This window comes from Lissotriton vulgaris, chromosome 6 (assembly GCF_964263255.1).
Source record: "Lissotriton vulgaris chromosome 6, aLisVul1.2, whole genome shotgun sequence".
NCBI lineage: Eukaryota > Metazoa > Chordata > Amphibia > Caudata > Salamandridae > Lissotriton > Lissotriton vulgaris.
In genome coordinates this window covers 1,877,406,430-1,877,478,518 of record NC_141694.1, presented here as the reverse complement: position 1 = coordinate 1,877,478,518, position 72,089 = coordinate 1,877,406,430, and the positions used below count along the sequence as shown (strand labels likewise).

Sequence of the window (72,089 nt, the reverse complement as noted above, 5' to 3'; positions counted from 1 at the left end):
TTACATGCCAGGAAGTACGTAGTGAGGAAGTAATAGTGCTCCAAGTTGCGCAACATGTATATACATTTGTATAGGGTGCTTGTTAAAAGCTTCCTTGGGTCCAATAAGTGGCAGGCAAATGGGACGACTTGTACAAGAGATCGACATGAGTAGTTACTCAACACAGTGTGTTCGAAGGGATGTTTCCTAAGCAAAACTGAAACTAGCCTTAAACACATGAGGGAAACAATTAGGGACATGCCCAAAGAAGAAAAACAAGTGTAAGGGACAGCATGCCATGGGAGATAGCTTATATATTTCATGGAATCCCCTCAATCCAACCAACCCTAAAGCAATCGAGGAATGCCTGAGTGATTGCTTGGACCTGTTATTAATTTTATTAAACACACCAAGTACTGCAAAGTGGTGACTTTTGAACTCATATGAATGGTACTTCCAGGACACTGCCAGACAGGGCTGCTCTCCCCTGGAGCAAAGGGTAGTTAAACACCATAACGGCATAACGCCAATGTGGGGAAGCAAGAAAGATGGTGATGAAGTGGGGAGCGATGAATATTGGTCTGCTCGTACAGGCAGGCGATTTCTGCGGGGGTTTAGCTAAGTTTGCGGCCAGGCAGAGGTCCTGTCCAACTAATGTGAAAATGTTAAGGTTTGCATTCATGCACCAAGAGATGGATCCTCAAGACCATCCAGGACAGACAAATACACCCGCCCTATTCACAGGGGGCCAGGCATTTGCGGAAGTTGCCAGCTAACTATGGGTTGCGGTGCAAGTAGCTGAGGAGAACATGGGGTCAGAGCATAATTTGGCTACAATGATTGAAGATTTATTGTTTTAGCGTTCCCACTGCTCAAGAAGGGGCAAGTATTTGTTCATGTTGTTCCCCCTCTTACACGTCAGGTACAAAAGGACACCCGAGCTCAATGTCACATATCCCATGGCAGGATAGTTACCAAGGGGGTGGGGGGAATGGCCATTGACGTACCTTGCCAGGACAGGGATAGCTACTCACACTAACTGGAGCCTCTAGGGAGGATAAATGTTGGAAGCACAGACTGGGGTGTGCTGGGCCAAAAACCCCTCACCAAAGCTGTGGGGGCATCAGGCTGTCAGGTGTTTTTAAGGGACAGGCAAGGGCATTAAAGGGATGTAGTGCGTGACACAGCATTTGCAGGGATGCAGAAGGGTCCCAGTGGATCCACTAAAGTGACCACAGCGAAACATGTGACACAGAATCTTGTAGTCTGACACTGTAAGTATCAAGGGTCACAAGGGTTAGCAGTGACCGGGCATCTGTGACCGTGTAGGTTCAGCAAGCAGGGTAGGCTGCGTAAGTTGTCATTATACATAAGGGTGCAGTGCCTAATAACATGCACCATACATTTATTCCCTCAAACCTGTTGTGACACCATTACTATGTTCGCCAGGGATAAATCGAAAAAAACTGTGAATTTGTTTGGCCAATGTAGCAAAGTAATGCCCCCTAAGACCACAAGGTGCAAATTAGCAACCAGTTGGGGACAGGGGAAATTTAGTGGTCTAAAATCACCCCCCCCCAGCTCCCATGGCATGGAGCTCGGTCAGGGAAGGCGAAGGAGCCTGCACGCAGGAGGGTCATCTGCGATATGCGTAATTCACTGAGCGGAGGGGATTTGGCTTCTTAAGACATGGGTGTGACATGCCAAATTCACAGGGTGTTTTCGAGGACGATGGGGTACATCTGTCCAGTATAAGTATGGACCTGTTCTTGCTGGATAGGGGAGAGGCCCTAGAAATAGCAGGATGTAAGTAAGAATGCCGGCCTTGGTGGGAGGCCCTGGCTGTGACGGTCACCACACCCAGGGTTGTGGCGGAGTTACAGGGCTATCCAGAGGTAGAAAGCTACTCATGGGTACCCTCTTCAGGAGCACAATGGGTGCTGATGCCAAATAACCCCAGGAAGTCTTTGCAGTGGACTCTGTTGTGCAATGGTGTCCCGTCTGTCCTATAGGCGGTTGGAAACCTGGACAACCAGGGGTTGCTTGAACGCACCGCCCCTTGTAGGGGGGGCATTAGTAAGCAGGTGGACCGACGGTTCACCAGAAGTGGGAGGGGCTAGCCCCTCACCACAACCGCTAAGCACCGATTGGCTAAGGCCACAATGCAAGTTTTTTCAAAAATTGAGAGAGACCCCTTGACGAGCAAGGGAATAGGGTACTTTTGACAGTAAAGAGAAATCTTCCCTTAGCAAACTAATTCAAGTAATACAACCAATACGGTTGTCAGAGCCGCCCAAACTATAACCACTAATCCCTTTATTATCTAGTACACTCACACAACAGTGATATAGCTCATTATTTATTTTCATAGAAAAATATTCTTTACAAATACAGTTTGTTAAAAACAACTCATTGCCCGCCTACATTAAAACCACATGAACAATTTCATAAAATACGACTTTGGTACACATAAAAATTAAAAACACAATAAGTTAATATTTAGCATTCATTGGCTAAAACTGGAAGAATTATACAAAAAAAGGGGGGGAGACATACATAGACATACGTTATTTGTCATTAAATTTTGCACGTTTTGAGACCTAGCATAAACAAAACCAAATCCTGGACTTGCTTAATTCTTTGTCTACAGGCTAGGTTTGGTCCCTTGATCATGCGGACAAGGGGTTGACGCATTTCGATGGTTTCTACTGATACTCTACCATCTTTGTCAAGACTAAATAATGAGTCTCTCCTGTTGTTGGGCACTGGCTGGTTGCCACTGACACAAAACTCCTAAGAAATCTCAGTTATGTCTGGTTACGGTATCTTTATCCTTGAATTTGTATGTAACCTCTATCTTCTCTGAATAATGCAGGCGATGAGATTTACATCGAAGCATCCCCGGATGTGCATCCTGACGTTTTAACGCATGGAACGTGATGGTTCATTCTTGTAAAGATCTCGGTTGTCCAAAATTAAAGGCTTTTTGAGATGGCGATCTCACATCCAGTAGCTCAATACTTTATCACCATACTCTCTCATATGTTCTGATTGACTTCCGATTATTGATATAACAAGATGCCAGATAGTGGTGGTAGTTGAAGTGACTGGATACCGGATAAAGTATGATGCTACCTGTTTATCACCAAACAACACGTCACCACTAACGCTGCCTCTAAAGTGAGCCAATGCAAGTTGGCCCATCAGGTGGCAGGCCGCGAGGGGTGGCTTGCCTTTAGATCGCCTATTAGATAACCCACCATGTTGGCATATTTGGTATGCTAATAAACCTGCAGCTATTTTCTCCACCAAAAAGTTGTCTTGTCTGATTATTTATGTTACCTGTATGTTGCTGCGTGAGGGCTGGTTAGTGTGGCCGATATTGGCACTATGGCACTCCCAGATTTCCTGAATTACCACGGCACCCGCTTGCGAGTCGTCCATTAGGGGGGAAGAGGATCATATTAAGTGAAAGTACAGCATGAGGCGCTTTATAAAAAAAATACTTTAAGGTAAATACGGCAAGCCACATATGTAGAAAGCTGCACGCTCGCTATGAAAGTGAAAGCGCCAGAAAAAAAAACAAAATACATCTGACACCATAATTGAAAAAGAAACTCGTGGGTGGCACTGAAATCAGAACGGGCAATGAGGGGGGATTATAGGAGGGGGTGCTAGAGGAAGATCCATGTTCAAGCCTCTGCCTTGGGTCAACATTCCGGGCAAGTCATGTACTTTGCCCAGCTAAGGTCTAATAATTTAAATAAAACAAAAAACTAAAAACCGCACACAGTGACAAGCTAATTTAAATTAAACAAAAGATAACAAGAAGCATGTGCGTGGCTGCTCATTCCTGAAGCAATGCTCCATGGGAGTTACCTTGTGAAAAAAGGTGGGACATGCACCAACAATTAAACTTTGTAGGCCATCCTTTTTGAATGACACAGACAGCAGCCAGTCCAAAGCGTGGGAGGAGTCAGACCTCACAAAGTAAAGATAACAGATCGCCTAACAGTGCAATCGCTGTTCAGGCTCAACCTACAAGTTTAAAAGAGAATGACAAACCAGATAGTATTAGCAAGAATTAAGATCACAAGTGTGGAGGCACAGAGCAGTGAAGGGGCTACAATCTCCACCTTTGTTTTCATAGGTATAGTCCAGTGCCTGAGTGTAGCCCTTAGTGGGAATCTGAGGGATTGGTGGTGTGTGCACACCTGGACATGTGTCAGATGCCTTGCGGGTCAACAGTACCTCTGTTACCATAGGTGTCCCCTGATCTCTAAGTGCAGCACTGAGTTGACATCTGATTTGATCCTGTATTCACAGATATGAACATATGTTAGTCAATCAACAGCTTTATAGCACATTTTCATCAATAGACAACTTCCAATTCTTGAGTGTAGAACTGAAAGAACATCTGAGTGGGTGTGGGTGTGTGCAGAAACAGACCAGTTTTGGATGCCCTACTACATTAATTTACCTTGACCTTCATAATAGTCTTGAGAGTTGTGGGTGTTTTTTTTAATTGGCATCCTAGTGGGGAAGTGTTTGCAAACCTGCACCAGTACAAGATTATTTCGACAGAGTCTGTGCTGGGTTCACACAATTTGCTCCATCAAACTAAGGAATAGACATGTTAATTGCTCTGCAAACTCTAAAACAAGGTCCAGATGCTTAATTGGAACATCTATGTTTTAGTTGGACATTGGTAAGCAACACGTTTAAAATTAAGCGTGATAGATTAAATATAACAGATTTACTTTTGCATTGTTTGGATTGCAAAAGCTTAATTATAGGCCAAAACTGTTGTGCTTACTGCTGTCTTTGTGTGAAACTCTTCCTAAATATTCCCTGTACAAGGTATCATGTTGAAGAGGAAGGCAGCGGATTGCATGGTAGGTGGTGCAATAGGGAAAGTTAAGAAAGCAACAAAATCTAAAAAACAACTGGCAAATGAAAACATCCCTGTTATGAATTGCACAGGTTAGTCAGCGATTGTGAAGAGATATAACTAACTGTCTCATCGGACTTAGAACATAATTCCACCAACTCATCTCGTCACATCCCCACGGTCCCTTCTCTCCCCAAATGGTTCTCCAAAAATCCCAGATATGTTTAGAAGATCGATTTCAAAGTGCACATGGGGTCACTACAGAAAGACATCCAGAATATAGAGCCTAATAACTTAGTAACATCAAGTGGCAGAACAGACAAAAGGTTGCCTGAACAAATTATAGAGTGTGCAAACAGATTCACACCTCTATTGAACCTAAATGAAGAAATTGACAACGGACAGGGACATGGTGGGTTGGACGTGGCGACTGTTAATTCAACTTCCCATTCATACCCGTGTAGAAACACATTCTCAGAACAGTACATCACAGAGGTAGCTGAATTAAAAACAAGGACAAGCTCTCTGCTCTCCTCTTCATCTGTAGTACTCATTCTGCACTACTCTTTACGTTTCTCTCTCTTTGACTTCAGCAAGCATAATATCGATATTTGCTGTTCTTTGTCGATACAACTTGGAATGTTAAAGGATTAAATAATCCAATTAAAAGGCAACAGGTGTTATCACACCTAGCCAGACTTAAAACTGATGTGGCCCTGCTCCAGGAATCCCATCTTTCAGAGGAGGAGTCAGTAAATCTTAAACGTTGTTGGGTGGGTCATGTTTTTTGTTCTCCTACTGTTGAAAAGAAAAATAGGGTACAAGTTCTGTTTCATAAAAAGTTAAATGTTTCCTCGATTTCTCACGATTGTGATGTTAATGGTCGATGAGTCATTGTTAAACTTCTCATTGATAATGCTCCCATTGTGATTTTTAATGTTTATGCTCCTACTGGAATCAATAAATCCTTTTGGCCTTCAATATCCAATAAGTTAGCCTCTCTCTCCAAGGATTACATTATACTTGGTGGTGACTGTCCCTCACTCAAAAGTAAAATTTGTCCCTTCCAGAATGCATTCCCAATTTACTAACACAATTCAGAATAATGCCCTAGTTGATATCTGGAGATTATGTAACCCCGACCTCAGAGAATACAGTTTCTTTTCTCCCTCCCATCACTCCCAATCCCGCATTGACCATATTTTTCTCAGTAAATCTTTGACCCAACACGCCATTCACTCTGACATAGGCTCCATTTTGATCTCTGACCATGCCCCTGTTCTCGTTGACGTTGACCTTCTCCCCTTTTCTCCCCACTCTGGCAGGTGGAGATTCAATAATACCTTACTTCTCTATCCCATTTTTTGCTCTGAATTCACTACTTTTGCCACAGAAGTTTTCTTACTTAACCATACTCCTGACTCACCCTTTTTCATGGTTTGGGACTCTTTCAAAGCAGCCTCTAGGGGTTTTATTATAAGTTATGTCTCACAAAAGAAGAGATCTAGAGAGGCTAAATTAGCTCAATTACTCGCCGATATCAAACGTTTGGAAGATTAGGAAGGAACGCACTAAGATTGACTTAATTCAGTCTTCCTCGGGTGATTCTTGTTTTAAAGATGCGGATATTCTCAATGAGTTTGTTAATTTGTACAGGACACTTTACACCCCTGAACAAGTACCTTCACTGGCGGATCTTCTTTCTTATTTTCATTCTCTTCTCTCTCCTCCTTCCTCCCATGTGAACTTTCATGATCTTGACTTAGATATCTCACTCTCTGAAATCTCTCAGGCGGTTTCTAAACTCCGTCAGGGTAAGGCCCGTGGCCCGGATGGGTTTACTATTGAGTTTTATAAACACTTTGCTTCTTTCCTTTTACCGAAACTCTTACTTTTATTCCAATCCTTTATTCAAAACGGATCATCAAGTGGCTCTTTTCAACAAGCCTTGATATGCTTGATTCCTAAAGAAGACAAAGACCATTCCCTCTGTAAAAATTACCGACCTATCTCTTTAGTTAATACAGATTATAACATTTTAGCCAAGATTCTAGCTTTACGTATGGATCCTCTTTTGCCAGATCTGATTGGACCCGAACAATCGGGTTTTATTAAAGGACGCCTTTCCTCCGATAATTCTTGAGTCTTTTATAATATCCTTCCAAAGGCAACTTCTTTGGACTATAATTTCTTTGCTTTATTCCGGGCCTCAAGCCTCCATTTTTGTCAACAGTAAGACTTCAGATTATTTCTCTCTGCAAAGAGGGGTTCGACAAGGTTGTCCACTGTCCCCTTTATTATTTGTTTTAGCCTTAGAACCCTTTTTAACTAAAATCCGTCAGGATGATAACATTTCTGGCTTTCATTTTGGGTCTCGTCAAGTGAAACTCTCAGTCTACGCGGATGATATTCTCCTCTATTGTTCTGATCCTCTATCCTCTCTTCCTCCGTTTCTTCAACAGGTTTCCTCCTTTTCCGCAGTATCTGGTTATCGTTTAAATGTTGATAAATGTGAAATCCTCCCTCTGAATCCTTTGATCCTTTGTGTCAAAAATATATTTTTTCCCAATCTGGTTTTTCTTGGCAACCCACCAAAATCAAATACCTAGGAGTTTGGTTTGCACCTCTTTTATCCGACACTCTTAAAATCAACTTAGACTACATCTCTAAGAAGATGGATTCGTCCATCACTCGTTGGAATCCACTCTTTTTATCTTGGTGGGGTCGCCTAAGCTCTATAAAAATGATGCTCTCTCCCATTCTGCTTTATACTATCTCTATGATTCCGATGCGTATTCCGGACTTTTACTTCATTGATTCCTTATTATTAAAATCTTTATGCAACAGTAAGCGTTCCCGTATCGCCCTCGCTTCTTTACGGAAGGACAAATCTCAAGCCGGTTTTCGTTTTCCTGATTTTTGAGTTTATTATCGTGCCTTCTCTTTCAAACAATCGGCCCGCTGGCTTTTACCTGACCTCCCTTTTTACGCTCCATTCTGGTTGCTTATTAAATACTCCTTTGTTTCTCCTTTCAATCTCCACAAATTTTTGTCTTTCAAATCTAAAGTGGTTCCTCTTCGTAATCCTTTCCTCTCTTTTTCTCATAAACATCTCCTTCCTTTCCTATCTTCGTCTTACCCTTCTCGTCTTTCACTACATGAACAACCCATTTGGTATAACACAAAGCTCAAAATCCGCAATCGTACTGTTTTCTGGAAAAGTTGGGATTCTCGTGGTCTATGTTGGATTTTACAACTTCTTTCTCAAGACTCTCCCATCTCCTTTTCAGATCATTAATCTCAATTCTCTTTACCATCCAGCACTCGGTCGCAATACAATGCACTGTACCCTGTTCTTACTCCTTATCTGAAGTCCTCTCTTCATTGACATCCCTGCTGCCTTTAGATCTACCTCCTCAATATTGGACTCTTCTCCCTCTGCCTCTTCCCTTTATGATTCTCTCCGCGTCAATATCGGTAGATCAAAAACTAAAGTTGAACTGGCCTGGGAATCCGATCTATCTCAGGTTTGGCCTGTTCCTCTCTGGGATAGAATTTGGACTAAACTTCATAAGGCCTCCAGAGCTGCTCATACCACTCAAACTCTTTATTTCATATATAAAAGGGTTTTATTTACACCGCTTATTTTGTCATCCTTTTCACCTGATATCTCCCCTACTTGCTGGTCCTGCCCTTGCCCTTCTGCTGATCTAAAACACATGTTATTTGAATGCCGTCCTGTTTCCCAGTTTTGGAACCCAGTTTGGACTCAAATCCAACGCATTCTCCATTTCCAAACACCCTTTTCTCCTTCATGCATTTTTCTATGTTCTCTCTCCCCTGATCTCCCCCTCCCTTCCCTTCATTATCTCCTCATGGATCTCCTGATATCTGTTGCTTTCTATACCATTACCTCCAATTGGAAGCAGGCTGCTAATGTCTCATATTGCTCTTGGTGGAACGCGGTCTGTTTTCTCATTGCTTGCATACTAATTACGTTTCCCCCATCTCCCTAGCCATTAAACAGGACTTACTTTGGCTTCCCCTGGTAAATTATCTTTCCCCGCCCGCTCCTGCTATTGCTTCCCCAAACCCTGCTTCAGCTGAAGTACGCAACCCACCTTGATTTCCCCCTTTGCCTTTTTCCCATCATAGGTAACCTTTTTCTTATTCTGTTATTTTATATCTTTGCTTGTTTATTTTCTGGATTTGAATTTTTTATGCTTGCTGTAAAAATGTTCTCATTGATTTCTTTGTTATTGTAAATTATTCCCAGTGATATTTCTTTATTGTACATTCCCCCCTTGCAATTGCAATTGTTTTCTCTGTATGATGTATACTGTTCTCCTATCCCAATTCCTGTTTCTTCTCCCCCCCTTCCATTCTGATTTTCTTTTTTCTCAAATAAAATCAAACTTAAAAAAAAACAAGGACAAGACAGCTAACAGAAGAGGTTGGCTTACTTAAGGGTCTGATTGACACACTCTCTCTACAACTTTAAAAACAATTATTGGCTGCACGCAACAAGCTGTTGTGACAGACAGCTGTCCATCCGAGAGATTCTCCAAAAGTTAGAGCGCAAAATCACAATAGTGATAAGATTGGTAGTAGCCTGTATACAAATGATAATAATAATAGGGCTCACACTGCTTCCTGTATATGGCAGGAATGTCCCGAGACTACACAACCTCAGCAAAGAGGATCTAGTTTGCAATATGAGCCACACATTAGTAGAGAGCAACCTGGGCTGATAAAAAGCAATCAATGTACTGAAGTACTGACAGCTAACCATGGTGCCACTACTGTGAATTTCCCGGACCCGTCCTGGCAAATTTCAAATATATTTAACTAATATCCCGAAAAGATTACCCAGTGTAATCAAGGAAGATGAGCAATCCCTGATTAACAAATGCACCCAATGCTTTAGACAGGTGCCTGAATGTAGATCTATTATCAGGTGAAGACGTACCCTCCGCCAAAAGGCTCACTTATAATGGAACAAAATACGACTGTGTGTGCCTAACTCTTGTTAACACTGATTTTGTACAGAATCTAGTGGCATTTGATTTAAGAACTTCACACCTGATCTCAACCAAAATCAGGATGAAACTCAATCCATCTGAAACAATTGTAAACCATACAACATCCCGTTGGGCACCAGTCGGTACAGATATCTCCTCCCCACAAAATATAGATCGATGCCTAAGGAACCTCGATTCTTGCAAAGGAATATTGGAACATTATTATTTATTATTATTATTACATTTCTTATATAGTGCCAGAATCGACCCCCGAAGGGGTATCTTGGCGCTTGCCTTGGGAACCCGTCCTGGTTTTTCCCTGTGAGATAGCCCCTACAGGGCATCCCCAAGGTGAAAGCCAGGCATCCCGCCGCAGGGGGCCGTTGTGGAGATTAAGCAAGATTAATGCCCAGAGTTGCAGAGTGTGAACCCATGATTAGGTCAGGCACCGAAGCGAGAATTATCGAGTCTGTGGACATTTTGAGCTCAAGACCCTGCCGCGTCGGGTACGAACCATGGTCCCGGGTCTGACCTCTGCTTCAGGGTCTGCCTGCTCTAACCAGTGAGCCACACTTCTCCACATGGCTTTTCTCGGGAGGCAGATAGAATTAGCATACAGTCACATTCATTTCCCACTGCCACCAAGTTAAACAATATTAACGAGAACCAACAATTCCTTCTAGGGACGATCTGGCAAGTATCTATGAAGAATCAGTAATTGCCCCCCTTAACCAGGGTATAGGATCAGTCAGCGAGGTGGTCGTAAGTTCCCCAATAAGCACACCGGATGCCTCCCAGCTGTCACTGGTCTCGTGGAACATAGCAGGCCTGTGCTAAAAAATAGACCCAAGGAGATCTTTAATATAATTAGGCAACAAACCTCCAAACCTGACACGTCCTTAGGGCAGTTATCCAAAGAACGGTGTAACAGCTTTGCCAACTTCTTCAATGATAAGATAAGATCTCCAAAATTGAGCGCTCTCTGGACATCAAATGCACCTCTCTTCCCAATAGCAGCCCGATTGGGGTATTTGGTAGCGCTTCCTTTCCCATCACTAAACCCTGGTCACACTTCCAGCCCATTCCAGAAGAAGAGATAGTCAAACTGATCTCCACCTCCAAACCATCATCTCACGCCCTAAACGCTCTTCCTTCTCAACTCACCAAAAAACTGAAACTCTCACTAGCCCCACTTTGGTGCAGGATTTTAAACAGCTCCCTAAAAACAGGAATCATTCCAGATTATCTTAAAATGGGACAAGTCAGCCCACTGCTGAAAAAACTAGGCCTGGAAATAAATGACTTAAACAACTTTAGACCCGTCTTAAACCTTCCTCTTCTTTCCAAAATCCTAGAAAGGTGTGTACTCCAACAATTAACTCACATTTGGACAATACCAACCTCTTTGACTCCCATCAGTCGGGATTCCGGAAAGGTTGCAGTACAGAAACCGCTTTCCTCAACATAATCGATGGTATCCACAAATCACTTGACTCAGACCAATGTTGCCTCCTCATTCTCCTAGACCTATCAGCAGCATTCAACACAGTAGAACACAAACTTCTCCTCTGGGCTCTGGAAGAAAGGGCCGGTCTAGACGAGGTGGTCTTCAAATGGTTACCCTCATTCCTTCACAACCGCTCCCAGAGAATCAAAATCAAAGGCTTTGAGTCCGACCTTCACCCAGTAAATAGGGGAGTCCCCCAAGGATCAGTTCTCTCCCCTCAACTCTTCAATATTTACATGGAACCCCTCACTACCCTACTCAGAAAAGCTAACATCCCCTCCCTCCGATACATTCAAAGACTCAATGGAATACTAAGGGAAGTGAAACTTTGGCTGTCAAGTAACCACCTAAAACTGTATCCGGACAAAACCGAACTACTCCTCATATTGAACAAAGAAGAGAACCCACAAATGGTCGAGTGGTTAAAAGATATCAATGCGCTCAATGGAAATATCACCCTTGCCAACTATGATAAATCATTAGGCATCACGCTAGACTCAAAACTGGACATGACCAAACACAGTAAGAACTCTGCTAAGAGCGCCTTCCTCAACCTGAAGCTACTAAACAAAATAAAACCTTTCTTTCCGCCCAAAGATCTCGAACAAGCCACCCAATCATTGGTGCTGTCAAGAATGGACTATCGAAACGCAGTTCTCTCGGGAATAGCTAAAACACAGCTTGCTCTTCTGAAAACAACTCTCAACGTGGCTGCCAGAATGGTCACTGGAATAAAGAAATTTGATCACATCTCTCCTGCACTCAAAGAATTCAAGTGGCTACCAATAGAAATGCGGGTGAACTTCAGAACAGCCTGCCTCACCCACAAAGCCCTTCACACTGGCAAACCCGAATATCTGGCTGCCAAACTCAAAAAAGCAGGTCAGAACAGGAACCTCGGAAGCTCTTACACCCTACTTCTCATCCCGCTAAAATCACGAAAACAAAAAACCAAGGCCAGGTCCTTCACCGGAAATGCGCTCAAAATGTGGAACTCTATCCCCCCTCCTTCGCTAACTTCAAAAGTCAACACAAAATCCTTTGCCTCGATCGATCCTTAGCTAACAGATAGGAGCAGTTGGAGTGCTGAAATTGATACTGCACCCCTCTCGGATGCAATGTTAACAAGACCCTGAAATGGAACTCTTCATCATTGTCAGTACTATTACTCTAATCCAGAATGTCTTCCTTTATTGTACTATGTTCTGCTCTCTTTTGCTCTGCTCTGTAACTGATGTGAAGCGCTCCAATACCCTCCGGTCAGGCTAGCGCTATATAAAACTTCTTAAATAAAGAACTGCCATCTATTGGGAAATGGACAGAGGCCGCCCTCCAACTTCCTTCCCAGTGTAAGAATTGGCTTCTGTAGTTTGGTTTGTCCTGTTCCCATCATGCACTGGGACAGGAACAGACTAATTTGCATACAGCCAGGTTCTGAAACTGGGATGGTGCAGTGAGCTAAAAAACGGTGTTGGATCTAGCCCTGATCTTTTGACTGGGTGAGAGCTTTCTGCTTAATTCAGAGACTCTGTCCCTCACCACCCCTTTTTGTAAATATTTTTGTCCACCCTAAGCGTGGAAGGGTATTCTCAGATGTGAGACCCTTGCTCATTGCACCATCAGGATTCAAGCAAACCGGGCCGAAGACGGCTGTAATGCCAGAAACCGGTCCCCGGGAGCTTGTTTCCTTCCCAGTGTAAGAATTGGCTTCTGTAGTTTGGTTTGTCCTGTTCCCATCATGCACTGGGACAGGAACAGACTAATTTGCATACAGCCAGGTTCTGAAACTGGGATGGTGCAGTGAGCTAAAAAACGGTGTTGGATCTAGCCCTGATCTTTTGACTGGGTGAGAGCTTTCTGCTTAATTCAGAGACTCTGTCCCTCACCACCCCTTTTTGTAAATATTTTTGTCCACCCTAAGCGTGGAAGGGTATTCTCAGATGTGAGACCCTTGCTCATTGCACCATCAGGATTCAAGCAAACCGGGCCGAAGACGGCTGTAATGCCAGAAACCGGTCCCCGGGAGCTTGTTTCCTTCCCAGTGGAAGAATTGGCTTCTGTAGTTTGGTTTATCCTGTTCCCATCATGCACTGGGACAGGAACAGACTAATTTGCATACAGCCAGGTTCTGAAACTGGGATGGTGCAGTGAGCTAAAAAACGGTGTTGGATCTAGCCCTGATCTTTTGACTGGGTGAGAGCTTTCTGCTTAATTCAGAGACTCTGTCCCTCACCACCCCTTTTTGTAAATATGCCCTCCAACTTAAAGCACTAACCTGGAGAGGAAAGTTAGAGCAGCAAATGGCAGAACACCTTTTGACCGGCTGGGTTCCCATACCTATTGCAATGGCACTAGAAGTAGCTGCATAGATTATATTTTCATTAACCTTGAGAACAGGTCAACTGTTGCTGATATGGAGATCTGCGTAAGAAACAAGAGTGACCATAATTCTCTCGAATTGAAGTTGAAGCTCACCGAACATATGACGGCTCAACCTCAAACCTTGGACAGGGTGACTGCTGATGTCACTCTAACTAATGACATGAGCAGAGTTAAAAGGACAATGATCGTGTGAAGCAAAAGTTCACTGGAGGAAGGAAGTAGTATTGAGCGTACTACTTGATCTTCGAAAAAGTACATATCCATGAGGATGTGTTTGGTAAGATTAAGAACATTTTTATTAAAACATGTAAAACTAATAACAGGCCCCCACAAAAGCATGATAATTGGTATAACAAAGCCTGTGGGGAAGCGTATAAGCATCTTAGTCGATCCATTAGTACCAAAGGTTTGGCTACGATTAAAAAGGCACGCAAGGCATATAAAACTGAGCAAACCATAGCAAAAAGAGAATGGGATGAGCTTAGGACTCAGGAACTCCTATAGGCAAGATCAGATAAGAATATGCATACATTTTGCCAACTGGTTAAATGGAGTAAAGGAGGAAAGAGTCAAGTTCCACAAAATCATGTCTCACCTGACCAGAGACTCAATTTACTGTAGGGTCAAACGACTGTGAAGAGGTCCCCCTTCTAGTCCCCAAGACAGATGAGTAATGGTCTTTACAGCAAGTAAGGTAGAAACTGCCCTGGCTGTAGTTCCAAGGGGCAGGGCACCGGGCCCTGATTGTATCCTGGTAGACCTGTTTATACACAATAAAGAAAATGTGGACTCAGTACATCCAGTTGCTTGCAAAAGTGATAGCCATCCGGGCAACCATCCCGACTCCTGGAGAGGAGCCGAAATTCTACCTGTACATAAAAAGGGGGACCGTTCTAGCTCAAGTAACTATAGGCCAATCAGTTTGATAGACTCCACACAAAAGATCATGGCCAGGCTAGTGTTAAGTAGAATCCAGATATGGATCAATGAATATAACATACTATCCCCACTACAGGCAGGATTTAGGCCACTTTTAAGCACCATTGATCAGGTGTTTTGCTTTGTTATGATTTATTGGTGCATTGTAATATTGAGGGGAGGAACATTTATGCGGCATTTGTCGATTTAAAATTGGCATTTGATACGGTGCTGCGCAAAAAGCTATGGGCTGTCTTAAATGGTCTGGGGATGCCAACAGAGCTCCTGCTGCTTGTAGTCAAGTTACATGAGTCTAATTATGGGCAGGTTTGCTGGGGAAAGCAGGGCAACACTACCCCCCAAATTTCCAATATCAAAAGGGGTACTTCAAGGATGTGTCCTGGCTCCCACCCTGTTTTCATTATTTATAGATGGGGTGGTTAAGTACTTTACATCATGCCCGACTGATGCTCCAAAGCCAGCAGGCATCAAGGTTCCAATACTGATGTTCGCGGACGATACTGATATCGAAAACCCAGGGGGGGCTGAAGCGAGCACTAGATCACTTTGAAGATTTCTGCAGAGAATACGAACTTGTGGTTAATATGGATAAAACCAAGTTCATGGTTTTGTATAAACACATAGCAGTCAAGGTTAGGGTGGTCATGAACAACGCATTATTGTGACAAACAGATGTATTTACTTATCTCGGGATCACATTAGGTAGGAAGCTAGACTGGAAACCCCAAATAGATCTTCTGGCACTCCCCAACTGGCAGGAGCCCTGTTAAACAAGTATAGGCTCTCTCATACTAAACCAGTAGGACCCGCACTAAAGATTTATAACACCAAGGTCATGGCCTCTACTTTATATGGAGCAGAATTATGGGGATTCAAAAACATGGCTCCGCTATCCCTGGCACAGAACAAATGTGTGAGGGACCTCACAGGCCTTGCTCAAAGCACCCCATTAAAACCCTTGTGCATCCATTTGGGGAGTAACCCACTCGCAGATGTTGCAAGATTTAGACCCTTGGCATTCTGCCGCAGATTGTGGTCTACCCCAGAATTGTCACACTATGCCAATGCGCTTAAAGATGTAAAAGAAGCAGACATGTCCCATAAGATCAGCTGGCTAGCCAGGATATAGTGTTCTCTGCAGGAAATGGGAATGATCCATTTGTGGGAGAATCCGGTTGGGAACCAGCTTCTGTTCCAAAAAGAATTTAAGGAGATATACTGGGCTATGGTTAGAGTGAACAATGTACATTAATCTAAGAACTCAACATTAGTAAACAAGTTTCTTGAACACAATCTTGAACCCAACAATGAAAAATGTTGGGATTACATAACCAAGCCCAGTGATAGGAAACTTTTTTACCAGATTAGGGTTGGTACCCTTCCTGATAAATTCTTTACTAAAAATTGGCACAATATGTCTGAAAGCAAATGTCCATATTGCCACAACCTGGAAAAAACAGTTCTGCATATACTGTTTGTTTGCCCCACCTACAGATCTCCACGTAGCAAGTGGCTAAAACCTATTTGCTTGAATATGGGTACTAGGAAAAGTGCAACCGCATTACGAATACTGAAAACCAATACTAAGGAACCTATTGTGATTGTATTAGGAAAATTCCTAGGATGGACGTGGAGAATACGATCTGCTCTTATTAGTTAAAATAAAAAAGGAAAGCGACTGCTGACAGTGATTATTTCAAAAGAACACATTCCAGGATGAAATCTTGCTGCTATATATATAATCGAATGATTGGCTCATTGTACTTAATTAAATATTTGATAGTTTATATGATTTTAATATCTGTATGATATAAAAATAATTGTTTTTTAGGGTCTGTGAACTGGACCCCTTACCTGCCCCACAATGTCGGCGACACCCGGGTTCTTGCCATTTCCCGAGGAAGGACTCGGAAGTGTCCATAGTAACCAGACTCCGCCCCCCTGTCCTCTATCATTACAGGATTCAATACCCGTCGAAGAAAAAATGGAAACAACCCAAGCCTCCCCCGGAAGTCCATCCCTCCAGGAACTGAAAGCAGGAAGACGCAAGCAAAAAGTCGGAAGGACTGCAGGAGGAGCGAAGGAGTGGCAGGATATCCAGGCTGAAGGAGCAACCGTAGGAGAGGTCGAGACGGAAGAGGAAGCGGAGGGGTGGAGCGAGGACTGGTGGCGTCCGAAGGAGGTGGCTGGGGAGCGGCCGTAGCTCAGGGGAGCTAGGGCGGAGTCGGTGAGTACCCTTAACACCGGGGCAACCACTGTATCACGGTAATAGGGAGGCGAGCACAACACTGTATATAGATAACAGGCACGAATAGAACTTCACTTTGCACTGTAATCATTGTATAGCACGTCCTCAGATTCTCACTACCCTTTACCTATCCCCGTCCAGCATGCGTTGTAGAGAAAGTCCTGAACACGCTTATCCACACCTGAGCAGTAACTTTCCTTTTCGTCTATTCTTTTCCCTAACCCTTCTATCGTCCTTCTTACCCCCCTCTTTCCTCACCATCTCTGTTCTACTTCCAACACCCCTGGTTTCGGTGGACGGTACTCGGTTTGTTCAGTCCGATCGGACTAACAACTCCTTTCTTTGTTTCCCACATGCCCTCCATGGACTACCCGGACTCGTTGAGCCAAGAAGACTTGGGCCGAAGCAAGCGTGAAGAGAACCAGTCCCGAAGAAGAGACCCGGAACTTGACCCTTCTGAGCCTGACTTTACGTTCCTTTTCCCCGCTTATTTTGTACAATTCTAATAAACCGTTAACATTTCTCACCTGATACGGCCTCCACGCCTGTTTGTCCGGCCCGCACTCCCCCCACGTTCACAGGGTCTATACAGTACATTAGAGTTTTTTTATCCTCTTTTAAGATAAATATATGATAACTGTGTTTTTCTGACCATGATGTGAATATTTTAAAAATTGTTAGAGTGTAACTCGATCTTAACAAATAAAGTACACACTATGTTACTGTACATGTAATGTGTCTTTTATGATCACTGATCGAAATAAAGACTTGTAAATTAATGAACTTAATGAGAACCCTAATATCAACGGAACAGGGAAACAAAAGATACTAGACAAGATAGCAACCAGACAATGTGAAGAGAAGAAGGTTACCAGATGAAGGTTTATTGGAGGAGTACAGAGAGCCGTCCTAGCTTGTACAGCCAAGGCACAGAAAGCAACTGACACCATCAGAACATTCAGGGCAGGGTGCCTGCCAACACTCTAAATGACATCAAGGAATAATCACAGGCCTCTGCCATTATCACATCACCACACCTCCCCCCTTTTGATAAAATAACTCTTGAGACAACGGAAATGGGAAAAGGATACATAAGGGGAAAAGGGACTAGAGAAAGCAGGAAACAAAGTGGAGAACAAGCAATAAAACTTAAACATAATTTTGTAGTTTTCGAGGTCTAACACTGAATCTGGTGCTCTTCCTAACACCATCCCCTCCTGAAACATTTTGGTTGACCTTGACAGTTTCAGAATGAATAGAAGGATCCTAGGCAACACAAGAAGTGCTCACCAGTTTCCATTAGACAATTTGACAACAAATATCAACAATTTGTTGTGAATCTAGAAATTTAGAAAAACCTTTTCTTACTCGTGTAGGTTTTTTGACCCTGACCCAGTCTCTAACACGGAGTCTGTGAGTTCCTTTCATGTTGGAGAATTGGTGAAGTTTGGAACATGCTTCAGTTGAAGTCCTCCTGGCAGATTCCAACATGCACCACATGTCACAACCAAGATGGAAGGATTTGACCATCCAGAAGGGATACACTTGGGAGGGTGCTTTTCTGCCCCTCATAAGATAGACGGGAGAAAAATTTGGTAGCGACATGAGATGAAGTGTAATAAGACCAGACAAGATCTTTCACAGCTTGGAAAACAAAGGATTTAGACCCAAAGGCTGCTTGCACACACTCCTCTACAACCCTGTTAAACCTCTCGGCTTTGCCATTACTTTGTGGATGGTAGAGTGGAGTCCTAGTGTGTTTGATGCCACAAAAGTGCAGGAATGAAGACATTTCATGTGATACAAATTGAACGGTACTATCGGTGAGAATTTCCTCAGGATTACCCTCCCTGAGGAAAATGGCATTCAAGCAGTTAATAATGCTTTTGGAATTGGGTGTAGAGATGGGTGCAACCTCCACCCACCTGGCAAATGGTCAATGAGGACTAAAAAGTACTTATAACTGGAGGGGAAAACATGGAATGGTCCAAGAAAATCCATGCTGAGTCTTTGCCAAGCTCTGCCAGGAGGGGGAACAAGGGGTTCAACTGTACCTTCAAGTACTAAGACTTTGTCGCTGGCATTGCAGCATGAACATTGCCTTACCAAGTCATGAATTTGGATGTCCATTCTGGTCCACCAGAACTCAGTCCTGACTTTCCTCTTTGTAATAGTTGCTCCAATATGACCAGAATGTGCGGCTAGAATGATCTTTTCATGATAACAAGAATGAGGAATGAGTTTTTCACCTCTTAATACTTTTCCACCTTCCACTGAAAGCTTGTCATTAACTTTCCAGAACATCTGAAGATCGGGTGAAAGAAACGTCTCTGTTGGCCAGCCTTTCTTAATCAAAGATGCAACTTCCTTGAGAATGGAATCCTTGTCAATCTGCATAATCCAGTCTTCTTCTGACCAATAAGTGCCATAAAGAACTCTTCGACTTCAGTTTCCCAGTCTTGCTCATCCGTGTCGGAAATGGGGAGTCTTGATAGGCAGTCCGCTCTACAGTTCTTACCTCCAGGAATATATTCCACAGTGAAAGTGTACTCTAGGAGTTTTGTGGATAATTGTGCTAAACATGCAGTGGTACATTTGAGGTTGAAGGATCTGCCTCATACATATAGTTTGAACTTTTCAACACTCCAGACACACTCTAAAAGTTATTTTTCAATGACAGAATATTTCCGTTCAACAGGACGAAGAGTCCTGGATGCAATTCCTACTGTGTGTTCTTTTCCATCAGCATATTGTGGGAGAACAGCTCCCAGACCATACTCAGAGGCATAAACAGTGATGATTGTTTGCTTTCCTTCTACAAATGCTTGCGGAGCAGGGGCTTGAACTATATGGTCCTTGATGGACTGGAAACTTTTTGGCACTCTTCGTACCATACATATGTTGCTCCTTTCTTTAGTAGCACCCTGAAACACTCTTTTGTGGAGAAAATCTTTCATAAACTTCAAATAGAATTCACAGAGGCCAAGAAATGACATGAGCTGTTCCTTGTTTTGAGGAGGAGGTGTGTCAACTATGCTCTTTATAAGACCTGGTCTCAGTTTGATACTCAGCTCAGAAATGACGTGGCTTAAGTACTCGATCTCCTTCACTTTGAAGGTACACTTGCTTTTTTGTAAGGTGACACCTCTGTTTGCTAGAACGTTGATTACTTGATCAATGACAGGATCATGCTCAGCTTCAGTTTTGGTGAAAGTGAGAATGTCGTCTTAGAAAACAACAACATGGGGATTGTGATGAAACATTTCAGTCATCAATCTTTGGAATACCGCAGCAGCCGAGGCGAGATGAAGGGGGAGATGACAAAATTGAAGCACACCATCCGAATTGACATAACCTGTGAGATGACGGGACTGAGGATGTAGGTGGACTTGATGATAGGTGGCCTTAAGATCGAGTTTAGTGTACCATGAAGAGGAACCCACTATGGCGATGAGATCTTCAATGCACGGAAGGGGAAATCCATCAACCCAGATGGCTTCATTATATCTCCTCAAGTCGACACATATCCTCAGGTCCCCAGATCTCTTTTTGGCCAAAACAATGAGTGAAAGCCAGAAAGTGGACTCAACTTTTTCAATTATGCCTTGGTCACATATTGATTGGAAATGTTTGGAAAGATCACCTCTAATCTGGAGCTTTGCCTTCAGGTGGTTCATAAGGAGGTAGGTGGACAAAAACATTTTGACCCTCAACTCCTATATGATAGTACATCAGGTTCTTCTTTCTCTCAGTTCTGTATCTTTGACCATCGATTGCACCTAAGTATGCTTTAAAGGATCTAATCTATAAAATCCATTCATGTTGTGGTTCTCCGGGTTCCAGGAAAAAAAGGTGCAGGGGCTGTAACATTCTGCATGTCAGTAAAGAAAAAGAAGAAGAATAAGAGAAATAAGAAGAAAAGGAAACAATAGAGCTAGTACGAAGAATGGCAAAGAAGAAGGCAATTGAAAACTTATCGAGAAGAAAAAAATATATAATGTAACAAAATATAAATCCACCAGTGGAGTGATAAAAAAATGAATGTATGTGTGTCACAGAAGTAACACTCTGAAGAAATTCCACGAGAAGAGCTGGTTATTTGCGCAAAATGTGAGCTTCAGAGCAAAATTGAAAAATAATAAGGCTTGACAGCTTGGTCACAATTTGGGCACAACATGGCAGTGTTGCATCGAGGCTCAGTTGTGAGATGGACGATTTGAAAGAGATCAACGAAAGTTACCAGAGACACTTGCTGTTGTCGTAACTGTGTGTGTCAGTGTAAGAACATAAGTAATCTGACACACATTGAGAAATGCTGTGTGTATCAGCAAAGTGAAAACAGCAACAACAACAAAAAAAAAAAAATTTAGACTTTAACCTTGTTTGAAGGCTGTGGGTGTCAGCGAGGTTGCAAACAATTGGTAAATTGGCACGCAAAGGCTGAGCGGGTAAGCGCAGAATGACCAAAGGAAACTTTCCTTAACAATGCTGTGTTGTGCCTGGCATCGGAAAAGGAGCGTGGGGCATGAGCATTCTTCAAAGAGATGTGCGCGTGAGCAGCAAAGCGCAGAGTCAAGGAAACAGAACAACTGTGCGTAGACGCTGTGTCCCACAACTTAATTTCAGGAAGACAGTGCTTGTCAGTGAGATGGCTGAGTAAGACGCCACAGGAGCTGAAGATGAGGAATGAACATGTGGGCCGAGACGTGAAGAATCCTCGAGGAGAATCGCAAGGTGAGAGGAAGCGTGTTTGAGAGTGAACACAAACAGGCAGGTTTAAAATTACGCGTGTTGAGAAATAGCTCACGTTTGAATGCTCCTGATTCTCCCAAAATTGTAAAATAAGGCCCTCTAAACAGTCAATGTGGAACACGTCCAGAGCAGGAAGCGGAAAATGTCTCTTACACAAGTTCTTGAAATAAAGCAACTAGCGGGCAGTAGCACAACACGAGGTAGGAGCCGAAATAAGCAAGGGTACGGCTCTCTATACTTGTTGAAGCAGAGGTGCCTTGTGTGAAGCAGGGGTGCCTTGTGAAGCTAAAAAAAAAGTACTCACAGTTCAGCCAAAGTGCATAGGTAGGCAATACCTCTATACTTCGAAGACGAGTCGTTTTCCATCCTCTGTCGCCACTGAAGAGAAGTATGATGGACTCATATAATAGGTTACCAGTTGAAGGTCTATTGGAGGAGTACAGAGAGCCGCCCCAACTGGTAAAGCCAAGGCACAGACAACCACTGCTACTGACAAAACTTTCAGGGCAGGGTGCCTGCCAACACTCTAGATTACATCACAGAATAATCACAGGCCTTTGCCAGCATCACATCCCCACACAATGGTGTCTGGTATCTTTAGAATCCTTCTACGGATCTTCGAATAGGCTGTAACAGACATGAACTGTTCCTTAAGCATAGCTTTTGATAGCATTGCTCTGCTCAAAATCAGCTCCACTACCAAACATAGACCCCTTATACCTTGGTATACTAGGCAACTAAAGCTAGTGAAATCTATCTGTAAAAATTAAGAGTAAGGGTGGGCGTGGTTCGGGTAGCCACACTCCACGGAGCTACACGAAGCTTGCGTAGTAGCTTGCTCGACCTGTTCGCGAGCCGTTTTTCTTCTTCGGGAGCGCGGTACGCGGGTTCGGGGCGCTGCCTGGATGCTTGGGATGTGTAGCGCGCGAAGCTACCCATGAGGTGGGCTATGGGCGCGGCCATCTTTTTTTTCAATTGTCCCGCCCATGCTCATGAGTTAATCTGTGCCAGATTGCAGTTCTGCGTGTTCGGCAACTCAATCTTACGGACAAGCATCCTCGTGGATCCTAAAGACCTGATCGCGCATCCAAATGGCGTTATCACATTTGCACAGTCACGTGGGATTCAGTGGCGGTTCGTCCATTGGGGGCGTTGGGGCGTTGCCCCACTAGCCATGGACGACCGTCACTGACACTGACACTGTGAGCGCATACCAAAAAATATAAATTACAAGCGCAGCGCCGACAGTCATAATCAATTATTTATTTTGAGGTCGGAAGTTCGGAACCGGTCGGAGTAAGTCACTAACTAGTGACCTCATCACGATCGCGGAAGGGTGTGGGGGGCGGGCCTGCGGCAGTTACTTGTGAGTGGCAGGCAGGCAGCAGATATCAGCTTGGTAGGGAGGGCAGCTGCAGTGTGTGCGCATTTAGGACACGTCATTTTTTAGACTTGCCCACGCATGCGCACACATGCAGAAGCCCCTTCCCTCCTCCTCCTTCAGCACGGACACAGGTAGAGACCCAGGGAGCTGGGTCTCACTACGGGCAGTTTTAGCCCTGCTCGTTAACCAATCCTGGCGCAGTGGCGATGTTATGCTGCGCCAGGATTGGCTGAGATACCGCCGCGCTTGCTAAAAGAATTTAAACTAGGCCCGGCCACCACTGGTACGAGGAGCGCTGCACAGAAACCAGCATCAGACTCCAGCGCTGGGTGTCCCGGGCCCGGCCACAGCGTCAGCGAGGCCCGGAAGATTGCTGCGCCTGCGAGAGTGTCAGTGAGCAGTTAATGAAAGCTGCCCTGCTGCAAGACCATCAAACAGAAGGCGAGTGGCCCCGGCGAGGACATTTCCAGGAAAGGACCATGTGTATTAAAGCTGCAAGGGGCTTCGCCGGCCAGAAAAATACATATAATTAGGATGGCCTGATTGAACTTTTACATCCACAAGGGGTCGGTTCTACAATGAGTATGTTTTGGAAGGAAACGTCAGTGAGTGCAGACACCCGAGCACGCAGTTGTAAACTTCCAGGCTGTTATTAAGGAAAGCCCTTACATTTGTAGTCTCTGACCTCCCCTAATAATGACTCTAACTTCCTAAAACAGGCCGTTGTTCTGTCTCCCACCTTGACATCATCTAAACACAGCGCAGAATCCAGAGATTGGTCACGTTTTTTTTTTTGATTGTGCGTGCCTCTAGGAGCTGCCCGTGCACTGGTTATGTCGCTGCGGCCTCTAGGAGCTGCCCGTGCACTGGTTATGTCGCTGCGGCCTCTAGGAGCTGCCCGTGCACTGGTTTTGTCGCTGCGGCCTGACTGATGACTCATTTGATTATGGCCGGCTGTCGGAAGTGTAGATGCGGGAGTTCAACACTTCAGGTCGCACCAAGGGCCCTGCCAGATCAGCGCTGTAAGTGTATGCCCGATGCCACCCTGGGGTCCGCCACCGAGATGTTCTACTCCTGCAGACAGGCATGCTGTCGGACTCGGGGAGGAAGGAGGCCGAGATCAGGGAGCAGCAAGTAGCAACAGAGGAGGATAAAGAAGTTGGTGCAGCAGTTAGTTCATGCACAATGACAATGACTCAGCCGATCTGCTGCCTTTGGACGGGCTGAAGAAACTGGGGACATCAAAGCCGGACACTGTGAGTGAGCATTTACTAATTACATCCCTCCCTCACCCTTACTTTCACTTAGGAACATCTGTCTATATAGATAAATGACTGTTGTGACTGGAGTGGGGAAAGGACGTGTTCAAGGTGCGTGAGCACGCAATGATTATTTAGAGAGAAGAGGTAGTAGAATCCTATATGAAATGGGGGGAAATTACTCTTTCATTCGTTTTGTCCCCTCCCCCCGATTCTCTTTAGTGGGAGATTTACAACAGCAGCCCTTCACCCTAGACCGAAGTACAACATGATTATTGTATGTTTTAATAATTATAGAACTGCTGTGCCTGTGTCGAAGTTTTATAGATTAAGCTTTGGTTTTTTATAATTTTGTGAAGTGTCACCATCCATCCATGTCGCAGCATAACTGTTCAATTACGAATCTTTTACTTGCTTTGTGGGACACCGCATTATCGCATCAGTTTATTGAAATGCAGCCTAATCTCAACTTAAGCATACTAATGTATTCTTACTTACACACGAGTTTAATGAAACACCACTCGACGAGCAGGTGGTTTGACAGTACAAGCAGCAAATTCGACATTCCAGTGTTTTGAGTCTCCGCCACAGGGCATATTTTTCCACAGAAATTGTACAAAGTCCATAGGGGAAAACGGAAATGCTAATTTGTGACTATTTATAAACATCTCTAAAATGAGTTCCCACATTTTAAAATTAGTGATGTCTGTGTGAGTCCTGGGTGAGTGATGTCTGTGACAGTGCAGGGGTGAGTGATGGTCTGTGAGAGTGCAGGTTGAGCAGTGTGCCTGTGTGAGTCCAGGGTATGTGATGTCTGTGTGAGTCCAAGGTGAGTGATGTCTGTGTGAGTGCAGGTTGAGCAGTGTGCCTGTGTGAGTCCAGAGTGAGTGATGTGGATGGGTGAATGCTGGCTTAGTGATGTGTCAGGGAAGGGTGAGTAACTGTGCCTATAATGCAGGAAGAGAGATGCATCTGTGCAAGTGCAAAGAGACTTGTCTGGCTACTCCCAGAGATGTATTCGCCAAGCCACCTCTTTCTCAAATGTTCTTGAGAATGCATCATTTGCCCACTTTTTTCAAAATGTTCTCGTGGGAGAACCCCCGACCCCACAGTGCAGTATTTACGCCCCACCACTTTCAAATGTCACCAGCCGCCACTGGTGGGATTGTGCGGCAGGGTTTACAAACATCGTGGCACACGCGACTCGGAAAGAACTTAGAGAAAGCGAACGCAGAACCAAGGTAAGACATTGCTGCGCGTGCGAGCACGCTATTGAGCGCGCGAGAACTACGATTGCGGAGTATTCAACAACTACGCGTTCTCCGCGGAGCGTGGAGTTGCTGAAACTCCGCAAACTCCGCAAACGGAGCGTAGTTCTTCACCCAGGCTTAATTAGGAGTGACAATAGCGACGTACAAAAAAGGCAAAAAGACAAAGAAAAGTACAAATAGGTATATCACTGCAACCTTAAATCAGCACGTAAAATTGATATCACCAAACACATTGAACAGGCTTGAAATGCTCCAAAGACACAGTTTAAAATACTTAATGACTTTAATAATCACCATGCCTGTACTACATAGACTTCAGACTCTGAAGAAATATGTAATGCACATGCAGATTTCTTTGAGGATAAAAAACAACAGATTTATCAGCTGTTCACTGTTTCCCAAAATGGTAGTGAAGATATGGCAAACTTAAACTTCTCCTTGTCTAAGGGTGACTAGAGCATAGAAACTTTTTTAACCGTTTTCCATCAAGCAGGTCCATTGCTGGATTCTTGTCCACCTAGGGTCTTTGCTTTACTTTCCAACCAGCTTACTCTTGCCATTCAGTCTTTGTTTAATCTTACAGTGGAAAATGAAAGTATCCCTGAGCATGAAAGAGAGCATACGTCTTGCCTATCCAAAATAGAACCAATTTAGATCCCACTATTCTTTCTAACTAGTGTTTAAATGAATTTTCTCCTCTTTTAGGAAAGTATTCAAAATGCTTAATTAATAAACAACGTACAGCCTACCTTGAGGCGAACCAAATCTTGGATCCTTCCCAATCTGGGTTTAGGTCTTATCATAGTTTGCAGACAGCACTGTAAGCAGTTATTGACTCTTTAAGACTCTCTCAGGATCTCCAGCTGTGTTTCTGCTGCTGGATTTGTCAGCAGCTTTTCACATTGTGTCACATACTAGATTGTTACAGAGACTATGCGAGATAGGCATCTACGGGACAATGCTTAAATGTGTCCAGGATTTTCTGAGCAGTAGAACCCAAACCATCTGTCTTACCCATTCAAATCCTGGAAAATGAGGATGGATAAGGGCATCCCACAGGGCTCTTTTCTGTGCCTGACCGTATTCAATAAATATTTGGCTCCCCCTTGCCCAGATCGTATCTGTAACAGACAACATTCAGCTAGTCATAGTAATTATTGTTCCTATTAAATTTAAATCTTTAAATTCAGTGGTTGACAGCTATGAAACATGGCAGAAGAATTATAATAATGTGCATGCTTTAGCTTTGTTCCAATTCCGCAAAGGGGAGCCGCAGTTTTAGGATGCACAGACAGTGGCTTTGGAACTCGCCAGATGTGACCTGTGCCTTGTGAGTGACAAGAGTAATGTGAAAGGCACATACCTGCAGCCCGAGCACCGGGCTTACTCGACTGCGGTGTTGACATAGGTGCAGTCGTACAGTGCTGCATTTCGGGGAGGCATGTTGATGAACTGTATATTCATATGCCATGGCATGCTTCTACTGCCTGTGCATACCTGGTCCATGCATACAGCTTCATAAGATTGTGTGCACCTATGTCATCCACATTGTATGAAGCTTTTAATGTGCCTCAATCTCGTCACATGAATAAACGCGAGAAGCATGAGAGCGGGAAGGTAGTTGACTCACGACAAGCAGAGCCTACCGTAAGATGTCAGGGAGTTCACCTGTAAGCCATGTGACACCTTCACCATGTGACGCTCACATGGTGAAGGTGTGACATGATTCCACCACATTCCTCAAGTGTCACAGGGACTGTTGGGTGACGCGAGGCAGGCAAACCTTTGAGGGGTGCCCTAGGAATGTCATGGCAGTCACAGCACACCTTTGCGTAGCTGGTGCTCTTGACTTAGGTTTTTAATATAGTAGTTACTGTCTTTCTCCACAAGATGGCACTATTTTCCTACAAAGACTAATGACAATAGAGTTTGCTTTTCAACATCACAGGAATTGGGAGTTGATGAGAAGAGGAATGAGTTTCCTCAGCACTCCCGATACAGTCTAAAAAGGATGAGGTAGAATCATTAATTTTATCTGAACAGGAAATAATGTGTGGTGTTGAAATTAAATGAAGAAATAAAGATTTTATTCAGGTTTATACATACAAGGGCAAGCGCCTGGAGTCAGTTTATGAAAGAGCTGAGGCGCACAAGGCTGCTAGTGTGGACTAGTGCTTGACAACATACCGTCAGGGTGGAACCCTGCCTGCTCCCTGAACTCCACAAAATCTTGTGGACTTTTTCTGTTACTCGGCAGGATTATGCAGAACGCAACTCCAATAGCTCCACCCCAGTTTAGTATGGAATAGTAGTATTAAAATGTATTTAATGTAAAGTCATATCTTTCATTACAATTTTGAAAATTGCAGTTTTAGAATGCTGGCATTTTCCTGCCATTTGTGCCTGCAGCTTATCTTGGCTTACATGACAAGGTGTAGCTGACAGTAAAACTTTGTGAATTCCTCCCAGACAGCCACAAAGTAGATGGATTATGTATGCCTGAATGGACCATCTCCTGTCAGAATGGGGAGGGCAGACATAAGCACAGCCCAACTTGTAACTGAACAGGATGTGCTCTGCATTCCCACAAAAAGCCTAACAATCTCACATTATCACTTCAGACAGCTTGGAGCTAGGGCAGGTGAATCAGAATGAACTCTCAAAGTATATGCCTAGAGACTTCTCCAACCTAACAGAAGAAGAGCACCAAGGTATAAAAAAAGGACCTTCAGACCCACACCTCAGTGTACTTCTGGACCTGTGGATAGTGTACCTCGTCGGCTCCCAAGTGGGACCAGCGTTTACAACTTATTACGCATTTTGCTATTGATTTCCTCCTCTTTTATATATGTATTTTAGCAGGGTGTGACTATAGGGAGCTGTCCTCGCTCCCCCGCCAGTTCAAGCATTGATTTTAGTAAACTCGTAAGGTTTGCCGAATTAATGTTCCTGTCTCTGTTTTTAGAATTGATGCCTTTTGAGTACAATTATTTTAATGAACAAGCATGAATATAGCACTCATATGGAATGATAATCCTCAGAAATGGGACATGAAGCCTAACAAATTGCACTAGTGGCTATATTTAATAGTTACGTCCACAAAGAATTGCTGTCTTGATAAAACTACTTTCTATATCATTGTTTTCTCACTGAGGGCACTTCACTGTATGTTTGATATATGTATTTTTGTTGATTTTATTACAGGTTTTCCTCGGAGAGCAAATTACTCTTCCAATATTCTGAGCATTCACTCAGATGTGTGCCTACGCTCTACCCTAGGAGTGAGGTGGTACGGGTAGTACCTATGTAATCTTGCTATTGTTAGTCCTGATGAAAGCCGGGGAAATTGGATTAGCTGGTGGTAACATTGTGACAGTTTGCAGAGTGGAGGGGTAGGTGGCTCATCATAGCCCACCATACCATCATCCATGGGTCCATAAATGACCTTTTACACTGATCAGGGAATCCATCATTAAAGCATACATTTGGAGTTCCTATGCCCAGTTTTAAATTGTTTCACTGCACATCTTTCAACTGATACAGCACTGTTTCTTTGTGTTGTATTGTCTTCCCCTCCCTATTGCTCCACCTCCAGCGTGGGTCTGCGCGGAGGTGTGTTAGCAGCCCTATGATGAAGCATGCCACAGATTTCTGTGGATTAGGGCAGTTTTAAAACCCTGTTGTGTTTTCTTATCTCTAGATCACAGCGATTTCAATTGTGGAGCCCTACTTCTACATGTGTGTGTAAATGATTTTAGGAGGTTGAAGTGGGGCGTTTTTCCTCCTACCCCTTAACTTTTGTGTGTGCTGAGTCCTGTGGATAGTCTGCCAGGGAGGACTGCTGTGCTGCTGACAGGACCACTACTCTGCTAAACTGCTGCTCTGAAGGACTGCTGCCCTGCTGGATTGCTGCCCTGTTGTCCTGTTCTACTGCCACCTTCTGTCTGGGTACACGGATTGTATCTACAACTGTCACAAGATCTCTAGGGTGAGTCACAAGGGCTAATTCATTGGCCTCCTGTTCCCAGCCACACAAAAGGCTTCATCCATCTTGAACTCACACCTGGACCCAGTACGAGTGAGTACTGACCCTCCAAGTGGTGTTCTCCAGTCTTGAACCCATGTAAGTAGTGCTACAGGTGTCCAGATGGCCATATGGGCTTAGGAACATTTTTGGTCCAAATCTGCACTGAGAACCAGGAGGAGTCCGGGACCAACCTGAGGTGCATCACCTGCCAGATTGACTTTGCAGCTTCTTCTGCCACACTCTTCTCCAGCAAATCCTTTTCATGGGCCTTTCGCCAAAGGGCTATCCAGCCTTGTGGAACTGTCCCGGCAACAGCCCGACTTCCTCGACTCGCTGGGGATTTTCAACATCCATTTCAGAGACTAAGACCCATATTTATCATGGGTTTGCATCACACTCACCCTGATCAAGGGGCTGCAAGCGTGATGCAAACCTTTATTTACATTTAACAAATCCATGAAAGGCGAAACTCGGTGTCGCTTGGTACATGTGGAATACCAAAAGGCAGCACAAGTGGCTGCCTTGTGTCACATGTATCAATGTATTTTGGTGCTACACATCCCCAGAGGTGATGTAACAAGGAGGAATATGGGTATTTCTTTTCATTTTGTCCTCTTTCTATGTGTGTTGCACTCTGCAGCACACATGGAAGGAGAGAAATGCATCTGTGGATTGTTTCTTCGCAGAAGGTGCCCCTTCCAGCACAGAAACAATCCTGCTTACAATGCAGGAGAGCCTTAGTTATATGCAGCACAATGTGTGCCAGCACAGGCAGAGAAAAGGAATGTGCTGTGCAATATTAAATACATTTTTTTCCTGCCGTCTCCATTTCACGCAGCACAGAAATATGATAAAAATGCCCCTAAGTCCAAATATAGACACCTTAACTTTAGCTTTGACCCAAGGCTATCCAAAGATGCTGCTCCCTTCTCAGACAACTCTTGCTGCCTTGCCATCTGAAATTTACCTTCTCAAAACATTTTTCCCATGGATATTTGCCTGAAGATAAGCTCTGACCAGGCCCAATCCACTTTTTGTATCTGAACCGTGCTCCATGACAGTAGGCCATATGTTTCAACTTTATACCGGTCTCACATGGCTAGATGTCCACAGTTCTACTGACTGGACTTTTTGTCATTTTTAGTGCCATATAATTTATTACAATTTACTTTTAAAAATTGGTATGGGATTTTTCTTATAATGTGTTTACACTTTATTACCGTTTGTGTGCTGCATAAATATTTCACACATTACCTCTATGTGAAGCCTGACTACTTTTTGTGCCAAGCTATCCAGGGTTAAGCACAGGTTAGTTTAGCAACTTTTTGTGGTTCAAACTGCATGAAATTGTGGCTATTGCTTGACCAAGGCTCAACCCCAAGTCAATCAACTACCCAATTTCTCACATTAACCAACATGCGGATGAAGCCAAAGCCCATCTTTCTCTGATACTTGAACTGAATTCTGTCTCACCTTCTGATAGCTTGAACTGTATTCTACCTCGGGTGGGCAGCCAGTGAATACCACGGCGAATAGGAGTAATGAGATTGTATATCATTGCTCCATGAATCAGCCTTATTGTCTATTGTAAAGTTGCTCTTAGTGGAGTTCGATAAATGAGATGCATGCCTGCTAAAATTGCATTAGGACATTAAGCCTATTTAATATAAAAGCATGGATTGCAATTTTAAACTGATTTGTGGTAATGAGATAGCAGTCATTTTTGTTCTGGTGTGCGCATTGTAATGGATCGCTTACTAACTTTTTGCACAAAATATTTACCATGGGTCGTTCTTCTTTTTCCTTCAGATGCGATAAAAGTGCTTTCAACGACAATGAATAATCAAAGTTTGATTGCTGAGTTTTTGCTGCTAGGTCTAACGAAGGATCATGATATGAAGATTATTCTATTTGTGTTATTCTTAGTGATATATATGCTCACACTCATTGGAAATTCCATCCTGATCACAGCCTGGATCTGTGATCCTCAACTTCATACTCCTATGTACTTCTTCCTGGGAACCCTCTCCTTTGTGGACATTTGCTTCTCAACTGTGATTGTTCCTTTTGTGTTGGACCAGCTCCTTGATGGGAGGGCTGTCAGCTTCAATGGTTGTGCAGCTCAGATGTACATTCACTTGCTCCTGGGAGGTACAGAGTGTGTCCTCCTAGGTGTCATGGCTTATGACCGTTATGTAGCCATAGTGTTTCCCTTACGTTACACAGTCATCATGAGTACACCTGTTTGCATCACACTGACATCCTGCTGCTGGTTAAGTGGTGGTCTGATGGCCCTCGTGGACACATTTTTTACACTACAGTTACCATTATGTGAGGCTAAAATTATTAACCATTTTTTTTGTGAGGTTTTAAGTCTTCTGAAGATGGCGTGTGTGGACACCTTTGTCACAGAGATGGTCATTTTCTCTGCTGCTATATTTATACTATTGATACCAAGCCTCTTCACTGCCATCTCCTACACTCGAATCATCATCACAATTGTGAGAATCCGCTCCTCTGAAGCTAGATTTAAAGCCTTTTCCACATGCGCCTCTCACCTGATTGTTGTCACCATATTCTACACCACTGCAATCTCCATGTACATGAGACCAGCATCTAAAAATTCTGAAAATCAGGATAAAATGCTTTCTGTGTTTTATACCGTGACCCCACCAATGCTGAACCCCATGGTCTACAGTCTGAGAAACAAAGATGTGAAGAGGGCTGTGCAAAAACTTTTCTGCAAACAATGTTTTCATTAAATATGTGAAGTATTCATCAGGTGATGCTGTGATGAAAATGTTAACCATGTAGGAAATGAAAAAAAACTATATAGAAATATGTGGCTATTTTATTAAATAGAAGCATCATAATGATATCATTATTTTAAATGCACACAGATGTCCGCGGCCTTTTTAAAAAATGAAGTGAAATCGATATTCATGTCTAAATTCCCTTGAACTGATAATTTTACATTCTTGTAGATATGTGCTGATTAGTACTGTACTCTCATAATTCTGTGTTTTATATGTGTATGTCATCCTATATTTGCCCAGTAAAGCGTTCTGATACCTGCAAGGTTCTTGTTCTCGCTATCCAAAACTGTCGAAATAAATAAATAAATGTGTATAAAATACATTGGGGTATTAAGAAAACGTTACACAATATGGCATGAACACAGAGCAGCCAATATATGTTGGTCCAGTAGGATCCCAGAGAACAATTATTGTTGCCCAGCCTTCTGATGCCCAATGTTACATAACATTTTTGAGTCCCAGCTTTCCTTTGTGGTCACCATTATATTCCTTACACCTAGAAATACTAAAAGATAGGCCAATACACCTAAGTGCACGAGCTAACATGAACTAGCTATGAGACTTAAAATCTCATCCACGTTTTTTAATTTCATGCATTCTTTAGCTTCAGAATCCAAATAAGCCATGTAAAGAGGTTGTAACTCAGTGACAAAAATAGCAGTCTAAAAACGAGTGGCATAAACAACCTCCAACTATGAGGTTGCAATAATAGACTCAGTAGAAGGCAGACTGGATTCCCCACAGTGGCAAAACCTGACACATCTTTTAACATTCATTACACTGTCAAGTTTCCTATGGTGTACCATAAAGATAGCTGGTAACCATTGCACATAGTAGGTTTAAAGCTGGCGATTGGGGACTCTGCACTGCAGGTATCCATGTAGGTTTATCAGATCACCCAATTAAAAGTACCATGCACTCATTTTCCATACAATCTTAGAGTTAGTCAAGACCTTTTTTTATTTTACTAACATTATGTTCGTACCATAGTTCAAGTCAAGTCAAACCACTTTATTCGATTCATTAAAATCATAAAAGTATACTATACACTATACAAAACATTATAAAAATGTATTATACAATAAAAATACAATTAAAAAACATTTAAAAGGACCTCTTCTTTGTTAAAGACCAATAATCATGTACATAGACTTATAATATATGATTAGAGATTTTCCAGTAGAGCTGCCTGTCTGACTCTCCTACTTCTGACAGACGCAACTAGAAAGGTGGCAACTCTAAACATGATTTCAGGGGAATCCATCAATTGTAGGAACAATAATGCAGGTTTACATTGTATAAAGTCCATCTTTTTCAATAGAGGAAAAATAAACCTTTTTCTGGCTTCTTGAAAAAAAGGGCAAAAGAACATAAAATGCATGGTGTCTTGGGCGGAGAAATCATCGCATTGACACGGGGTCGCGTCTTCTAGCCTGAACCAACCCTGCAGATCTCACAATACCAGGTGAATTTGGTTGAAACGGAATTTAGTCAAAAGCCATCTGTGAAAAGGGTTAGAAACGATAGACAGATATGATGGCATTGCTAGTGACGAAATTACCAAGAAGTGGGTCCTGACAGATGATTTGCATAACTCCACTGCTTCTCGGTCTGCTTCGCTTTGCCTAACAAAAATTTTCTTAACCCACTCTAAGTCAGCTTTACATAAGGATTCAGGATGAAGGTAAATCTCAGGACGCCCCAGTATCTCTGATGACATTTTTACATACGACAGCCACTGGATATCCTTCATTCTATCTAGTTTAATACAATCCTTTAGAATCCTATGATTTAGGGTAAGATTCAGATTCAACCAGATTCTAATCCATAACAATATTGGGGCTATTTTAATTATATCGGAGATGTATCCTAAGCCCAACTCGAGATGAACAGAATGGGTAGCAGTGGATTGTGAGAGACCAAGGAGGTCACGGAAGAATTTATTCTCTTCTGTCTGTATACAGTCAGGTTTAATGTACCCCCAAATAGCTGCACCGTACTTTGCAATTGCGATAGTTTTTGCTTTATATATAGCCAAAATAGCCTCAAAGGGTTTCCCCCCCAGTCGTTTGACAAATCCTGCTATTGCGGCTGAAGAATTTCTCACAGCATTCACCTTTAAAGAGAGCTGAGGTGACCACGTTCCCCTGTCGTCAAAGACAACTCCCAAATAGGTGAACACTTTCACCCTGGTGATTTCTTCTTCCCCGCAATAGAAAGATCTAGCGGTACCTTTACCAGCTCCTAAAGACATACTATGTGATTTGCCATTGTTGACCACTAGGTCCAGGGAGTTCATAAAGTTCCCAAATGAGTCCAGCAGTCTTTGTAAGCCCAAAGGAGTCCTTGCCAATAAAACGGCATCATCCGCGTAGAGAAGCACCGGAACCGGTGATTCTCCTATACACGGTATGTCGAGTGTAGCTGTTAACAAATTGGCTTCCAGCGAATTTATATACAAGGTGAACAGCATGGGAGCCAGGATACAGCCCTGCCGCACCCCCCTTCCGGACTTAAAACTAGCTGTACATTTCCCCTCTTGCGTCATCCTTATAGAGGCATTTAGAACTTTATGTAACTCGGCCAGAAAATACACGAGGGGCCGGTCAAAGCCCATTTCCAGCAGCATAGTCCACAGCCTAGACCTATTAAATAGGTCAAAGGCCGTGGACAAATCCATAAAGCCCAAAAAAATGGAGCCCCTTGCTGCCCTCATATATTTGGATATTATTAGATGTAAATTGAGGCATTGGTCCTCCGTGCCCCTCCCAACTCTAAAACCATATTGGGCGTCGGACTGTATGTCTTTTTCCAGAGCCCAACTGTTATCTTTGCTAATATAACCTTTCCCAGTATTTTAAAGGAGGAGTCAAGTAATGATATAGGCCTATAGCATCTGGGATCTCCACTTTGGCCCTTCTTGAAAACCGGGATTATAGTTGATCGTGACCATGATTTTGGAAATCCTGAAATGGCCGAGGTATTGAAGACATTAGTCAAAATGTTTCCCCAATAAGTGGAGTTGGCCTTATACATATCTGAGGGAACCCCATCAGGGCCTGGTGCCTTACGCCCCGTGGTGCCCTCTATTGCTTTAACGACTTCTCCTAAATTAAAATTTACAGGTATAATTGGGGGATCTGTGATGGGAATCTCAAAAATTTCCAACTCTAAATCACTCCCATAATTTTTTTTAAATGGCTTAACCAATCCTTCTCAGCAATATTTAATTCCAAAGCAGAGTTCAGATTGCCAGAGAACAGGGGAGTATTAATTATAGACCAAAATTTGGCACTATCTTTCAATTTAGCTTTATCCGTTAAATCAGCCCTCACTTCTTGTTTTATTTCATTTTTCTGTGCCAGGACGACTCTTGAGTGGAAGAAGTCTTCTGGGGTAACCTTACTCCAGTTTAATCTTCTGCCCTGATCTTTTATTTTTACCTCAGCTACAACCTTTGGCAAATCAGTTGTATTTAATAAGAAAAATCCATTTATCAATTCAATCACCACCGGGTTGTGGTCACTGAAAGTGGAGTGTATAGCATTATAAAAAAGTACATATTTTAGAAGTCCCGAGGAAAGAAATATATAGTCTATTATTGACTCACAGTCCCTCGCTACATACGTCGGGGTACGAACACTCTTATCGAAGAACCCTGCCTCAAACAAATCATTGTTGGACAGGAGCATCTCCAGAGCTTCCCCCTTAGAATTATGCTCAAAATGCTGAGGGCATGTAAGATCTAGTCCATCAATATCAATAATTTGACAATTAAGACTACAAGGATGTACATTAAAATCGCCCCAACAAAATATAATGGCAAAAAGTGGTTTGCTTCTCCTTATAGAATTTTAAAAAAATCAGACAACAAATTTAGATGCTCATTAGGAGAATCCCCTTGCTGCAAGTTATAACAATTCACCAGGATTAGTTTTGTGTTATACGCCAAACTTATTTCCAAAATAAAAAGGTTATGGGAAGCACAGTCAACCCTTTTTACTTTACCCCGTATGTTCACAGAAACCAAGAACATAAGGCCCCCTCTATCTCTCCCAGCAGGAGATCTCAATGCGGGAACGAAATAGGATGTGAAACCATCGATCCAGAAGTCACAATCATTATCCCATGTCTCTTGGAGAGCCACAATGTCATATTGTTTTACAAGGTTTAGCCAGTTGCTATCATCCCTTTTGGAACGTAGCCCAGCGACGTTCCACCTTAACATCTTTACCTTGTCCCCCACAGTTTTACTTATACTTTCTGGTTTACAACAAGTATTTTTAGGCCTTATTATATTTTCTTCAGGCTCCAAGTGTTCCCTTACTGCAGATGTCTCCCCCCCCCAAATCCTCACAACCCTCACGTCAATCACACAACTCTAATCCAGATAGTGCATCAAATCTATTGTGATTAACAAGGTTAGACCCAAATTTAAAGTAAATATCTCCCCCACAGCTCTGTGGAGATCCTAAGGGCCGGGTCTCGATAAGTGTGGGTAGTGTAAACGGTCTCATTCTCGCACTTTGTGGAGGGGCTCTGCCTAGATGTGAGTAAAAGTACCCTAAGGGGCGCACACAAATACTATTTGCGTCAAACGACATAGAGGCTGCCCTTAACAAAACATTAGCGACATGTTGTGGGTGTCTAAAATTTACAAATATGCATTCCCCGCTACACATCCTCCTAGATGGCCCGATCCAATTTGCCCTTCTGGTTGATATAATTTCTGTAGCAAATTTTGTTGGAAAGCCACAGCTCCTATTCAACCATGACATGGTTTTGTTTTTAAGGGATTTGTGTGTTTCCTCGGCTAGCTGAGCAGAACAGGGGTCAAAGAGTGGTACAATTGGTTAAAACCACCACATAAGGGGAGCAGTCAGGAGGAAGATCTATAAATCTACTTCTCCCCCCTCGACTGCTTTCTAAAGTACCCTTTGGACGTGGTTGAATTTGTGAGTCTGCGCTACTTGAGGAAGAAGGGACGGGTATTCCTACATTAGTTCTAGCTATGGGCTGGGAAGGTTTCTGCTGGTTAACAACCAAGACTTCCTTCTCTACTCCAACTGGACCCTTCCCGGTAGGTTTTATTCTGTCGGTTAGAACCAGTTGTTTTTCTAAAAGCACTCCTAACCTCTTTACTTCTGCCGCAAGAGTATCCAATTTGAGTGCTAGGGGTTAAAACATACTCTTCTAGTTTAGCTTCAAATTTGGCTTCCAGAGAGTGGACCAGTAGCTCAAACTGCTCTGAGTTTAAGTTAAAACTCGTTGCATTCCTTCCATCCTGCAGGATATGTTTAGCGGGTTTAGGGATATCAGCCCTTTTTTTACTATTCTTTCCCCCACGTTTGCTTTGTTGTTTCCTGCATGATCTTATTGGTCTGGAGGTTGGTGGAACTTCCTCTGTTTCACTAGAGGATGAGTTTAGGACTTCGACCTGCAACTCTGGGTGAACCTGGGCATCCTCTATTAAAACAGCCCGCGAGCCCAACCCAGTAAGGTCATGTTCCGGAGGTTCCGCCACGATAGTAGATACATCTAAGGCTACTTCAAATGGCCCCTCTCCTCCTAAGGAGGCTCTCCTGTCGTTATTAATTTTATGTACCATTTTAACCATATAATTATCGAAGGCGCCTGCCCCTACTGTAACCTTCTCACTTTTTGATTTAGACATGATTTAACCAGGTAATACAATCTTTAGCAACTTCCGAACGTGATATATAATTAAAGCAGTAAATGTCTGATCACTCAGTTAAATACTGGAATGCTTAGTAATATAAAAATGAATAACAATCTCACAATACGGGGGCACCGAGGGCAGCGGCGCACAAAAGTCAAGATCTGTGGCCCAGCCCAGTCTCCTCCTGTCCTGGACTGTCACAGACTGTCCCGCCCTTGTCCCGGGCTTAGCCCGGTTGTCGCCCGCGCGCGTCCCGCTCCACCGAGGGAGCGGCGCAGTTAAGTAGCGCCTCCGGGCGCACTCAGGCAGGAACCAGGAAGTGACAGCAAGGCTCTCTGGGAGCTGTAGTCTCCAGCCGCAGGATGTCGATGCTGCTGCGGCGAGACTACAGCGTAAGGAGACCAGGAGCTGTCAACTGGCCCAGCATACCATAGTTATCTATAGGGATTTTCAGCCATACTTTATCCATTAATGTAAATGTCTCTCATTTATTGTTTTCTTCCACCCACTCTAGTACGTATCAACATGTAATGTGTGTGCCCACTTCAGCCAATTGTCTAGCTTAACTATGACTTACAGCTTGCCGCCCTTTCACAATGTATTTCACACACACTGTATATATCAATTTGCAAAGTATTATTCAGAATGTTGACTGAGATATGCCATACACCAGTGCTACTCTCTGCTGTATGGGTCATACTGCAAATAATTCTACTGCTGCCAGCATTTTCAGGAAAGGAGGGTGACAGTAGATCCATATGCTAGCTCCAGAGTATCCATAATGATGACTTGTGTTTTATATTATGCCCATACAGAGTCTATCAAACACACTCTTTTTTATGAGTTTCAGCCCCAGTCTGCCAATACTGGCTTCATCCTGTGTGGCTGTACCATTTAACGTTGTTGATTGGTGGAATGGTTTCAATCCTAATATTGCATGGTTTGCTATATCACAACATGGATCTGGCATAGCATGATGTAGTACCCAAGCAGGGTGGTGCCCATTGTGCAGTTCTGCAGAATAGAAGTTTGAACTGCTGCATTCATCCTCTGAGCACTTCACTTGTCGATGGCTCATCAAGCAGAACTGGCCATGTGGGTACATAGTGTGGTTTTTAAATGTTCATGTCGGTAATAGTTTTTTGTATTGGTTTAGAACTTTTCTTTAATTTCCTACACATTTAGGAATTCTAGCTAACTGCTTTGGACTAGAGGTCACTTGTATGTTTTGCATGCCAGCATCTGCCTCTCGTTCCCCTGTCCAGTCCACATATCCTAGAGAGTTCAGGAAAGGAATATGAAGATACTGTGGTTTAGAGCATTCTAATGTTGAAACCAGTGGGCCTATATCAACATTTATACAGTTCTGCTGTTCCATCATCTTCAATTGACCTCTCATCATTCTAATCTTCTAATCAAGGGCCATATGTATCAAGCCTTTTTCCCTTTTGCAAACAGGCAGATTCTCAGAATCGGCCCATTTGCGAATTGGAAAAAAAGCCTTTTGGGATGTATAATCCCAAAAGGCCCTCTCAAAATAGAGAATTGCTAAATTTGTGATTCTCTATTTTGCGAATGCAATTAAGGAATTGCAAATTTCGATTCCTTAAATGCAAATCTGGAAGCACCACAAATTTGCTATTTGGCCTTAAGGAATTGCAAATTACAACGAACTTTAAGTTGGCAGTAATTTGCGATTTTCTTTAAAACAACATGTTTTTGATTTTTTAAAAGTGCCATATATCACACATACATGCCCTTAGGGCATGTATGTGCACAAAATGTGAACACATGCATATTTCAGGGGTGCAATAGGATGTCTTTGTGGCACCCTTGCAAACTTGAAATTGCATTCTCAATTTACGATTCTCTAATTGGTAATCACAAATTCAGAATGTCTTCCCATTCATTCCTATGGGCCTCCTAACCCATAAAAAATAAATGGGAAAGTATTCCTTATTTGTGAATCTCAATTTGCGATTCGCAAATAAGGAATATGTAGGATTTGCCACATTTTTAGCAAATCCTCCATACATTGCATTTTGCAATTCTGTAATTGCGATTCGCTAAACATCGCAATTTGAGAATCGAAAAACTCTCTTTTGACACATATGACCCCAAACCTCCACTTTCTTGCTATTTAATATACATTTTTTCCTATTATGCTTGCTCCCAATATTAATTTAGCTTTCTTCTTTCATGTTAATAATTGTTTTCTAAAATGAAATATTATTCATTCATCTAAAACCTATTTCTTTTTACTATACCATCCTTGCTACTATAGGTTTCCAGGTTCAATAGACAATATGCCAATGACAGCGCAGAAAAGAAAATCACACTATCAAGAAGGTAATGAAGAAATTAGATGATCCAGAGTAGATAAATATTTAATTAGAAGTATGTAAACAGAGAGGAATGTGTGTAAAATAAGTTGACTATTTATTAAAAAATTAGTTGAACAACACAAGTTAGGGATAAATGTGTTGATGAGACACATGTAGCTCCAAAACCAAGAATAGTTCCAGGTAGATTAGGAATATTCAAGAATGTTTCCAAACATAACAATAAGGATACTTCTGTAAGGAACAAATACGAATTTGGAGGATCCCTGAACAAACTTTGTGGTGTATGTTTCAGGGTGGGGTTAGTTATCTTGCAAATTCTGGGGTGATATATGCTCTCTCTCTGTCTAACATCTAATGTTTGCTGACTACTACTTATGTGTCTACATAATATTGTATCTCAGAGAGTGTGCAAGGCTAATGAGAAGTGTGAGTGTAGTGGAGTATTATGGTCTTAAAATGTTAATGTTGCAACAAACTTTACAATTATGTCCATTACATCATATATATGGGGATGATCACAAAAATCCTTGTTTATGATATGCAATATAGTAGAGGGAACTCTAAAGGAGGAACTTGGACTTCAACAAAGTTTTGATTCTTACAGGGTTGGGAATACTTGAAACATCCTTTTGGCTTGCTTCTCAAAATATGTAAGTGACAGAACTTTCCATCATTTGAAGATGCTGCAAATCATCACACTAGGAAGTGCAATCTAGATAATAAGTGATACTTGATGAAAGGTTTGGCACACATCACGAAGCAATGAATAGTGTATTGTTAGACACTCTGATATAACAAGAGTTTCAGAAGAAATACCAATTAAATACTTAACACCAGAAAGATGCTTCAAAGAAAATAAGAGTTTAGCAAGGACAGAATTACTGGAGGGAATGTGTTCATTTTGAATAGAAATTGCTAAATTCACAACAACATCAGCAGAATTCCAAATAAAGTATGTTTGTTGATATCTTAGAAACTACAAACCAAAGACAAAAAAGGTAGATATTAATGCAAAAACTGAAGACAGAGATCTGACACAGTGGTTTAATATTGCTCTATATTTTATTGCTGAGGAACTGTTTGATCCATGTATCAACAATGTTGGCTTTAAATAATGAGTTAGAAAACTTGATGATAAGAAAAATCTCTCCAACTCCTGCTGCAACAGCTGATATTTTATGATCGTTTTGTCATCTAAACAGTGCACCATTTTCAAGCTTTAGTTTGTCTGCAGCCAAAAATTGTGAAGTTATCTCTAACTGAAAGCTTGAAAGGCCTAAAAGAGAGGATGTATATCTTCCACTAGACTTAAATGAGAACATCAGTAGTATTGGTGCCACAGAGAAATTGAAGGGTCGCAACTGTTATAAATTAATGCTATTTTAAATAAATTGTTAGCTCAGTTGGCCTGGAAAAAGCTCTACTATACTTGAAAGTATATTTCAAGTATTAGAAAGATATAGAAATAGATCAACGTTTGTTGTTACTTGGCACATAACCCTCGAAGTTGTTGAGAAAGAGTTTAGAAGCATCATCTTTCCGAAAGGAGAAGGATGTTGCTAAATTGAATACTGGTCCATGCTTCTGGAGTTCTGGACTTTTTGGTTCCGTCCAGAGGTGTCAGGGACAACACCCGAAGACCCCTGAGTTCTACCTGTCTCGGTGCACAAATAAACAGAAACACGGGCTTCTCGATGGTGGCGTCAAAGACCAAAGGTTTATTACCGCAGGGACACAGAAGTCACAGAAACTACACACGGGCAGAATCTAGGAGCCTGTTCGATTTGTACAAAGTGGGTTGCTCCTTAAATACTAAATTTTCAGCTTGGGGCAACATTCTTCACATGCTAGTACATTTCTAAACCTTCATGTCCTAAACAATAAATATTTGGCGTTACACAAGAATCGTCAACAATATCTGATGTCAAAACATTACGAACGAGGGGTTCCCACTGTTCCATCATAATCCAATGTCAACTTTTCATTCAAGAGCCGGACCGCCTCATCGTAAATTTCGTTACCTCCCCCTAATAAAGGCCCAGAAGGAAAGGAGCAGAGCCAGGTGCAGAAGATAGAAAAGCAGGATAAGAGATGTTTGTGGGTTGTAAATGGGCAAGGCTACCGGCTTCGGCCGCCTAATCATGATCAGGCCAACGAACACGAGAACCAGTATAGTAGGACTGGCCTCAGGCTGGGGAGGCAGCTTTTGCCGAATCATGCGGCCACAGCGTTTCTGTCCTAAGGTGCACGTGTCACTAGCAAGGTGAATCGCCGGCTAAGGCTTACGTGTCCTTAGTGAAATGGGTTGATCAGAGGTCATTGCGTGTCCATTGACTATGTGAGGGCAAGAATACAACATGGCTGCCATACTCTAAGATGGATGCCATGGGTGAATCAGAAATGTGTTTATAACAGGAGTGCTCTTGCTCGTAGCATAGCAAAAACACCAGGATATGCTAAATGGATCATTTGCGGTTCACTGATACCAACATTATGAGTTTACGACAATGTTGAAAACACGGGTTCAAATTGTCACGGAACCTCACTTCTGAATATCGTCAATAGACTATTGAAAGCATTCAAAAAGGTAACGTGAGTAATTACAAATGTAAATTACTTTTACACTTTTGAATATCTTTATTACTTTTGGTTATTTATATATTCTGAGTGGAAAGTTACTTAAAGCTGTAATCTGTTGTTGCAAATAGAAAACAGATTCTGAAGGTCATCACTTAATCTCTCTAACAGTACTCCTATGCTATCTTTGAGGTGGGATTCGAAGATCCAGAAAACTGAAAATGTGACTAATCCAAGGGTCCTAAAATACTAGATTAGATTGTGGACAACTCCTGATCTGGATTCATATAAAATGGTGTTGAATGAGTTGATTGCTCTGGACAAGAACTGTGCCACACCCTCAATCAAGGCAGTCAAAGAACTATGACTCACCTTAGGTCTGGCTTTTGTGTGGAGAGACCCAGAAAACATGAGAGGAAACATGGACTCCCAGATTAAGAACATTTTTTGGGATCATATCCTGTCATAAATCTTGTGTAAATCATGCCCAGAGGCCATTATCAATAAGTTTGTGTGTCATAAGTGTGTGTCAAAATATTAAATATTCTTGGACAGGATTACTCCCCATACAGCTAAAACATTTTACATATGGTTTAGGAGTGGTTCCCTGCCTCTAAACATTCTGATTGCAAAAGAAAGGGGAAAGATGGTGACATGGGAGAATGTCCTTTCTGCCCAGTAATGAGAGAAACCACATCCCATATTTTCTTTTTCTGGCCAATGAAAAGCCAGGTTCACAGTAAGTGAAGTGCCCTGAGTTGTTGTTATCTGGGCATGTCCGCTACATGGAAGCACTGTGTATCCTTAGATTTGATACCTACGAACCAATAGTATTTGCAATTTCAAGATTCCTGAACTGGGCAGGACAGAATATGTGAATAGATAATTGATTATTAGAACACATCTATTTTGGGAAGGTTGAACTAGGCACAAGCCACTTTAATATGCACACCCTGGTTCTCTAAAAAAAAAATTCTTACCATGTCTTTGTCCACCTTGTTTATAATAACTGCTGACCTTTTTAAATGAGCTCAATTTGGAGGTTGTTTTTGATGTCTATCACCATTATGGTATTGTGATTTTAACACAGCGTAGCTTTTTATGTTTTATTCTGTGTTTTCAACTGTACCTTGTCAGCTGATTTCCCTGCCTGCATTTTCCTGCACAGAATATTGCTGTTTCGCTGAGGTGGGACTTAATCCCAAGCCTTCCCTACAGCTGCAAGGGGTGGATCAGAGTACCTGAGGGCTTCAAAAGCACCAGAGTCATCCCACAGTGCTGGACATACCTGGGTGCATGCGGGCCTAAGAGAAGGCCAAGAGCGGTCCTGTCTGTGCCCATCCACGGCTGTTCGAGGCTGAGCAGGGCGCTCTCTCTTGGCCCGGGGTCTAAAGCACACCAGGTAAGATCATTTGTCCTAATATTGACTGCATTGGCAGTTGGGCCAGTGGAATAAGGACCCCTTCATCAGAGTAAATTACCCCAAGTTCCCTCTGGCAAATGTGTTAAGTCTATGAAAACCAAAAATGCACTGACTAATTATCTCACTGATACCATGGGTCTAATTAACAATGAAATTGTTAGCACAGAAGTTAGACTGGCTGTCAGTAACAATGCCTTAATCTGCTCTCACTAACAATACCTTATGTAGTGTGTTTAGGGAAGTTACTGATGAGCAAAACTCACCAGCTTTGGGGCCCTATATTTTAATGGACACAGCACACACCAAATCGAACCTCACTTCCCTGTGTTTTGACTACAATCCTCAGTAATGAGCTAATTTCCCCACTAGAAAAAAATGCAGACACTTACTACAAAGTCCACAATGTACTTGGTCCTGACACAGAGCAAGAGTCATCTATCACCAAAGGCTTGGAATTGACATTGTTGAAATGAAATTATTATCAGAGGTGAGGGAAATAAAGGACCAAGTGACCATACTCTTAAAAACTTCTAACATATAAGGTGGACCATGCTCAAATGTTCCAAATGTTATGCAAAATGGAGCCCCATTGGAACCAATGCAGCAAGAGGCTCAGTTAATAAGGCACCACCCTAAATATCTTTGAGCCCCAAACCCCATGGCATTACCTAAAGAGGGCCCTCATGTAATGTTTCAAGTTCCTCCTATAATCCCGGAAGAGACATTGGCATGCCAGCTGGGTGAAGTGAATGCAATCCCTCCAGAGTGTACTCTATATATTTTGCAACTACCCAAGATGCCACTCCATTTGTGATCATCCTGAAGGATGTCTCCAAATTTGAACCTTGTACAACTGAAAACCAAAGAGACCTTTTTTCTAGAGTTTTATATAGCACAAACTAGACCCAAAGGAATTAGAGCACCTTTCATGAGCACCAATTGCATTGCAAAAAGACACATCCATTTTTAGGTCAAGCCTAGTGGCAGCGCACATGCGGTGCCCCCTCAGCAAGCCTGATGTGGTAGAGTATGGGAGAGAAGCCGTGCCTGCTCTCCTCCCATCTTTGTCATTGACTTGTTTCATTGTCGTTTGTAAATTCTGCCTTTAGATTAATTAATAGGCTTGTTAGTCCCTCCTTAGTACGGTCTTGTCTTCATTTGTACCCTCTCATAGGAACTGGGCCCTTTGGTTTGGTTGTTACTCAGGACCTGTTATTTGGTCTGTAAGCACTAGTTAATTTATTGAGTTTCTCTTACTGCTGGCCAGACATGTGCTGCATCAGCTGAAACCGCTTGTGTTTTGTTAAGCAGCACGGCCACCCCCTAACACAGGCGCCTGCTTTCAATCACTTTAACCAGCATTAACTTGTGTCTGTTTCAACCCCACAAAGTAAAATGGATTTAGAAATGATTAGCTAATTAAGTCATCTGTGTTACATGTCATCTGTGCTAAAGCCATCTGATGGTTTATTTTCAAAAGCCTATTTTATTAAGAACAATACCATCATACCACCACCACCAATACCACTACCATCAATAACTCCACCTCCACCAATACTACCACCAGCAATACCACCAATACCCCCAGCAATATTACCACCACTGGCAATTGCACCTACAATACCATAACCACCAATACCATCACCACCAATACCACCACCAATAATACCTCCACCAATACCACCACCATCACCATCACCAATATCACCACCACTACCAATACCACCACAACCACTACCACCACCACCAATATCATCACCACCAATCCAATACCACCCTCACCAATGCCACCACCAATACCAGCAACACCACCAATACCACCACCAACAATGCCAATCCCACCACCAATCCCACCCCCAATCCCACCACCATCAACACCAATACCACCACCATCAATACCACCATCACCAATACCAATACCACCACCACCAATACCACCACCATTAAAATACCACCACCTCCATCACCAACATTACCACCACCAATAACACCACCGCCAATACCATCACCTGCACCACCATCAATACCACTACCAATACCACCATCACCAATACCGCCACCATGAATACCATCACCACCACAATACCAATACCAGTAACACCAATACCACCAACACTAATTCTAACACCACAACCAATACCGACCCCACCAATTCTACCACCACCAATATCATCACCACCACCAATTCCATCACCACCAGCAATACCACCACCACCAATACCACCACTACCAATACCACCACCACCAATAGCACCATCAATACCATAACCACTACCAGTACCACCACCAATACCAATACTACCACCACCAATATTATTACAACCACCACCAATGCCACCAATAACACCACCACCAATACCACAAATACCAATACCACCACCAATACCACCAACACCAATAACACCACCACCACCTCAGCGCCTCATACTCACTAGTAATAGCATGGGCACTGTACGAGGCCAGAGCTGCAACTGAAACCAACCCTCCCTCCATGCCCGCCCTGCACCAGGAGGTGAAGCCAGGGCCCTACTACAGCTGGAATGTGACCCCAGGACCAAAGGGATAGGGTTCCACAATTGACACAAGTCAAAATATAATTCCCTTTGGGCGAATTACCATAGAAAAACAAATTCTTACAGACACATATAAACTCACCAATATCAAACCATAACAAGGAAGCAATAAAAATAAATGAAAAAACAGTAAAAACACTATAATAAAAGTAGATCTGTACAGTTTATTTGCATACACTATATTTTGTTAAAAGAGGGAGAGGGAAACATATACAAAACGGAACACTATAAAAGAGATAAATCAAACATTCCTATAAAAAAGGAGGTACAGAAAAAGGACTAAATTCCAACAAAGGCTTAGAATGTTCCTTAGTTTGTTTTTACTGTATTGCTCCTTGTGCATCGACGCTTTTCGGTGGTATATTTAATATTTCACCACCTTCATCAGGACAATTACAATAAATGTTTCCCAATGATTCTCAAGTATTTTATATCAGTAAAATATGATCAGGGGTACTCTGCCTCCTTCTCAGTTTCAACGGATATTCGTCCAGCGAATTATCTTTTCCAAATTAAAATAATGTTGTCATAGCTGTGGAGTGATAAAACCACGCACGCGGTACTGCTATAAACGTATATACACGCTCTGTCAGGGTATATAGTTAAAACTCCATTATTGTTTGGCAGTCATAAGATCAGGAAATTGTTGGTCACACGTGAAATTACCAGCGTGCAGACCCCGTTCGGCGCTCAAACAAAAGCGTCCCGCGTGCTCGCAAACAAAGCTGGAAACGGCAAAATATAGTGTATGCAAATAAACTGTACAGATCTACTTTCATTATAGTGTTTTCACTGTTTTTTAATTTATTTTTATTGCTTCCTTGTTATGGTTTGATATAGGTGTGTTTTTTATTAGGCCAAAGATAGCAATGACAGTATGCAATGCCACGCTGCACACTCAAATCACAAAGGGGGTAGGAAATAGCCCCCCTCCCGCTCTTCCTCCTGAGCCACAACACTATAATCCCAGAGCAAAAGGTGTTGAAGTGCTTTGTTACAGTTAATAGCTCAGATCATGTGTAACTCTCTTTTCACACATTATGTCTGTTTACTTTACAACACTTACTCATCTTCTTGACTGTACTATTTATCACTACTTTGAAGACGTTAAAGACCGGTCTCTTACTCTGATATTTACAATCTAACAAGTGGTCGAAAAAGGCCCTTTATTGCAATGCATTAGGTCTGGCATTTGCGAGAGTTTAAGCTATTAGCATTATAAATTATAATGCCTTTTATTTATGTTTTAAAACGCAAAGCATAAATAAAAGGCATTGTCATTTACAATGTCAATAGCTCAAACTCACATGAATGCGAGACCTATTTAATTGCAAATGCTTGACTGAATATAACAGATGCGTTTACTATGGTGTGCGAGGCAGGGAAAGTAAAAATTAGAACCATTTTTCTAAGGTCCAGGCACGACAGAAATGCAAAACTTCACTTTCTTTGGAATACACTTCTCAAACAATAGCCTCTGGTTACCCAAAGTGAAGAGAGAGAAACTAAAATTCCTGAGAGTGTCAGAAACCCTTTTTATATTTGTTGGGGAAATTGAAAATAAGCCTATAAGAAATATATTGCAACTGTGTAAAAGCAAGTGTATAATTAGTGATACATCTGGGGCCCCCCTGTGGGGTATGGAAAATACAGCAATATTGTAGACATTATAAAACCTTTTCTGTGTACACTCTTGCCATTGCTGTGCTCCGAGGGCACCTATATTGTCCACAGTAAATTGGCTTTTTTCTATCTAGAAGACACCATTGATATCAGTTTTCTTATGACTTGGTACAGTATTTGTAGCAAGGCAGGCACAAGGTTTAACAAAGAGATCATCAAAGACTGTCTAACACTCAAACACAGAGAAAACATCCAATCATTCAATGGCTGGTATTCCTGATAAATCTTGCAAAAGAGATAGATGCAAAAATTAGTATGATGACCCAGCTAGTATTCTATGCTATGGCAAAAAGGAATCAAAAACCATCTTAGGGCCTGATAATGAGCTTGGTGGTCTGACCTCAGTATTATGAGATTGTCGGATTGTTTTACCGACACTCTGACACTGCCAGGCATCCACAGACCACCAAGGCTGCAGTCGGGGAAAGCAGCTGCCATTAGGCAGCACTACCTTTCTCCAGGTCTCCCCTTAACAGCAGCATCTTCACCACAAAGAATATAACCCTGTTTGCAGTGCACCATATACCCATTGCATGAACCGCCCACATATGGATCACACTCCGGCAATGGGTAGGAGGTATTTTTTCTAATGTTTCATGCCAATGTTTGCATTCTACGAATGTGCACTATAAATACTCACAAAGGCATCAATATATGTGGAAAAACAGTCACAACTGCCGCAAGACCACTGCATACACATTGCGGGCATGATGGTCAACTCGTAATACTGTGGTCTGAAGACCGCATTATGGTCATCAAGAGGCCACAGCGGTCAGATGGTCTGGCCCCTAATAGGTCACAGAGAGGCTAGGAGGCAAACTAAAGAAAGAGGAAGAACAACAGTTCATGGATATTGCTTTGGTTACGTGCTACAAGGCATTCAAAGCTATCTGTTACCAGTAACAAATACGGAGAACAGATTCCATTTTGCAAGACTTCCACTAACACTTTGCTCTTTTTGTAGCTTTCCCAGAAAGGGGGGTATGGGATGCCAAATTGTCCAAATGTCCATGTGATGGTAATAATGTTATCTTATTTGTATATTTTATCAAGATAGTAGGAAAAATATTGTAAACATTACTTTTGTAACAAAAACTGTTTTATGCTCAGGATACTTTTAATAGTGGGGTTAAACTAGACTAGAGGGATTTATCCTATGCAGTTTTGGTATCTATCTGTGACTGTGATTAAACCAAGGAAAACATATAGTCCCCTAGAAAGTTTACTTTAAAGGGTACTATGACTAGTTTAAGGGCCTTATACTGAATTTTGCAGTCCATGGACGGCATACCCACAGTTGCAGTCCAACCACAGGGAGCTCAGGGGTCTGACTGCTGTATTAGAACATTGGAATGTTGGTAGCTCCATTGAAAACAATGGAGTGCTCAGGGCTTGTAATGGCTGGTGTAAGCCCAGAGCTCCAACATTCCAATGTTTCTTTGTTCACAGTTCTGGCTGTGAACAAAGGCTTCAGGGAGACTGAGGGGATTTCAATCCCCTTAAGCTCCCTGAAGGCTTTGTTTTATTAATTAGAACATTCTGCCCTCTAGTGGCAGAATGTTCTAATAGCCTTATAGCCCTTCTTAGCAGGGCTAAACCGGCTTTTAAAGTCCCTCTGCTTTGTTAAAGTCCCTCACCTTCAGCTCGGGCCTTTACCTCTGCAGTGGGCCTTTAATAGCCGGTATAGCCATCTACGGCGGGCTAAAATGCTATATTATGAGATTGGATTATTGCCTTTGCAAAAACTGTGTCTGAACCGCTGACACCACCAGCACACCACTGACTGCTGGGGTCACAGTGTGGGTGAAACCAGCTGCTGTAGTGTGGTACTGAGGAATTACAATGCTGTACATATTATGAGTTGGCTTCCGGCCGTGTAGACCAGGGCCGTGGGACTAACAGCTTCAGGTCGGCAGGCATGAAGGATTTGGGGTGCATACTCACCCTTGTCCTGTCAGCATTCATCGCAGATCCCTTTCTCCAGGTCTTCACTTCAAAGCAGCATCTTCAGCCCAAGGAATAGGACCCTCTCTGTGGTGGTTCACAGGTTAGTGCTTTTTGTACCATATACCGCTTGCTATGACTCAAAACATATGGGGCACACTCCGGCAATGGGTACATAGTATTTTTCCACATGTATCATGAAGATGTATGTATTCAACATAAATACAGTCGAAATGGTCACAAATGTATCAATAGGTATGAGAAAGTACTCATCACTGCCGCAAGACCTCCGCAGCAACACCGTGGACAACTCAGTCAACTTGTAATATGGTAGTCAGAAGACTGGTAGCACTGCAGTCTTCTGTATGTCGTGGTCTTCGGGCGGTCAGACCACAAATCTCACAATAAGTCTCTCAATGTGTCACATATCTCTTTTTTTAGCACTACTTTATGCAGTATGACACAATACTAATCTGATGACTGATGATGGCTTATGAGAAGTTTATTCTTCAGTTTTAAGTTTACAATAGTCTGAACATAGTATTGAGTGGAGTTTTAAATGTATTTTCTAGTATTATTGCACCCTGTTTTTTTGGCAAGAATGGTGTTTTTGACGCAATGTATATGTATCAGGATAATAGTACTGTATTATACGACACTTCCATCTTTTATGGATTTTCAATCTGAATAAAGATTTTTTAATTGAACTGCACTTTAATGTGATCAAAATAAAATTACTACTACTACTCAAAGGTGTATACTTGCATGTCTCCTCCCCCAGAAAAAAACAGCCACATTGCCAAGAAAACAGTAGTAGGCAGTAGGTACTTAAATTAAAAGCCCTAAAAAAAAAATGTTAAATGACATTTATTTATTTCAAATAGTTAAAAATATAAATGGATATACTTGAATGTTGAAATGATAATTCAAATAATTTTTATTATTTACCTATAAAACATTTTAGGGTCGATTCCGTTTCGGGAAACGTATCCGTACGACGATTCGTATTCGTAGCTATTTCAAATCCGTCCGAATCCCGTAGTACGATCCGTAGGTAAAAAATACATCCGAATCTGTGCGAACCGTACAAAAAACAAGGGTCGATCCGTACGACAAAGGCCGTCACATAGAACCGTACGAATCGTAACCATGCCGTACTACTCGCCAAGTACGATCCGGACCGGGGACTGAGCACGCAATTCGTACGGAAAACATTGCGTGTAGGCAATTCGTATTGGGAGCCACACAATAACATATGCACGTTCCCCTGAATTCAAGGGATGTACGCACGGGGTGTACACACTGTACACCAACGTCCTTGGGGACGTACCCCTACGCACCGTAAACCCACATGCAAAGGGTGTACGCACGGGGACAAACGCACCGTACCCCTAAAATCCAAGGGTTTACGCACCGCACACGACGCACCGTACCCCTGCAATTATGTGGTGTACGCATCTTCCCCAGGGGGTCCCTTCCGTACGCATTACGATGCAAAATCTGCTTTTACGGACGTTTTCAGCTCCCGTAAAAAAAGAGCTGTGCGGAGTGTTGTCGATACGAATCGTACTTGCTGGGTCGTACAAAGCTGCTTCGATCCGTACGGACATCGCGTACTGCATGTTCCGAGTGTGATTCGTATGGATTATTGAGTCGTTCGGTCCTTGGTGCGATTCATACGAAGAACTGCATTGGGTGCGCATCGTACTACATCGTACGTACGGGGATGGTTCGGGATACGATTTGGATGGGAAAAACGATCCGCACGGCGATTTGGACTGGATTTTACCGAATTGGAATCGGCCCCTTAATAACTTTGTCATATTTATAGATTAATGTAATGCTAATGTAATTGAAATTATTTTAATACATTATGTGCATTATTGTAATTATTAATATTACATAAAAAAACCTTAGACAGGAATTTATTTTTTAGTTAAAACTTTAGATAAATGATTTTGATTTCAACTTAATAAAGGTACATTTTTTAAATATTTAGTTCAAATTAATAGTGCAGTAGCATTTATTTTGTTCTGCATTCAAGCTAAATTAGTAAAATATGAACTGTATATTAGAATTTAGCATAAACCTCTAGTACTAATGTGTACAGTTTCATATACTTGTGGGATTTTCCACATACTTTTCCATTGGGAGATTGTAAAGTATATGTAAAACCAAAAAAGTTGATTTAATTAGAAAAAAATTGAGCAAACATATTTTTCTTTTAAATATTAACATGAATTTATTTTATACATACATTGTATATGTAGAGAAATACAGATGCTACAGCACATTTAACTGTGAATTAAATGTTTAACTGATGTAAATACTTAAGTTGAATACAATTAGTTTTCAGAAGTTTAAATTAAAAATAAATTCACAATTAAATTAAAAATAGATTTCATGTTTTCATTATGCATTAATAAGGATTACATGTGATGCATTTAATCAATTAAAAGTACTTTAATTATGTTTTATTAAAAAAGCTACTTGAACGTTTAAATTTATGAATGTTGTTAAAATATTTATACCTAAACAATAAATGTGTTCTATTTTCAGATATTTATTTAGCATAATGTTACATTTACATGTGTGTTTACATATTTTAAATAATTAAATTGTGGTCAATTTAACGTAACATTGTATCCTCTGGGGTTTTATTTTAAGTCCAGGCTCTATTATTTTCAATGGTAGGGTGCTACAGAACCAGTGGTTGGCCTTATGTGCTGCTAGACTCCCGCTGTGAGCTGCAGCAATGTTCTACTGTTTTGGAGTTCTTTTTTAGCTGAAGTAATTTAAGAAGTGCAGTTTGTGAATAACAAAGGTTTTCCTCTCTTTTTTTTAATACATTCTTATTGAGCAGAGCTTTCAGAAAAAACATTCCATTTTAACACATTTCATCAATCAATGAAAAAGAAAAGAAAATTGTGGCCCTAAACACAAACCGAAAAAAACTCATTAATTAATGTGTCCCATTTCACAGCTTATTAAGCAAGATTCAAGAAGTTTTAAAACCTTGACATAAAATCGTAAACTAAAGAGAATTACTCTTAACATCGCTCCATTCAGCACAATATTTCCAAATCTGAGAACATTATTTAGTTGTCCCCACTCGCTTAGCATAAGCTTCTTCACATTTTTTTGTACGAATCATTTTGTTTAACCATTTCTCAAACACAGGTACTACCAATGAACTCCAGTTTTGTAAAATTAAAGAACGAACAACCAACACTGAAATAGCGAGAAAAAGCCCCTCAGCTTTAGACAATATGGCCTCCCTACTAGCAATACCAAATAGGACTATTGGATCATACGGTTTTTTAATCGCCCAACTAAAATACTAAAATATCCAAAGATTTTCTCCTAAAACATTCCCAATTTCGGACAAGAAAAAAATGTATGCCTCCATCCGCCTCCTGATGGGGTACAACAGCAAAAACACCTATTTTCCACCTCTGGATACATTTTATTTATTTTATTTATTTTAGGAGTTTTCTATAGCGCAAACATGACCATTGGGTATCAGAGCGCTTCACATTACATGAGGTAGTTATCGACAAGCATTGTTATAGTCAACTTTCACAACATTATGAGGTAGGTAAATATACAGCAATAGAATGATAATATCAATTACATTTATACCAAAAATATATATATAGAGTCTGATATAGGTATAGTATATAGCTAAATGTAATGTGTAACAGTATCGATCGATCCTAAGTGTCTATTTCCTGTGCCTATTTCAGTTCCAGTCCTAGATCATGTATTCTATAGTCCCGAGCCTTGCCTTATGGAAGGAACTTACTCATTAGTTTCCCTGTTAAAGGATGCTGTGTCTGGAATCTTTCTAATGTTTGGAGGAAGTGAATTCCAGATTCTGGGGGCTGCTCCTGAGAAAGCTCTATCGCAAGTTTTCTTCTTCCGGAAGATGGCTGGTCTCAACACCAGCTCCTTTGCACTCCTGGCCGGTCTGTTTCCTCCAGATAGTTTAATTTTCTGAGCAATGCAACTAGGTGTATTGTAGTGGAGCGCTTTGTGGGTTATGCATGCCATTTTTAGCTGTATTCTGGCTTCATATGGTAGCAAGTTTAATGCTTTCAGGTGTGGTGATATATGGTCAAATTTCCTCGATCCGGTGATCAGTCTTGCAGCAGCATTGAGACATGCCTTCAGTGGTGCTGTTGAAATTTTTGGTAGACCTGCTAGCGTTGTACATACATAATCAATCCTCGCGATAACTAGTGATTGAACTGCCAATTTAAGATCCGCCTTAGATATCAATGGTTTCCCTTTTCTAATGTAGTTCAGATGATAGCGGGCGCTTTTTGCCATTGAATTTCATGTCTAGGTTCTCATCTACTGTGATACCTAGTGATTTCGCTGAGCCAACTAGGGAAGGGGTGCAGTTTAATGCTGTGATCATATTGGACCATTCTTTCACTTCTGTGTGTTTCTTTGGTGGTGAGATTAGTAAGAATTCAGTTTATCGTGCGTTTAGTTTCAGATGATTGTCAGTTAGCCATTGTAGGGACATTTGTAAGGCCTCATTAATTCTCTTGATGTCTTCCATGGATGTGATCTTGATGTAAATCTGCGTGTCATCCGCGTACATGTGATAGGATATTTTAGATTTTTGAAGGATTTCTGTGAGAGGTGAGAGGTTCGATGTAAAGATTAAACAGTGATTGTGATAATGTAGAACCTTGAGGGACTCCAATTGAGTTAGGGCATGCTGGTGTTTGGTTGACCAGGAATCTTTGCGTTCTATTCTGAAGGAATGATTCAAACCATTTTAGCACATTTCCAGACAGTCCCATCCTGTCATGAATCCTGTTCAGTATTTTTTCATGATTTACCCTGTCAAATGCTGATGATAGGTCAAGGAAGATAAGTAGGCATGTCTGATTATGGTCTAATGCCTGTAGTGCATCATCGACAATATGTAGGATCGCTGTTTCTGTGCTGTGTTCTGTTCTGAATCCTGACTGGCAGTCGTCTAGTAGCGAGAAGTTAGCAATGTGTTGGCTTAGTTGGTTTTGTACACATTTCTCTATTAGTTTGGCAAGGATAGGGATGTTGGTCACTGGGCGAAAGTTATTTGGATCTGCTGGGTCCGCTGTAGGTTTTTTTATCTGTTTTTAGGCAATCTGGAAGGATCCCTTGGGATAGAGAGGCGTTTATTATTTTCGTCCAAATGGGAATCACAATATAGTTTATTTCTTTGAGGCATTTTGAAGGTAGTGGATCACTATAGTGGTTGTTAGGTTTGATGTCTGATAGTGTTTCGACGATGGTATTTTGGTCAATTAGTTTGAAGTTAACCCATTGTGCCTTGTTTTTTGTCCTATTGTGGGTGTTCTCCAAGGTGATATTGGGTGTTTGGTTGTCCGTATTGCCAATGTTTTCAGCTTCTTTCCTGAGCTCTCTTTCCAGCGTGTTGGCCTTGTCTTTGAAGAATGTTGAAAAATCTTCACAACTTATTTGAGTTTTTGTAGTTTCTTGGGTGGTTTTGGAAAATTTATTGGATTGCTGTTTTAGAATCTCGAATAGTTTCCGAGGTCTGTTTTTGGCGTTATCTAGTTCCGATCTGATAAATTCTTTCTTGGACTTTAGGATCTTTTTGTTATATTCGCTCCTGATTCTTCTGAGGGATTTCAGTTCGGGAGATGATGGGTGTTGTCTCCATTTTCTTTCAGCTAGTCTTAGTTTCCTCCTTTCTTCATTCAGTGTTTCACTGAACCATGGGTTTTTAACCTTCTCTGTGACTCTTTTCAGTTTTAGTGGCATTGTGGTGTTGGCTATATTTGTTACTGTTTTAGTGTAATGATCTGTAAGATCCTCTACATTCTGCAAGTTGTGTGGTGGATTCAGGTTCCTCTCACAGCTTTCTACTAATAATTCCATATTCAGATCTTTAGTGTCTCACATCCATTTCTTGTGTCTGGTAGGTTGCATGGTCTTGTTCATTTTTATAGTATTTATCAGGAAGGTTATGGCATGGTGATCTGTCCAGTCACATGGCTCAATTGATAGAATTGAGGTATTGTTGTTTTTTGAGATTATCCAGTCTAATGTGGCTCCTTTCGCGTGTGTTGGCTGTGTGCATGCTTGGTCAAGGTTTTACTCCGTTAGAAGGTCTTTCAGAGCATTAACCTGTTTGTCATCGTTGTCATTCCAGTGTAAGTTAAAGTACAATGTTATGAGTTTCAGTATTGGCGTTGATGGTGATGATTTCCATTAACTGGTCTATGAAAGTAATATTATTACCTGGAGGGTGGTAATGCGCATGCAGATTGCATCTTTGATTATCTGCTGATCTTATCTTGAGACTTAGGTGTTCACAGGATTTGAGTGGTTCTGATAGATCTTGGCTGACCTCTAAATCCGTTCGGTAAATGCAGGCAACCCCACCCCCTGTCTCTTTTAGTCTATCAAGTCTCACAAAACTATACTGTGGGGGTACTAGTAGGTCCATACAAGGAGACAAGGATTCCGATAGCCACGTTTCTGTCAGGATTGTCACATCAATTTCTTTGTTCATGATGAGGTCAGCTATGTCTGATGCATGTTTTGCTGCGGACCGACAGTTAAAAAGTAGACATTTCAGAGGTTTCCCTGTGTTCCTTGTGTTCATGTTCTGTGAGTCGGAGATTAGTTGGACTTGCTGTAAGTTGTTAAGATTGGTTTTCCTTTCATTTTGTCTTGATGTTCTATTAGCATCGATCTGGACTGTATTAATTTTTTCCCCTCCATCGAGGTCTGTAGGCTCATATTCCCGTAGTAAGGATAGCGTTTCTTCTTCCGCTAGGTAATTAAGGTTCCTATCAGGTCGATTTTGCGTGTTTGATAAGGGCATTGCAATCTTAGTGCCCTTTCTTTGAGAATTAAGTAGAACTTCTCGGATGTGCTTGACTTTGGTGTGTTTGCTTACTGTGATTTCAAGCTCCTTTTCCATTGTTTGTAACGTGCTTAGAATACTGTCCACTTGTGTTTTAAACTCTTTGATTTCTCTTAGAGTCTGGGATGCGGTATTCAGTGCGTTCAACCTCCTATTTCTATATCCTTGTTTTGTGTTCCCGTGTTTGAGTTTTGTTCTCTTCATCGGACATCTTCTCTTTTTGTCATTAGTTTGGTTGTTTGCTCCGCCTCTGTTCAAGCCGTTCTCTCTGCTTAGTGCTCTTAATACCAAGATTGGGGGATAACTCTTTTGTGGCTTTCTAGATGACCTTCGTGTTGTGGTAGCGTGGGGTAAGGAAGTCGTGTTATCTTCTATATCTGTTATTTCCATGTTTTCATTGGGTGCCATACTCGTCGGCGATGACATGTCCATGTTGAGAGGTGTTGAATCTTTTTGCTCTGAGAAGGTTTCAGGATGACATTCTCATATCGTGTATCCAATACAATTCTACCTGTAACCTTTCTGTTATTGTGGCGATGCGTTGAATCTTCCTACTGAGAGAGTTCCCGGGCTATATTTGCATATTGTGTGTCCAATTCGGTTCTTACTGTGTCATTCCCCGATTTCGTTCCTCCTATTCTGATTATGTCTCTTGATTGGTTTGGATGTAGTGGATCCTGAACATTTATAGTTGGTGCGCCGTCTGTGTTGGTGGTACTGTAGGGGTCTATGTTGTCTTCTTGTGTAGTCAGGTGTAGTTGAGATCTTGAGTTTTCTACGCATCCTTTTAAGGTTGAGAACACGTTGTCGAATTCTTCTAATTTATGGTCCGTTGCATATGAGCACTATACCGTTCTTATATATAGTTATGTATAGGTCCGCTCTACACCTTGGTGATGGTTGGCTCATACATTTTGAATTTTGTGCCATGTGTGATGTTGGTTATACTTTTTATGTTAAACATTTCTGTAATGGTATTACGCCAGATTGCCATTCTTTTAGTGAAGAATATCAAGTCATGCACGATAATACCTTTATCTGTGCTACGAGAGGGGTCCAAGATTAGCGTGTCCGGTTTATTCCTCAATAGATTGTGTTTGAATTTTTTGGATGCGTTCTTGGATAAATTGGATGGGTATTTTATGAAATGCATGTTCGTGCCTTCCCGCACTAAGTATTTGTCCGTCATAATTTTTGATTGGTATGGAGTATGTTTAATTGTATATATAACATATTTTTTTTGTCTATCTACTTAGTCTGTGTTGTCCTTTTAGTGCTCTCCAGTTTTTATTCCAATATCTTAGTTTGTTTATGGTTATTATTATTATTATAAAGCCTTTGGAGTATAGAAGGCCATCCAATGAGAAAGAAAAGCCATTCTTTTATAATTGGCAGCTCTAAGTGTCTTGTTTCCTGTCCTAGCTATTATTTGTCATTCTTTTTTTTTAATTAAGCCAAGAAAATGAACATACATTTAAATTACATTAATAAATATGACAACTAATGTGATCACTGACAGAGAGCAGAAATAAAAGAAAAAGAAGAAATATATATAGAGATGAGTTACTTTAGATTCTCTACTAACGCACCCCAGATCTTGGTGCCCAGCCGGCGTTTCTGAGGACCCTTAAGAGCATAGAGACTATATTCCAAATTACATATAGCATACAGTTTACCCCTCCACAAATCAAAAGATGGTAGCTCTTTATCCCTCCATAATGTTGAGATACAGAATCTTGCAATCACCACAGATATAAATATAAAATATCTAATTTTATACATCTATTTCTTCCTCTACTACTCCAAGAAACATCACAGTTGGAGTAATCACTACCCGTGCCATTGCCATTCTTGATTGGAAAAAACGCATTGGGTTTCAGAAACAACTTTCTCCAGAAAATGTAAGACCAAAGGAGAGTCTTCTTGGGTTCGCATTAGGTGATACCAATTGCCAACCCCACTCATATTAGAGGTATACAAGGCAATGGCTGCCTTAGATGGGGAGCTATTAAGTATAACATCATATTTATTTAAGAAATGAATTATTTGAATGAATTAAAAAAAATGCTGGCTTATTATGGCCATGACATCTGGCCTGAACCTCTTCCCAGGTAATCATCCTCCCCTATATGATAAACTGATTAACTGCCCCCAGGCCAGAATCATGCCAGGTTTTCAACTAGGAACAATAAGTATCTAGGCCCAAATGTCAACACTCCTTTCATTTTAACGAGGAAAAAAAAAAGAAAATCCACTCTGTTTAAAAATGGAACAAAGTCTATTAGAGAAATCTAAAAGCGTTTTGTACCTAGTTTTGTTTTTTAAATATCTTTTTATTAACAAAGCTCATGTTCACAGTCATCATACAGGTATGTTGAAAAAGCAGACAGGATATCAACATTGCGTGATACAAACTCAGGCAAGTTCGACAATGCTAGGGCTGGAATACACTTAATACCCCTCCCCCTCCCCACCCCGCTCGGCACACTACCTCTGCCACCGCCCCACACCCTCTTCCACTTCTTTTCACACCCCCTGGACTTATATACCGTTTCCTCTGTCCTTTGACACCAGTCCAGATCTTTCAGCCATTGGTCCCATTGCGGAGGTGGCTTCGCAGCCCCAGCAACTGCCGATGTTGCATTTTGCAACTCCAGCTGCCATAGCCAACCAAATCTCATTATACCTGGACCAGTCCGTGGACCCTTTAATAATGAGCAAGAACCATCTGGGCTCCACCGGGACCGGCAACCCCACCACTGTGGCCATTGTGCGTGCCACTTTAGTCCAGTAGGGTACTATGTGCGGGCATTCCCAGAGAATGTGGTAGAACGTCCCCTCTTCCCAACAGCCCCTCACACACAGCGGAGACAGGCTCCTGCCCCATACGAACAGGTGCATACATGGGTAATACACCCAGTGCAAGATCTTTAGTTGAACAAGGCGGAACCTGATCCTAACCGCTACTTCACGGGGACTCTGCAGGGCATCCTGCCAATCCTCTTTGTCTAATTCTCCAAAATCCCTCACCCATCTCTCCCACAGAGACACCAACGGGTCAGGAATGTTGTTTAAGAGCTTTCGGTAGATGGTGGACATGGGCTTTTCGGAAATGGAATCAAGGAGGAGTCTATCTTCCATGGGAGAGTATTCTGAGTATTCTGGGACTTCGGTGTCTGAGGGGATTTGTGAGTGCAGGGCATGTATGAGGCGCAGGTAGTGATAGTGTTGGGAATCATGTATCTGGAATTCTCGTTGGAGGTAGTCAAAGGATCTAGGGGCACTCCCCTTCCATTTGTCATCCAAGTATTCAATCCCAATTAGCTTCCATCCCTTAAAGCCCGTTAGCCTCCGCACCTCTGCTAGCTGGTCTCCGAGCCATAGAGGGGACCTGCCTGTCAAGTGCCCGTCAACCCCAGGAATTTATTGGACTCCTGCCAGCACTGGAGCACGAGCCGGCATCACAAATGTGTCAATGCAGTATGCTGGCTCCGAGCTCGACGCGTAGACCTAATCGTTGATCACTTGCAGCTGAGAGGCCCAGTAGTACAACTGGACGTCTGGGAGGTCCAGCCTCCATCATATACCCCTCTTGTGAGCTTCTGCATCACTATATGCGGCTTCCCTCCCTCCCAAAGCAGTGTTCGCACTGCTTGGGATATGCGCCTAAACACCCCACTCGGGACTGGGTACGGTGTATTTTGCAGGATGTATAGGAGTCACAGCAGTGCTAACTTCTTAAATAGCGTGGCCCGTCCCATCAGGGTGAGAGGTAGGGACCGCCAGTGGACCATGTCCAACGCCAGCCGGGCCAGATGGGACTCCAGATTTTTGGCAAAGAATTCCACCCTGTCCCTGGTGACATACACCGCCAGTTATTTAAACCCGTCCAGTACTATTGAGGCTGAGCAGCTCCTCGGGATCCTTGGAGGAGGATCCAAGAGAGGATAGATGCAGGAATTGGCCCAGTTAATCTTGCAACCAGAGTAGCTGCCGAATACTTCGAAAAGGTGGAGCGCCTGCGCTATTGAGTGGAAGGGTCTGGCCATGTAAAGGACAAACTCGTCATTAATTGCCAGCCCCCAAAAGGACCTGTCCCTCCGAATCCAATGCACCAACGGCTCAAGGGCCAGGGCAAATAGAATAGGGGATAGGGGACACCCCTGCCTGGTGCCCCTGCGCAGGAAAATTGCACTGGACATAACCCCATTCACTCGCGCCCTCGCTACAGACTGTATATACAACAGGCGCACCCAGCTACTGAAAACTAGGCAGAAGCCCAGCCTCTGAAGGACCTGGAATAAGTACGGCCACTCAATGCTATCAAAGGCCATTGAGGCATCCAGCGCCATCACTGCCGTCTGAGTGTTACCCATATCCTCGGTCATATATAGGACCCCATATAGCCATCTCAAATTGTGCCTGGTGCTCCTGTGGGGCATGAAGCCTGACTGGTCTATGTGAATCAGATCAGGGAGAACTACAACCAACCTCGTAGCCAAGGCCTTAGCCAATACCTTGGCCTCCAAGTTCAGCAAAGAGAAAGGTCAATAATATGAACACAGGTCAGCCGGCTTACCAGCCTTATGGATGACCACAATAGTTGCTTCTCGCTGATCCGGCAGGAGCCTCCCTACTTTCCAAGCCTCAAGGAACATCCGCCGCAGGGGGTCAATGACCACACTGGCCTGCCGCTTATATATTTCCACTGGTAGCCCGTTGGGACCCTGCGCTTTCCCAGCCTGAAAGGAGTTAAGGGCCTCTCCCAGTTCTTCCATCGTGAGGTCGGACTCCAGCTGATCCGACTGTTCCTGAGACAGTGTGGGCAACGCGAAGTCCCAAAGGAAATCCTCGCAGTCCTGTTCCGTCCTGGTGCACACCGGCGTGTAGACTGCCTCGTAATATGTAGGAAAATCCTCAGCTATGCCAATGCATGTGGACACCAGGGACCCCGACACATCCCTCCCCCCCCCGCTACACAGGATTTTTCCCTATCCTGGCACTCGAGCCACGCCAGCAATTTCATGCTCTTGTCGCCTGCATCGTATATCCGGTGCTGTGTGGCCAGAGAGTAGGCTTGGGCCTCACTTTCCGCCAATGACCGAAGCTCCCTCTTCTTAAGGGCAAGCTGATGGCAGTGCTCCAGTGAGGACACGCCGCTGGCCTGCTGCTCCAGTGTCTCAACTTTCCTTTCAAACTGCTGAATCTGGAGTGATTCTTCCTTTTTTCGAGCTCCAATTAACTTCTGGGCCTGACCTCTCAGGACGGTTTCGTAAGCTTCCCACAGGGTTAGGTGGGAGTCGATCGAACCCCTGTTTTTATCGAAGTACAACTGGGAACTCTCTCGTAGTTTGTTGGCTATGGAGTCTTATCTGAGGTGCCAAGGGTCAATCCTGAGGAAGGCCACCCTGACCGTTGGCGCACCCATGAGTACTACGCGCACCAGAGAGTGGTACCTAGTTTTTGGGGGAAGTTTAGAAGTTTTTAGGAATGTGGGGGTTTGAGTTTCAGCTTCTTGGATCATCTTGTTAATAAAAAAATTATCTATACGTTTAGTTTTAGATAGTAAGCAAGCTGTGAAATCAGGAAAAGCAGATTCATAATATAAAGAAATATTCAGAAGTGCCAAGACACCCAATTGAGTTTCTAGTTGTAAAACCAAAAGTTTGACTCTAACGGCTGTTTTGTTCCAAATAAATGATCTAATCATGGAGTCGATTCCTTTAAAATAACTAACCTTATTCTTAATTGAGATGTTGGGAAAAGAAGTATCAATAAGGGTAATATAGGCATCTTAATAAGCGCCACTTGACCTATCAAAGTTACCGGAAGGGTGGCTCATTTTTCGAGTCATTTATGAATTTTAATACTGGTGGGCTCATAATTCAATTTAACCAGCTGGCCGTATTGTGCAGTGACATAAATTCCCAAATAGCGTATGGGATCAGTTTTAAAAGCCTGTTGTTTCAGATTCTCTGGTAAAAACTTAGCCCCCATATTTAAAATTATAATATTGGTTTTATTTGGATTGATTTTGTATCACCCTATTGACTCCTATTGTCTAAATTAAGCCAAGATCTGTTCTAGTTTGGCTTATCAGGAGCAAGTAGATTTATTTCAAATAGTTAAAAATATAAATGGATATACTTGAATGTTGAAATGATAATTCAAATAATTTTTATTATTTACCTATAAAACATTTTAGGGTCGATTCCGTTTCGGGAAACGTATCCGTACGACGATTCGTATTCGTAGCTATTTCAAATCCGTCCGAATCCCGTAGTACGATCCGTAGGTAAAAAATACATCCGAATCTGTGCGAACCGTACAAAAAACAAGGGTCGATCCGTACGACAAAGGCCGTCACATAGAACCGTACGAATCGTAACCATGCCGTACTACTCGCCAAGTACGATCCGGACCGGGGACTGAGCACGCAATTCATACGGAAAACATTGCGTGTAGGCAATTCGTATTGGGAGCCACACAATAACATATGCACGTTCCCCTGAATTCAAGGGATGTACGCACGGGGTGTACACACTGTACACCAACGTCCTTGGGGACGTACCCCTACGCACCGTAAACCCACATGCAAAGGGTGTACGCACGGGGACAAATGCACCGTACCCCTAAAATCCAAGGGTGTACGCACCGCACACGACGCACCGTACCCCTGCAATTATGTGGTGTACGCATCTTCCCCAGGGGGTCCCTTCCGTACGCATTACGATGCAAAATCTGCTTTTACGGACGTTTTCAGCTCCCGTAAAAAAAGAGCTGTGCGGAGTGTTGTCGATACGAATCGTACTTGCTGGGTCGTACAAAGCTGCTTCGATCCGTACGGACATCGCGTACTGCATGTTCCGAGTGTGATTCGTATGGATTATTGAGTCGTTCGGTCCTTGGTGCGATTCATACGAAGAACTGCATTGGGTGCGCATCGTACTACATCGTACGTACGGGGATGGTTCGGGATACGATTTGGATGGGAAAAACGATCCGCCTGGCGATTTGGACTGGATTTTACCGAATTGGAATCGGCCCCTTAATAACTTTGTCATATTTATAGATTAATGTAATGCTAATGTAATTGAAATTATTTTAATACATTATGTGCATTATTGTAATTATTAATATTACATAAAAAAACCTTAGACATGAATTTATTTTTTAGTTAAAACTTTAGATAAATGATTTTGATTTCAACTTAATAAAGGTACATTTTTTAAATATTTAGTTCAAATTAATAGTGCAGTAGCATTTATTTTGTTCTGCATTCAAGCTAAATTAGTAAAATATGAACTGTATATTAGAATTTAGCATAAACCTCTAGTACTAATGTGTACAGTTTCATATACTTGTGGGATTTTCCACATACTTTTCCATTGGGAGATTGTAAAGTATATGTAAAACCAAAAAAGTTGATTTAATTAGAAAAAAATTGAGCAAACATATTTTTCTTTTAAATATTAACATGAATTTATTTTATACATACATTGTATATGTAGAGAAATACAGATGCTACAGCATATTTAACTGTGAATTAAATGTTTAACTGATGTAAATACTTAAGTTGAATACAATTAGTTTTCAGAAGTTTAAATTAAAAATAAATTCACAATTAAATTAAAAATAGATTTCATGTTTTCATTATGCATTAATAAGGATTACATGTGATGCATTTAATTAATTAAAAGTACTTTAATTATGTTTTATTAAAAAAGCTACTTGAACGTTTAAATTTATGAATGTTGTTAAAATATTTATACCTAAACAATAAATGTGTTCTATTTTCAGATATTTATTTAGCATAATGTTACATTTACATGTGTGTTTACATATTTTAAATAATTAAATTGTGGTCAATTTAACGTAACATTGTATCCTCTGGGGTTTTATTTTAAGTCCAGGCTCTATTATTTTCAATGGTAGGGTGCTACAGAACCAGTGGTTGGCCTTATGTGCTGCTAGACTCCCGCTGTGAGCTGCAGCAATGTTCTACTGTTTTGGAGTTCTTTTTTAGCTGAAGTAATTTAAGAAGTGCAGTTTGTGAATAACAAAGTTTTTCCTCTCTTTTTTTAATACATTCTTATTGAGCAGAGCTTTCAGAAAAAACATTCCATGTGAGCACATTTCATCAATCAATGAAAAAGAAAAGAAAATTGTGGCCCTAAACACAAACCGAAAAAAACTCATTAATTAATGTGTCCCATTTCACAGCTTATTAAGCAAGATTCAAGAAGTTTTAAAACCTTGACATAAAAAAGTGAACTAAAGAGAATTACTCTTAACATCGCTCCATTCAGCACGATATTTCCAAATCTGAGAACATTATTTAGTTGTCCCCACTCGCTTAGCATAAGCTTCTTCACATTTTTTTGTACGAATCATTTTGTTTAACCATTTCTCAAACACAGGTACTTCCAATGAACTCCAGTTTTGTAAAATTAAAGAACGAACAACCAACACTGAAATAGCGAGAAAAAGCCCCTCAGCTTTAGACAATATGGCCTCCCTACTAGCAATACCAAATAGGACTATTGGATCATACGGGTTTTTAATCGCCCAACTAAAATACTAAAATATTTTCTCCAAAAACATTCCTAATTTCGGACAAGAAAAAAATGTATGCCTCCATCCGCCTTCCGATGGGGTACAACAGCAAAAACACCTATTTTCCACCTCTGGATACATTTTATTTATTTTATTTATTTTAGGAGTTTTCTATAGCGCAAACATGACCATTGGGTATCAGAGCACTTCACATTACATGAGGTAGTTATCGACAAGCATTGTTATAGTCAACTTTCACAACATTATGAGGTAGGTAAATATACAGCAATAGAATGATAATATCAATTACATTTATACCAAAAATATATATATAGAGTCTGATATAGGTATAGTATGTCGCTAAATGTAATGTGTAACAGTATCGATCGATCCTAAGTGTCTATTTCCTGTGCCTATTTCAGTTCCAGTCCTAGATCATGTATTCTATAGTCCCGAGCCTTGCCTTATGGAAGGAACTTACTCATTAGTTTCCCTGTTAAAGGATGCTGTGTCTGGAATCTTTCTAAAGTTTGGAGGAAGTGAATTCCAGATTCTGGGGGCTGCTCCTGAGAAAGCTCTATCGCAAGTTTTCTTCTTCCGGAAGATGGCTGGTCTCAACACCAGCTCCTTTGCACTCCTGGCCGGTCTGTTTCCTCCAGATAGTTTAATTTTCTGAGCAATGTAACTAGGTGTATTGTAGTGGAGCGCTTTGTGGGTTATGCATGCCATTTTAGCTGTATTCTGGCTTCATACGGTAGCCAGTTTAATGCTTTCAGGTGTGGTGATATATGGTCAAATTTCCTCAATCCGGTTATCAGTCTTGCAGCAGCATTGAGACATGCCTTCGGTTTGCTGTTGAAATTTTTGGTAGACCTGCTAGCATTGTACATACATAATCAATCCTCGCGATATCTAGTGATTGAACTGCCAATTTGAGATACGCCTTGGATATCAATGGTTTCACTTTTCTAATGTAGTTCAGATGATAGCGGGCGCTTTTTGCCATTGAATTGATGTGGGCTTTCATGTCTAGGTTCTCATCTACTGTGATACCTAGTGATTTCGCTGACCCAACTAGGGTAGGGGTGCAGTTTAATGCTGTGATAATTTTGGACCATTCCTTCACTTCTGTGTGTTTCTTTGGTGGTGAGATTAGTAACAATTCAGTTTTTTGTGCGTTTAGTTTCAGATGATTGTCAGTTAGCCATTGTAGGGACATTTTTAAGGCCTCATTAATTCTCTTGATGTCTTCCATGGATGTGATCTTGATGTAAATCTTCGTGTCATCCGCGTACATGTGATAGGATATTTTAGATTTTTGAAGGATTTCTGTGAGAGGTTCGATGTAAAGATTAAACAGTGATTGTGATAATGTAGAACCTTGAGGGACTCCAATTGAGTTAGGGCATGCTGGTGATTGGTTGACCAGGAATCTTTGCGTTCTATTCTGAATGAATGATTCAAACCATTTTAGCACATTTCCAGACAGTCCCATCCTGTCATGAATCCTGTTGAGTATTTTTTCATGATTTACTCTGTCAAATGCTGATGATAGGTCAAGGAAGATAAGTAGGCATGTCTGATTATGGTCTAATGCCTGTAATGCCTCATCGACAATATGTAGGATCGCTGTTTCTGTGCTGTGTTCTGTTCTCAATCCTGACAGGCAGTCGTCAAGTAGCGAGAAGATAGCAATGTGTTGGCTTAGTTGGTTTTGTACAGATTTCTCTATTAGTTTGGCAAGGATAGGGATGGTGGTCACTAGGCGAAAGTTATTTGGATCTGCTGGGTCCGCTGTAGGTTTTTTGATGATGGGGACGACTTTACCTGTTTTTTGGCAATCTGGAATGATCCCTTGGGATAGAGAGGCATTTATTATTTTCGTCCAAATGGGAATCACAATATGGTTTATTTCTTTGAGGCATTTTGAAGGTAGTGGATCACTATAGTGGTTGTTAGGTTTGATGTCTGATAGTGTTTTGGCAATGGTATTTTGGTCAATTAGTTTGAAGTTAACCCATTGTGCCTTGTTTTTTGTCCAATTGTGGGTGTTCTCCAAGGTGATATTGGGTTTTTGGTTGTCCGTATTGCCAATGTTCTGAGCTTCTTTCCTGAGCTCTCTTTCCAGCGTGTTGGCCTTGTCTTTGAAGAATGTTGAAAACTCTTCACAACTTATTTGAGTTTTTGTAGTTTCTTGGGTGGTTTTGGACAATATATTGGATTCCTGTTTTAGAATCTCGAATAGTTTCCTAGGTCTGTTCTTGGCGTTATCTAGTTCCGATCTGATAAATTCTTTCTTGGAATTTAGGATCTTTTTGTTATATTCGCTCCTGATTCTTCTGAGGGATTTCAGTTCGGGAGATGATGGGTGTTGTCTCCATTTTCTTTCAGCTAGTCTTAGTTTCCTCCTTTCTTTATTCAGTGTTTCATTAAACCATGGATTTTTAACCTTCTCTGTGACTCTTTTCAGTTTTAGTGGCATCGTGGTGTTGGCTATATTTGTTACTGTTTTAGTGTAATGATCTGTAAGATCCTCTACATTCTACAAGTTGTTTGGTGGATTCAGGTTCTTCTCACAGCTTTCTACTAATAATTCAATATTCAGATCTTTAGTGTCTCACATCCATTTCTTGTGTCTGGTAGGTTGCATGGTCTTGTTCTTTTTTATAGTATTTATCAGGAAGGTTATTGGATGGTGATCTGTCCACCCCACGGCTCAATTTATAGAATTGAGGTATTGTTGTTTTTTGAGATTATCCAGTCTATTATGGCTCCTTTCGGGTGTGTTGGCTGTGTGCATGCTTGGTCAAGGTTTAACTCTGTAAGAAGGTCTTTCAGAGCATTAACCTGTTTGTCAACGTTGTCATTCCAGTGTAAGTTAAAGTCCCCTAGTACAATGTTATTAGTTTCAGTTTTGGCATTGGTGGTGATGATTTCCATTAACTGGTTTATGAAAGTAATATTATTACCTGGAGGGTGGTAATGTGCATGCAGATTGCATCTTTGATTATCTGCTGATCTTATCTTGAGACTTAGGTGTTCACAGGATTCGAGTGGTTCTGATAGATCTTGGGTGACCTCTAAATCCGATCGGTAAATACAGGCAACCCCACCCCCGGTCTTTTTTAGTCTATCAAGTCTCACAATACTATTCTGTGGGGGTACTAGTAGGTCCATACAAGGAGACGAGGATTCCGATAGCCACGATTCTGTCAGGATTGTCACATCAATTTCCTTGTTCATGATGAGGTCAGCTATGTCTGATGCATGTTTTGCTGCGGACCGACAGTTAAGAAGTAGGCATTTCAGAGGTTTCCCTGTGTTCCTTGTGTTCATGTTCTGTGAGTCGGAGATTAGTTGGACTTGCTGTAAGTTGTTAAGATTGGTTTTCCTTTCATTTTGTCTTGATGCTCTATTAGCATTGATCTGGACTGTACTAATTTTTTCCCCTCCATCGAGGTCTGTAAGCTCATATTCCCGTAGTAAGGATAGAGTTTCTTCTTCCACTAGGTAATTAAGGTTCCTATCAGGTCGATTTTGCCTGTTTGATAAGGGCATTGCCATCTTATTGCCCTTTCTTTGAGAATTAAGTAGAACTTCTCGGATGTGCTCGACTTCGGTGTGTGTGCTTACTGTGATTTCAAGCACCTTATCCATCGTTTGTAACATGCTTAGAATATTGTCCACTTGTGTTTTAAACTCTTTGATTTCTCTTAGAGTCTGGGATGAGGTATTAAGTGCGTTCAACCTCCTATTTCTATATCCTTGTTTTGTGTTCCCGTGTTTGAGTTTTATTCTCTTCATCGGACATCTTCTCTTTTTGTCATTAGTTTGGTTGTTTGCTCCGCCTCTGTTCAAGCCGTTCTCTCTGCTTAGTGCTCTTAATACCAAGTTTGGGGGATAACTCTTTTGTGGCTTTCTAGATGACCTTCGTGTTGTGGTAGCGTGGGGTAAGGAAGTTGTGTTATCTTCTATATCAGTTATTTCCATGTTTTGATTGGGTGCCATACTCGTCGGCGATGACCTGTCCATGTTGAGAGGTGTTGATTCCTTCCTCTGAGAAGGTTTCAGGATGACATTCTCATTTCATGTATCCAATACAATTCTTCCTGTAACCTTTCTGTTATTGTGGCGATGCGTTGAATCTTCCTTCTGAGAGAGTTCCCGGGCTATATTTGCATATTGTGTGTCCAATTCCGTTCTTACTGTGTCATTCCCCGATTTTGTTCCTCCTATTCTGATTATGTCTCCTTGATTGGTTTGGATGTAGTGGATCCTGAAGATTTATAATTGGTGCGCAGTCTGTGTTGGTGGTACTGTAGGGGTCTATGTTGTCTTCTTGTGTAGTCAGGTGTAGTTGAGATCTTGAGTTTTCTACGCATCCTTTTAAGGTTGAGAACACGTTGTCGAATTCTTCTAATTTATGGTCCGTTGCTTGTATGAGCACTATACCGTTCTTATATATAGTTATGCATAGGTCCGCTCTACACCTCGGTGATGGTTGGCTCATACATTTTGAATTTTGTGCCATGTGTGATGTTGGTTATACTTTTTATGTTAACCACTTCCCTGCTAATGACAAGGTCAACTCGTCATGGGTTTTACCTGCCCTGTGCTTATGACGAGTTGACCTTGTCATGAACAATGGGAAACAATGATCCGCAGCACCCAGCGGGAAAACCCCTTAGCAGCCAAGGTGTTAAGCATTTCTGTAATGGTATTACACCAGATTGCCATTCTTCTAGGGAAGAATATCAGGTCATTCACGATAATACCTTTATCTGTGCTAAGAGAGGGGTCCAAGATTAGCGTGTCCGGTTTATTCCTCAATAGATTGTGTTTGAATTTTTTGTATGCGTTCTTGGATAAATTGGATGGGTATTTTATGAAATGCACGTTCGTGCCTTCCCACACTATGTAATTGTCCGTCATCATTGTTGATTGGTATGGAGTATGTTTAGTTGTATATATAACAATTTTTTTTTTGTCTAACTACTTAGAATGTGTTGTCCTTTTAGTGCTCTCCAGTTTTTATTCCAATATCTGAGTTTGTTTATGGTTATTTTTATTATAAAGCCTTTGGAGTATAGTAGGCCATCCAATGAGAAATAAAAGCCATTCTTTTATAATTGGCAGCTCTAAGTGTCTTGTTTCCTGTCCTAGCTATTATTTGTCATTCTATTTTTTTAACTAAGCCAAGAAAATGAACATACATTTAAATTATATTAATAAATATGACAACTAATGTGATCACTGACAGAGAGCAGAAATAAAAGAAAAAGAAGAAATATATATAGAGATTAGTTACTTTAGATTCTCTACTAACGCACCCCAGATCTTGGTGCCCAGCCGGAGTTTCTGAGGACCCTTAATGTCATAGAGACTATATTCCAAATTACATATAGCATACAGTTTGCCCCTCCACAAATCAAAAGATGGTGGCTCTTTATCCCTTCATAATGTTGAGATACACAATCTTGCAATCACTACAGATATAAATATAAAATATCTAATTGTATACATCCCCTGTGAATCAATTTCTTCCTCTACTACTCCAAGCAACATCACAGTTGGGGTAATCACTACCCGTGCCATTTCTATTCTTGATTGAAAAAAACACAATGGGTTTCAGAAACAACTTTCTCCAGAAAATGTAAGACCAAAGGAGATTCTTCTTGGGTTCGCATTAAGCGATAACAATTGCCGACCCCACTCATATTATAGGTATACAAGGCAATGGCTTCCTTAGATGGGGAGCTATTAAGTATAACATTATGTTTATTTAAGAAATGAATTATTTGAATGAATTAAAAAAATGCTTGCTTATTACGGCCATGACATCTGGCCTGAACCTCTTCCCAGGTAATCATCCTCCCCTGTATGATAAACTGATTAACTGCCCCCAGGCCAGAATCATGTCAGGTTTTCAACTAG

General features: G+C 41.8%; 1 protein-coding gene across 1 annotated transcript; it reads left to right on the top strand.

Moving 5' to 3' along the window:
- The first annotated feature begins 31,495 nt into the window (after nt 1-31,495).
- Nucleotides 31,496-32,422, top strand: LOC147709732 (olfactory receptor 2D3-like). The gene has a single exon (XM_086925547.1). The coding sequence runs from the start codon at nt 31,496-31,498 to the stop codon at nt 32,420-32,422; it is 927 nt and encodes a 308-aa protein (XP_086781673.1).
- The last annotated feature ends 39,667 nt before the right edge of the window (nt 32,423-72,089 follow it).

Coding starts and splice junctions, on each gene's coding strand:
- LOC147709732 (XM_086925547.1), top strand. CDS start 31,496: ATGAATAATCAAAGTTTGATTGCTGAGTTTTTGCTGCTAGGTCTAACG.